The sequence below is a fragment of the Denticeps clupeoides genome, chromosome 11 (assembly GCF_900700375.1).
Source record: "Denticeps clupeoides chromosome 11, fDenClu1.1, whole genome shotgun sequence".
Classification (NCBI taxonomy): domain Eukaryota; kingdom Metazoa; phylum Chordata; class Actinopteri; order Clupeiformes; family Denticipitidae; genus Denticeps; species Denticeps clupeoides.
Window position 1 is genome coordinate 1,151,132 of NC_041717.1, and position 65,275 is coordinate 1,216,406.

General features: G+C 45.0%; 1 protein-coding gene across 7 annotated transcripts; it reads right to left on the reverse strand.

Annotated features, from left to right (window-relative positions):
- Nucleotides 1-1,398: 1,398 nt before the first annotated feature.
- Nucleotides 1,399-43,799, reverse strand: fam222aa (family with sequence similarity 222 member Aa). Of its 7 annotated transcripts, XR_003751180.1 has the most exons (4): nt 43,272-43,799; nt 23,696-23,824; nt 5,805-7,518; nt 1,399-5,238 (listed from the first exon to the last, which is right to left on the reverse strand). XR_003751180.1 is itself a non-coding variant. In XM_028995242.1 (3 exons), exons 2-3 carry the CDS (start codon nt 23,790-23,792, stop codon nt 5,978-5,980), a joined length of 1,638 nt encoding a protein of 545 aa, XP_028851075.1. In that variant the 5' UTR covers nt 23,793-23,824; nt 43,272-43,799; the 3' UTR covers nt 1,399-5,977. The 7 variants fall into 7 exon arrangements, 6 of the variants coding, with proteins under 6 accessions (XP_028851075.1, XP_028851079.1, XP_028851077.1 ...); XM_028995242.1 differs by having other exon boundaries at nt 1,399-7,518; XM_028995246.1 differs by lacking the exon at nt 43,272-43,799 and adding an exon at nt 42,938-43,255 and having other exon boundaries at nt 1,399-7,518.
- Between the last annotated feature and the right edge of the window lie 21,476 nt (nt 43,800-65,275).

Sequence of the window (65,275 nt, forward strand, 5' to 3'; positions counted from 1 at the left end):
TAAGTACAAACAAAAGGAGGTCTGAGGAACTGCTGAGAACCTCACAGTCTGAGGTTACAAGATGGCACCATGCAATACATGGAAATCCACTCCTTGCCTCAGCTGCTCAAAGCTGTTTTGGTGACACATAGCCCTGCTCCTCATCACACGCTGTATTCATCCGAACACGTTCACCACGCCCCAGACAGTCAGGCTTTACCGCTGCAGCACGGGCGGGTAATGTGTCTGAAGTAAATACGTTTTCTTCGCTGCTCCTGTTTACTCATTCTGCACACTTACAGGAATCACACATGTTGAGAAAGAGACAATCTGTCTTACAACACCAGGTCTGCCGACTTGACCAAATATGTGTGAAAGGGCTGTTTGCTTCATTTAGAAAAAGGGGCAAAGAGGAGAAAGGAAGGGGGTCCCTGAAGACATGGTTTGGTTTCATTCGTTTTTGTCAGTCAGTGTTAACGGGCCTTTTTTTGATGGCTGATATTTGAATCATTTTGAGAGGTGAATGTTGAAATGTTCGCCTGAGGTGTGATATTTGGTCGTGAGTCACCATGAGTGATGTGTTAGTGTAGCACCAGAAGGACGGCGGTTAGATTTCCGCACCGTGGCGTGACAGACGGAGCCCACGGGAGCAGCATCACAGGTGAACGGGCTTTCTAATGAGGGACGCACGGCAGAATACATCCCGAGAAGCCACAGCACGCACACACACAGTCATGCACACCGATGTACAAACATTTGGGATATGTGCACATACAACGTGCTCACGGATGCAGTCGTGCATACGCACAGAGACGCAGCGGGTCATGAACTGCATTAGGAATTAGACACATTAGCTCTAATAGGACAATCTGATTGAGCTATTTAACACCCCGGTGACAGAGGTGGTTCAGTCGAAATGCCACATGTCGTCAGAACGGTGCCTGGCCTTCACCGAGCATGCTGTGACTGACAGGAATGAAATGTCTTCGCCTGGTAGCCTTTGTGTTAATGGGAAACGTGTCACAGAAGAGATCAAGTGAAAGAGGAAAACGTCTAAGCAGCGAATGGAAGGAGCGACGGCGCAGCTGCTTTATGCTGAACTCCGACTAATCAGGGGTAAAAGTGGGTCAATCCTCGTTCAGAAACGGCGCCGCTGCCTCCCAGCAGCTGTTCCATCCTGGCAGGGTGGCCACCGGAGCGGAAGCGGTTTCACCCTCTTTTAATAAAGCAAGCAAATGATTTCCTGTCATTAAGTATAAATGCAGGGGCAGTGGTGGCCCGCCAAGGTGCCAGTCAGGTCCCCTTAATCAAGGTGCCGTCCCACACATTTCCTTGCAGTGTTTCACCATGACAATCACTTCACTCTCAACTTTACATAAAATAAAACACGAACACCAACGGAGTCAAACGTCCACCGAGTCCTGGTGTACAAAATGGTAGCTTTATTTGTTTGATGTCAGAGTGCGAGAGGAGAGAGAATAAAAGATGTCTACATGAAAATAAAAGGGTTTAGTCCTGAGAAAGCAGGGATTAGGGCGATAGTAAATACAGATATCCAGACAGAGAGGGATTCCACAAAGATGGGTCATGCTGTCAGATGGCTAAATGGCCACAGTCACATTTGGTTCATTGCTGTCGAGTCAGCAGTGGTGGTCAGCACTCAGACCAGACTGGTTCAGTTGACCCGTACTAGATGTGCTTCAACAAAAACAGGGTCCGGAAGAGGCTTGTCAACCTCAGGAACGTAACTGGGCAAGTTTGACGATCTACCAGCATTATGATATTTTTTATTCTCAGCAGGGGCATAAATTATTACTGGAACTTTGCATTTGCAAATATCTTATCCTGAGGAGGCAACACCATTCAGATAAATACAGCATTGACAACAGAAGAGTACAGAGTTCCACAATCTTCATAATCAGCTCAAGATACATCCCATTTCCTCATCTTTTGGCAGATCATGTGAAATTCAGACAAAGTACCAGCATGACAGGAAAAAAAACTTGTAAAAAATCCCCAGGCTTTGGAAAGTGGAAACCTTGAATATGCATAAATTGTAGGCCAGATTGTTTCAGAGGGTTGTGACACATTCCATTTTATAATAAGACTGACAGGCTAATCCCATATTGAGTGGGAACCAAGTCAGTTTGACTTTTGTATTTAATTTATACCATCTGAAGTGCAGAATAAATCTTGACTAAAGCTTAACTGTAACCAGGCACCTAATATTTGAACCCTCTCATTAATATTCCTTATTAGCGATCCAACCAAATCTCTGAAAATGACAGATGGAAAACATTCCCCCTTGGACAGATCACAAAACAAGCATTAGCAGGCACAGTGCTAGGAAGAAGAGTGCAAGAAAGTGAAGTTTTGGGAATCGGACACCAGAGGCCTCTAGTCTAGAGTTTTTAGAGTTAAAGACCCAAAAGGGACAACGGTTAGTTTCTGTGGCAGTCTTCCTTTCCTCTGTTAGAAATGATGTTGAACTGAACCCGGACTCAGTGAGAATTCCCATACTGCCCTGACAGAGCATCTCGCCCCTTTAGTGGCCCAGGAGGTAGGTGAAGGGCTGCAGAGGAGCCTTTTTATAGAGCTGCTGAATGAGACATGAGCTAATTACCAAGCATCACCAGGACGAACTGGCTGAATTGGATCAGGAACGGGGTTCATCGGCAGTGAAGATGGACAGGCATGTTGTTAGTTAAATAAGAGCTAGTTAAAACTTTATTTTAGAGTAAAATGGAAGCAGCTTAATGTATAAATAAGGAACCACATTCTACGGTCAGACAAAATTGTTTGTTTGGGAAGGAATGATCTTTCGTGGGCCTGCCGGTGTCCCGCTGCATGGGAGTGGTGGAGCAGCCCTGTTCACACAGCCTAAGGGGCCAATCAGAGCACAGGGCCACAAAGTCACACAGGCTGTGGCACCAGCCACGCTGCAATTATCCTGATTAGCAACTAGGCCGGCTTCCTGCTTCAGGGCTTCTCTGACCCTCCTGTCTTCTCTCTGGCTTCATGTTGCGTTTTCAGAAACGAGTTCTGAAGGTAAAGGTCTCCGCACACGTATGGACTAATTCTGGACTCAGAGTTGACCACCGCCCGCTCCAGTTCATGCTTGCGTCTCTTTTGAGAGGTAAAGCAAGCTCCTCCTGTCCCCTCTCTGTCCCTATATTTACATATATGTTTAAGCAAGATGTGTACCTGGGTTAGATAGTGAATATAACAGAACTGAACAGTGATTTCAAATTCTATCCTGAAACTGGGAGAAAACAACCTGAAAAGAAACCCTGTCCAGATTCTCACCATGCTGAACCTGGATCTTCCACAAAGACAACAGGTTCTATTACTTCACTTCAAAAGCCAGCATGTGTGCAAAAAAAGGTTCTTTACAAGAACCTTACTGTAACTGTTGCTCTGAGAGTTGCACGGCGGAGCTCTGACAATGGATCAATACTTCAACCCTGATGAAATGGCCCAATATAGTCCACCTCACTGACAGCACAGAGGTCTGTGCAGACGGCTACTAATTCCAGCATCATGCAGCGAGCTGTTAGCTGTGCTCTGATTCGCCGGTGACAGAGGTGAGATCTGTGTGCACACAGCGTTCAGAAAATATGTCAAAATGTTTATACCCGGAGTAAGAAGCAGTGCGTTCTGTCGCAGCAGTTGTGAGAGGTTTTATTTCCATTTTTGAACATTCCTCCTCCTGGGTTGTACATTTTCCATCTTCACATAGCAAAAAAGCAAAGTAACCTTTCAAGTCAGCTGGACACAAGGATGATGCAAAACTGGTTCCAGCTATAGCAGACTAGAATTTTTTCTACAATAAATTATACAATGGCCACATTACAGATGTCTATACTGTTAAATGTAGTTAAACGTGCTATATCTATCAGGTTATTCAGGTTATTTTTAGTATGCAAACATTTTCATTCATTGGGTGCAATAAATTGGACTGAGCTAAAAGCTTTTGTGGGCACCTACATTTTTACAGAAATGAAATCTGCACGCAGAACATAGGAACTGTCAACAGGCCCATGACCAATGACAGTCTATTCTAGACAGGAAGTAAGGATGTAGTATATATTGGATGTTGTGCACTGATGAATGTGGCTCCTGAGTTTCCAAACATACGGTCCTCTCCACACCAGCACTCAGTCTTCTACAGACATTTCAATCGGTATCAGCTATGTACTTCCAGAACATGGACTTGGGCCTAAGATCCAATAATCCAGATGGCTGGCAGTTCAGAAAGAAAGACAACGGTCAACGCAATGATGAGGGTTTCCAATATAATGTCCAAATCCATTTATTTCACACCTCAAATACAGGAGGGGAATAAGGGTGTGGTACAAAGGGAATGCAGTCACAGCTGATTTTTTTGTTTGCTTGTTGTTTTTTTGTACATTTTTTGGTGTAAGCTCAGAGAAAAAAAATTTGATACAGTCATAATAATTGCACTTTATTACTCTAGACTGTTACAGATTTCTGACTGAGACGCTCTTTTGGAGATTCAAATGCTAATGCAGGATGAGGACTGAGCTTATTCTATTTAGTTTTTTCACCCCCACCACCATTCTGGTCCCACAAGGCAGCATTCAGACATCTCAGTAACTTAAGTGCGGTACATTCACAGGAAAGTCACAGTCAGAATAAATATTTCAGTGTTCAGACAAAGCCAGCGATGGGCCAGGGCCATTTTCCTATTTTGAATAGGCCCTGTCATCCCTACCTACCTCACCACCCAAGTCAGAGAACAGCATGATTGTTTTACCCTTAAAGATATAGATATATTTTCATATATTATTTTTAAAAGATTGAGAGAAAAAGCTGGAAAGTACCACAGGTAAAATTCCCACTCCTAATGCTGTAAAAAGTGATCGATCCTGAGGCTATCACAATGCGAATGCATTTCAGAGCCAAGCCAGGCAGAACTACACATGTGCAAGCTTAATAACTTGCACTCTGCATTTGTGGTTTTTGATTCCCAAAGGCCTAACCTGAAGTCAACTTCCAGGGAAGTGAAACCTTTCAAAAGTCTGGGGATTTAAATTAAAACAATAATTACAATAAAACAACATTAATCATAATAATAAAGATATTAACAATAGAAAAACATTCTTGTTTCTGTGATTTAATTATTATAATTTTTTTTTTTATTACTATTTTGAGTGTTGTTTCCAGTGTAGAGATGAGAACTCAGGTTTGCGGTTCTGCAAGAACCTGAACAGTAATACGCCACCAGGACACCAAAAACTAGCCAAACAAAGGGAAAAGAAAAAAGAAGGGAGGGGGAGAAGAAAAAAAGCATTTTAGACATGTTCCCTTAGCAGCCATATAATCTACAAATATATATAACAACAAAAATAAGTTCAAGTTTTCAAGTTTCCTAAATATAAATCAGACTAATCCACTCCAAATTCACAAAATTCAACCCCAAGCAGTGCAGTTAAAAAAAAAATCCATGTCTGCAGAATGATTTACAGAAACATTCCATTCAATGTCATATTTCATACCTCTAAATGATTATGAATCCTGCGTTATCTTCTTACAGTTAGAGTAATTGTCTATGTGTGTGTAATGTGTACTGTAACATGAAGCCACCAAGCATGGATCCCCTTGGAGCCCCTACCTTCAGACCGACACCCTTAACTGGACTGGAGTCTGTCTTTCACTTCAAATAATGTGATGACTCTCACCACAAAAAAGAAAACATAATAATAATAATAATAATAATAATAATAATAAACAAAACAATCTAGTCCCTGTTGGCAGACAAAAAGGGTGATAAACCCCATATTTATCCCATGACTAAAACCCACCTGCCAGTTACAGAGCAGAGGCACCCATTGGCTTTTCAGGATTTTCACAGCAACACAAAACGCCTTCTTCTGAACTCTATCTCCTCTGGTAACCCTGGTAACCCATGTTGTCTGTTCCATGTCTGATTGAGATGTCTTGATAGAAAACCCACGGCAGTGTTAGCCACCCACTCTTATCTGTAAACAGGAAGGCGAATGTGGGCGTGCTGGTGGTCCAGCAACCGCGGTACTGACACCGTCTCATAACCTTTGCCCAGCATCTGCTCCTTGATGCAGGGCGGATGGATGTCATTGATCAGATACTCCAGAGACTGCAAGCTGCTGCTGAGTACGGAAGCGTTGCACAGGCTCTTGCTGGGCAGGCCGCAGCATAGGGCCCCGCCACTGTCCATAGCCGGGTGGGGGTGGTGAAGGTGGTGTTGATGGAGATGATGATGGTGGGGGAAGCCCAGCTCCCTGTGCCCAGTCACCGGCCCTCCTGTGATCGATAGAGCCACGGCGCTAGTCCCCCCATTTCCTGGAAGCTCTTGGGGATTGTAGCAGTCACTGTCGGGGGTCACCAGGATACTGTTCCAGGGCGGGGCAAAGTACTGGCCCACCGAGAAGTTGCCATGCATACCCACACAGTTCAAAGGAGAGGAGGTGACCTTGTCCAGCCCTGCCCCTCCACTGGCACTAGCTGTAAGGGGGTAAGGCCTAGAAGTGGAGGAAGATGAGGAGGAGCCTGCCAACATGACTCCACCTCCTGGTGCACAAGATTCAGGAGACTTGCTGATGGCTCCACCCCCACTGCTGCCTGCGCTATACATGCGGAGGACAGCCTGCTGCTGCTGATGCTGCTTCTGTTGCCACAGTATGTAATCCATTCCTTCTGAATACACAGATTCGCCCTTCAAACCCTCGCCAACCTGCCCAGGTATCGCCGCTGCCCCCGCCGTGTATGCCAGACCACCTTGTGCCACCATGCTTGCCACAAAATTGCCACTCGATGATCCAGTAGAGACCCCGCCAACCACAACCGCGGCTCCGGTCTGTTTAGAGGGACTGTTGGAGGGCACGCCCAGGCCCGGCAACCCTCCCTGGCAAGCTGCTTGCTGCAGCACCTGGGCCTGGCAGTGCTGATTGATCTGGTAGATAATGCTTTGAATTGAGGGGAGGTTGGACTGTGGTGGCAAAGCCAGGCTTCGCCCCCCTCCACCTGTGACAGGGATGACTGAGCCAGCTACTGTCACATTTGGAGGCACCGGTATGGCAGTGCTGGCAGTGTTGGCAACTCCCTCCTGAAGCTTTGGCGGTCCAGCATGGTAGACCATGTGTCCATGGGCATGGGATAAAGTGCTGTTGCTTGCTGGAGGTGGGTAGGGTGCCACAGCAATCTGGGCTGGGGAGAGTTTAGTTCGACGGCCCTCAGCATTCTTCAGGATACCCTTGGATGTTAAGGAGGAGGGGTAGGAGGAAGATGGCAAAGAGGAGGCCTTGACAATGGCTAGTAGGCCCTGGTAGCCACCCATTTGTAGGTGGGGGTATGGGCTGTAGCGCTGGCCAGTTGTATCGTAGCCATTGACCATGCGGTTAAGGTGCTTGTGCTGAGGGACCCTGATGTTTGTTGGGAAGATCTTAATGGACAATGGGCTGTTGGCTGTCTTCTGGGCATACGCATCCAGCTCGGCTGCACTAGGGTATCGTGGAGATGGCATGGCTATTGGCAGCTCACCTGAGAGATGGAGACATAAGATAGAGATTACTTCATATACTCTGAAGGACTCCATTTAAGTTGCAAGCAACCACAAATATTTTCCTCTCGTACTGCAAATTCTTGTTGTTCATGTCAATTTTTCCTTTTCAACATCAGAAAGATTTGTCCGTTTATTGCCACAGTGGACACTCAGGTACTTGTTCAGTTCCTTATTATTTCAATGGTAGGTTTATGTAATTCTCTCCTGACAAGTCTGCCCCAAGTTCAACCTCCTTAGCTGACCTAGAATCTAGCTACATGGCTTGTCTTCTCGAACACTGACTTCTACACTCACTCCACTGACTTCATGTATGCTTGCCTAAATCTGCACCATCCAACTAGAGTTGTAATCAGGCCTTAAAAGTTATACCTGACCGACACAAGCCAAGCCTCTGCATCCACCTCCTCAGCATCTATTGTCGCATCTCTCTTGCAATAAGTAAAATGCATCACCTGACTTGGTGACTGACAATTGCAAATCAAAGGAATATTTCATTAAAAAAACATGTGAAACACTTTTACTAATCACTAATCAAGTGGGGCCTGAGTGGTGGGCCAAACTTGTCCTAGATGTCCAAACAATTGACCAGCAGCTACCTTGTATGCCTTGTTATATGGAGACACTATGGGCAGAGAACATGCATGAAGAAGGCTCTTTAATCACCGCATTTGGGCTAAATTAAACAATTGGGTGGGATAATTGGACGACCTTTGGACGAATGTGAGCAAATTCTAGGTGGGAGAGCAGTGGATTATTATACAGTTCTAGTGAAGCGGGGTAGACGCAGCATTAAAATTATGTCGTACATCAGGTGTCGTGTGTTTTTTTTTCTCTAAACATCCCATTTCAACCACCCACCATCACAGCTCTTCAACTAAAAGCTTCCAGCAGAGGCTCATCCCCTGGCAAATGGATCTTTTAAAAAAAATTCAATCTGTTGAAAGCAGCCACCTTAGGCACTGTTAAATCAGTGCTTTGTCAAATTACTCACTTTGGCACAGAACTGGGTTACCTTAGAAATACGAAAAGAAAGAAAGAGAGCAAGGGGTTTGATAAAGGCTTATTTAATTGCAGTGACACAGTTCCGATTTATAAGTAGCATCATCAGGTCTTAGCCCCCCTGGCCATGGGAATACCTCAATTATTCAATACCCAACCAACTCTTAATGAGGAGTCAGACCTCAACCAAAAACCTTTCAGCACCACCTGCTGGGAATTCCTAACCTGGATTCCAGTCAGATTAGACCAATCACAGGAGAGCTGATCCAGTGTGTCAATTTTATTAAAATTAGGGCTGGCCGATATGGCATACAATTCATATTGCGATATAAATTCAACCATAGACGGTAGACGGTATATAATTTGATAAGTAAATTTAAATGTAACTGTTTTTGGGTAACGCGTGTCCATAGCAAAGGCACTGCAGCAGGAAGTTGAATAATAAACTTTGTACAGATACATCAACATTTTTTTTGAAATCGTAATGACTTTTGCACAGGCCACAAACAGGCTAGGACCTGGTCATTTTTATGTATGCATGGCGCACTTCCGGGTTTGTGCAGCACAGACATGGAACTTTGATCAGTGAATTACTGACAGCTAAAAGGCTTGTTTTGATTTTATTTATTGGGTTTGCAGTATTTTTAAGACCTTTAAGATGTAGCTTTAAGGATTACTAGTCATTTTGATGATATTTAAGGCCAGATGTTTTTGGAAACTCAAAGTTAGGACTTTTTTGCATCCCTGGAATCCCTGCCATGCACTCACCCAAAACTAATGGCTCGTGCTGCAAGTAGGCATAGTTTCAAGCAGGTGATGTGGCTTTGATATACCGCAGAGCGGATATTTCTGTGCTAGGCCGGTATAATCAAAATCCCTCTCATTGGACAAATTAATATTGCTTACCATTTATACTGCTTATACTGCACAGCTCTAATTAAAATACACATAATATCAGGGTTTACACTGAAGGATGCTGTTCCATTAAATGTCTATACTAGTCTATGCTATTATAAACGGAGTCCTCGAAATTAGTACAAGTAAAAATGTAATAAAAAATGTAATTCTAATAGTTTACCTCAGTTGGATTAAACATTATATGAATATTTACTCATCAGCCACAGTCAATGTGTAATGTGGCGTACCCACATTAGTCACATGACTGATGGCATCCAACCATACTTCACCAGCAGCACAATCACCGTTTTAATTATTCAGTAATTTTATTACTGAAACCAAATAAAATACAAATTACAAACTATTTTGTCTCTCAAATATTTGTGTGAGAAATATACAGCTCAAATAAATAAAGGGAACACTTAGACATGTTTTGGTCACTTTTGAAAGCTGGCAGCGCTTTCACTCTAGTGGTAGCATGAGATGGAGTCTACAACCCACACAAGTGGCTCAGGTAGTGCAGCTCATCCAGGAAGGCACATCAATGCGAGCTGTGGCCAGCAGGTTTGCTGTGTCTGTCAGCATATTGTCCAGAACATGGAGGCACTACCAGGAGACAGATGTGGAGGAGGCCGTAGGATGGCAACAACTCAGCAGAAGGACCGCTACCTCCACCTTTGTGCAAGAAGGAACAGGAGGAGCGCTGCCAGGGCCCTGTAAAATTACCTCTAGTAGACCACAAATGTGCATGTTTCTGTTCAAACGCTCAGAAACAGACTCCATGAGGGTGGTATGAGGGTCCGACATCCACAGGTGGGGGTTGTGCTAACAGCCCAACACCATGCAGCATATTTAGCATTAGCCAGAGAACGCCAAGATTGGCAAATTTGCCACTGGTGCCCTGTATTCAGATGAAAGCAGGTTCACACTGAGCACATAGACGTGACAGAGTCTTGAGACACCATGGAAAAATTCTGCTGTCTGCAACATCCTCCAGAGTGACCATTTTGGCAGTGGGTTAGTAATGGTGTGGGGTGGCATTCCTTTGCGGGGTTGCACAGCACTCCATGTGCTCACCAGAGGTAGCCTGACTGCCATTAGGTACTGAAATAAGATCCTCAGACACCTTGTGAGACCATATGCTGGTGTGGTTGGCCCTGGGTTCCTGCAAGACAGTGCTAGACCTCATGTGGCTGGAGTGTGTCAGCAGTTCCTGCAAGACGAAGGCATTGACGCTATGGACTGGCCTGCCCATTCCCCTGACCTGAATCCAATTGAGCAGATCATGTCTTGCTCCATCCACCAACACTACAACGCACCACAGACTGTCCAGGAGTTGGTGGATGCTTTAGTCCAGGTCTGACCATCCACCACCTCATCAGGAGCATGCCCAGGCATTGTAGGGAGGTCATACAGACACGTGGAGGCCACATACACTACTGAGCCTCATTTTGAGTTGTTTTTAAGGACTTTACATCGAAGTTCAACACTATTTTTGAGCGTGACTCCAAATCCAGACCTACATTTACATTTGCAGCATTTACCAGATGCCCTTATCCAGAGCGACTTACAATCAAGTAGTTACAGGGACAGTCTCCCTGGAGCAACTTAAGTGTCTTGCTCAGGGACACAATGGTAGTAAGTGGGATTTGAACCTGGGTCTTCTGGTTCATAGGCAAGTGTGTTATCCACTAGGCTACTACCACTAGGCTACTACCAAAATTGGGTTGATCAATTTTATTTCCATCAATAATTTATGTGCGGTTTTGTTGTCAGCACATTCAACTATGTAAAGAACAAAGAATTTAATAAGAATAATTAATTCATTCAGATCTAGGATTTTTTTTTATTTGAGCGTCATGGGCTGAGGGAGCCCAACATGGAAGTACCCTAAAAGCCCAATGTGCGTGTGCACAGAGCAATTGTGCCAAGATTGGATTTATTCAGGCAATTTCATGGGTACTTAGTTCAGTGCTGCTAAAAGAGAGTTGAGAGTTAAGAAAAACCTTCCATGTACAAGTGATAAATCAGCTGCCAGAAATGACAATCTGTATGGTGGAAAAAATCCTTTTTTTGCAGAACAGCATGAAAATTCTTTTTTTTTCTAATGAACTGCTCAAAAAGTTGAAGTCAGCAAATCTCCTGCTGAAGAGCTTGTGTTTACTGCTGGAGGTTCCAGCTCTTGTATGCACAGTATTGCACAGTTCACTCTTGTATGATGTTCACAACTGTAAATAAATATATTGATTAACGAACAAGTTATTAAATGAGAAGACATTTGCCTTTTTCACCCCTTATCATGAATAGTTCTGAGCAGAGGATCTGAATTGGGGAAAAGGGCATTTAAATCCTTCATGTGGCTTAGCAGGACACTCAGAGGACATGAACTCCTTAATCAGGGGTTGGATGAAAAACAACGATAATGAAAAGATAAGAGTCAGGGCCTTAGATCGTCTGTACCAAGGATTTCTACTGAACAAAAGCAGAGTACGAACCATGAAAGGGAACTTGTTCAACTCAAATGATCTTCATTGCAGTGTGTGAAATAACCACGGTTGCTGGTGTATCATTTAATACACGTTTTACTTCATTTTAAATTAACAGAATGTTAGAACTAAGATTGTACAACAGCTACAGTTAGATTTGTCCACACTCATTGAATTTACATTCATAAATAAATCATTTGGTTATAGTTCACAGTAATAAATATGTATATTGAGTTATGCATTTTTACAGTGTGATGTCACTGAAACAGCCATAATTGAGATTCTCCACAGAGAATCTCAATTTAAAACAACAATATTAGTGTCATTTTTCACACTGAAATGGGTCCCACAGGGGGGTTAAGGGGGGATCTTTGATCCTCCAGGTGTGAGTGGCTGACCTTGTGTACGTCTCAGGCGTAACTGGGTCAGAGCAAATGAGGGCAGTCTTCCCTCCATCCATCCAGCCAAAGCAGGGACGGAACTCCCACCCTCCTGAGCAGCAGCCACGGTGCGCGGCACTTTGATGTTCAAAGACAGATCGAAGGAGACGGGGGTGGGTGGGTTGAAAACCAAAGGCAGACTTCATTTGCTGCTTTGACAAGGTAGAGCAATGACGATTTCAAAACTGTGGAGCTTGTCCACATCCAAAAAATATAGTTTTTTTTTTTTGCATCTTCTTTACATGAAAGAAAGCAAATGTCTTTGATCACCACATGGTTGATTTAAGCAGCGATACCCAAGTTTGCACCCTCTCCTGCAGCCACCCACTGCAACATGCCCTTGTCTCAGTGCAATAAAAGCCACAGACAGGAGAATTTCGATAAAGGACGTCTCATTTCTGGCTCTCGTCTGCCCATCAGCTCCTGCTGCTCCTCTCCCGTTGTTAGTCAACAGCCTGGGCTGGTGGCACATGACCTGCCATCAAAGGGCGTCACACATCACAGGCCACAAGGATTAGGGGCCCTTTCAGGGTCTGCACAAGCCATCTTCACTTCACAAAGGTTGCTGGTCATTAGAACCAGGAGGAGGAGGAAGCAAATTAACACCCCAGTTCCCATCTACAGTGTAAGCACTTTCTTTACTGTTGTCACAGGTGAAGATGCTCAGAAATGCATTCATACTCACACACACACACACACACACACACTTATCAAGTGTCCATGCAGTTGAATGTAGGCTCAAGGTTTTCTGGATTTCTCAATACTGATTTATTTGCCTTTTACAGGAGCAAGCTGACAATCTTACAATTAGTTGAAAGCATTATTCATTTTTAATACATTATGATAGCTGCTCTTACCCATAAGTCTGTTTGATATCATGTGGAAAATTCTGTTCTCCTGCATCCCGATTGCCAGCCTTATACACACTCTTACCTATTCATCATTTGGTTTTCTTTTACACAAACAGATGCATACAGGGTAGATGAACTCAAGCAAACATACACACACACACACACACACACACACACACAGAAGCACAGACAAACAAACAGAAGTGCAGGCACCAGGGGAGGCAGCTGCGGTTGAGAGTCTCCTGCCATCAGTGGAGCATGTTGTGTTCTTCTGTTTGCTGCATGCTGCGGAAATGTAGGCCAGCGAGAGACAACAGGTGGCCATGCCGGCGACAGCCTGCAATGCCTCGTGGGCTAAATGCTTCACACTAGCTTCGTTTCAACTGCTACAGCATTGTAAAGTTAATTATTTCCCTCGGGGATGGAGGCATCTGTAGCCCTGTCTTCCATTTTTCTCTACCGTGCAGGAGGTGGTTAAATACTCCCAAACGCCGCCACCATTCTCAGTCCGGTGGGATCCAGGAATGCGGCACTATAAACACGGAGAGACGGGACCGCGCCGCAGAACCAGTAGCATGCCAGGGAGTGGAGGGGTGGTGAGGTGGCAATTAGCAGCCTGACCTTCGTCCCTAATCACCCAGTGCCTGGCACACAATGCCCGCGTGTCGGAGCAGCTCATCTCCAAATGCCAGGCCTTATTAGTGCCATGCACCCAAGTGAGAGAAGCAAGAACTAGCTGCATCCTCTCTCAGACGCACACACACACACACACTGCACTGCTGTGACCATCCCTCTAAAAAGACAAGAGGCAGTGGGGACAGTACTGACAGGGGTTGACACAGAGTGGTCCTGGATTGACTGATGAAGCCACCCCCTCCAACTGACCACGCTGCCCTTCATTACGTGGCTAGGGTCACGACTGAGGGGACATGTCGGGGGTGACGCTGTCACATGCTACAGTACAGAACCACACTTTTGGGCAAAATAAAATGCCAATGACGGTCCCCTCATTACATCATGGCCCTGAATCTGAATCACAAGGCTGATGTTGGTGCTTTAAAAGAGAAAATATTAATTAACTAAGTCTGGTACAGTGTTTGATTAAAAGATGGAAACAAAGGGGCCACCAGACACACTTCCCTTTTCATGCCATTCTGTCAAAAGCAGATTAAAAAAGTTGGTTCTCAAACTTTTCAGTTCCTTATTACTGAGATTCGAGGCTGAAAAACAGCCCAGAGCTCCATGACAAAGACTTTCAGGCTTAATTTTGTCTGTCTGCTACATATTCATCTGTCCTCCTTAAAGCAGAGCCTTGGCCTTTCCACCTCATTGTTATGAAGCTTCTTGGATTAATAATTAATGGCTGAAAATCTGTTTCTTATTGAGAAAGTTGTTTAAATAGATTCCAGGAGAAGGATCTTTGACCCTTGATTTATTGTTAGTCCGTGATAAAATGGGACTGATCAATGGCGGCTCCTTTATTGAAGCCTGTAATGGGTGGAGAGGAGATGTGAGAGGAGTACAGGAATGTAGAAAAGGAGTCGAAGGAAGATTTCTACAACGGCAACCAACAGCTGATTAGTGAGCGACTACTGTAAAAGGGCCATGCCCAGAGTTTGGTTCTCCTCACTTTCTTAGCCATACTTTTACACAGCTTCAACATACAGTGGTGCTGTCAATCATAAACAGAGGTGTACATTCATCATGACTGAACCCTAGGGAGCTGAAATTGTTGAAATGTTCACCTCTGGCTATAAACAGGTCCAGCTGACGCATGACAGACCTGAGCTGTGCTTGAAATCATGTCGACATTGACAGAAAATTTAACAAAATTTAATTGAATTGTTGAAAAAAACGACCAAATAAATTTGAAATGTAACTTCTACAATGATTGAACTTTAATCGTTGCATGATTCTTCTGTGAATGTGAGCTGGATAATGGTCCAAAGTGGCTTCAAGTGGGGTGACAGCTGACAAACACGTGCAGGTGTGTGTGTATACACATGCACACACAAAAAATAAAAATTGAGTTCCTAGAGCTGGCTGGTGATCTAAACTGAGCGATCAGGGGAGAATGGCCGTAGTCAGGGAGGTGACCAAGAACCTGATGGTCACCCTGTCAGAGCTTCTAGAAGGACAACCATCTCTGCAGCAATCCACCAATCAGCCCTGTATGAAACGAAAGCCACTCCGCCTGTAGTTTGACAAAAGGCACCAGAAGGACTCTCAGACCATGGGAGACAAAACTCTCTGATCTGATGAGACAAAGATTCTTGGTGTGAATGCCAGGTGTCTGCCAAGATATAGAAAAGTGGCTTCAGGACAACTCTGTGAATATCCTTCAGTCGCCCAGCCAGAACCCAGACTTGAATATGACTAAACATTTCTGGAGATCTTAAAATGGCTGTGCACGACACTTCCCATCCAACCTGAAGGAGCTTGAAAGGTGCTGCAAAGAGGAATGGGAGGAACTGGCCAAGGATAGGTGTGCCAAGCTTGTGGCATCATATTCAGAAAGACTTGAGGCTGTAATTGCTGCAAAAGGTGCATCCACAAATTATTAAGCAAAAGCTGTGAATACTTACGTACTTGTGATTTCTACATTTTTTTTTTATTGTAATACATTTGCCAAAAGCTCAAGTAAACAAATTTTTCACATTGTCATGAGTTTAATCAATTTGGAATAAGACTGTAACATAACAAAATGTGGAAGTGCGCTAACATAACAAAAAGTAATGCGCTGTGAATACTTTCCGGATGTATTGTCTGTTTATGTGTATGTTTGAGTGTATAATATATGTATGTATATGTGTGTGTGTGTGTGTGTGTGTGTGCATACCTTAAAAAGGACTGATTTGCATGAATAACGGCAGCTTCTGAAATAAATTTGTTTAGAGGTCATCTGAGAGAAAGCCTCATGTTCCATGAAATAAACATTAAGAAAGACTGAGGGACCATCTGGCAACGGCATCAAAGATTTACAGCAGGGATAGATTTGGGAAGGGTATCTACATAGCTCAGGAAAAAAAACTGCTCTATTATATGCCCTAAAAACTAAAAAGTGGATAACATTATATAACACTATAAGAGCCAATGGTCACATGGGTTAAAAAAAATTTAATTTTGAAAACACAATTGCTTGTGAGAGCACATTATGCTCTTAGCAGCCATTTTGGAGGGCCTGTAATGGATGACGGGTTATAGACACCCAATTATAGAGTGAAATATGGTAGCACTGACAGTGCCCACGCCAGGCCCAAACTAATCACAGGACATGCTGGTCTGTCAAAATGGACTGAGCCACAGGTACAATTTCTCAGAAGATTCTCAGTCAGTTGGTAAGAACTGATCTTCATCTTTCGTGGATTTAGTCTTTTTAAGCATTTTTGAAGCAGGGGCGGCTCTCTTCAGATGCTGCACATGCACGCTAACACGACAGGGGAACATGACATTGGAAAGCATGCCATTCTGTAATGTCAACTATCAATATACCACAGAAGATTGTCTCCTTAATCAATACAGATACCGCTTCTTGGACCCATCTTATTGAACTATGATCCTCAAAACCAGGTTAACCTTTGATGAGACCTCTGTGATGAATGCGGGAGAATGTGGCTGAAGGAGATGGTATCACGACACACATTCAGAACTGCCAGCACACCCAGACACCTGGCTCAGATCCCGAAGTTCCATCCGCTCCGCTTTTTACCGCCGTCCTCTCCGAGTCTCCCCCTCCCTCTACCGCCCACCCCTCAACCCGTCCGCTCTCTCAGAGTAAGTGAGTTTCATTGGGGCTGCTCGCCGAGTGAAATCACCTCAGGGCAAACACTTTATTATCTGTAGTCAAAGCGTCACCACAAATACCATTCAACACACACAAGTGTCACTTTCCATTTGTCTGGGCCTGGCCAGTGCTGGGGTAGAGCAGCCAGGCTAGTGCTGAGCGTGGGAAACTGCTGACCTGCACAACATTTTTTATAATAATTATTATTATTACTATTATTATCATGATTATTATTCATGAAGAGGTTAAAAAACGGAACATTTTATTGTGTGTCTCTCATCCGCAGCTGCATGCTCAGAAAGAACAAGAGCTGGAGGATTTAAACACACAAACAATGGTGACAATGGGTTTCCTATCCCAGAGCCCAGCCGTCACTGCCAATAACGCACCACCCGCCTCCACCAGCCTCACCCAGCCACCAGGCACCAGCCACCGCAGCAAGCTGACAGGCCCATGGCCTCCCGCGTCAACGTGAGCTGTCAGCATATGTGTCAGCGGCGTTGTGGGACACCCGTGCACCGTACAAACAGCCAATGTAGGCCAGGCAGTTTACCACAGCAAGCAGCATAAGCAGCAAGCATTCTCACCCTTCAACGCTAATTTATGGATTTATGCAGAGTGTGGAGCCAGGCCAGGCCAGGAAACCCAGCAAATGTGTTCACATGCTTCACAAATGATTCCTGTGGTTAAATATCACAGTTGGCCGCGGGTACTAGCTTGAATGTCCTGACAGGGTAAAAGGAGCAGGCAGGTTGCAGTCTAACCAGGGCCGTGCCACTGGGCCAGCCAGGGGACGTTGTGCACACAGCGTGGCCTAGAAAGTTACCAGCAATCTCAGGGCCACAAGTTTTCATGCTCCGGGATGGACACAGTGTCACTGCTCATGAATCATTTTCCTATGCGCAGATGATCAGGTATAAGGCGAAAACAAACAAAACCAGATCCATGGGAGTAGAAATATGATATTAGTCAAACTAAACTTTATTGTCTATATATTGTCTACACAGACAGTTACAGCAGGCATATGAAACGAACACAATATCACAGCATTTTTTTTCCATTTGATCTATGATATGTAGTATTTATTTGTGTTAAGGGCACAATCCCATTAATGATTTATGCACTTAGGTCCTCTGTCCCCATTTGTCACACCTACGTTAAAATCTGAAATGCTGTGATGTGTATATTTGTATAATATACCTTTTCTTCTAATGAGTGTGTCAATACATTTGAAATATTAGATGTGCAATATAATAAATATGATGTCACTTGGAAAAAGGCTGGAAAATGGAGGACACTGTGATGGAGCTGACTTGACTGATTTAGACGCTCTGATCAATGCTGGGTCTACTGTTCTTTTTACAGGCTGTAGAAGTTCTTCACCAGACCCGGCTGACCTGCTCAGCTGTTCATAACCAAGTCCCATCAGCAGCAGACTGGTACTAAGACCAGGGGCATCTCACCTGCCCCATCTCAGACAGAACGTGAAAGGAATGGAACACAGCTGCTTATTGAGCCTCAGTGCTGTTGCGAGATCAGGTCAGATCACACAGGTCCAACAGGACAAACACAGACACACAGACAATGGGCACAGGCAGAAACCTGGCAGTGAGAAGGATATCACAACCTGGCAGTGAGAAGGAGATCACCACCTCGGCTGTGAGCTGAGAGTTCACATCACTGTGCAATCAGACTCGCATGCTATATAATAATAATTTTATCATCAGCTACAAACATCTTATATTAACAATCGCTCATAACAACAATAATTCTCTTTGCATATAGTCCAGTAGTGTAGTGTTTCAAGTAGTGTCTTTGCCACCCTTCATTCATGGTCTGAAAGTGATGACTTATTGTATTTAAAAAAAAAAAACACATTTTAAACTTAGATTTGCTGATAATCATTACCTTTGTACTATTAATATTAGCATATGTTTTTTAATGATTATTTAATTACCATCTTCTGTTAGCAGTGTGTCAGTAATGCTTTGCCAGGATACATCCTTGGGGTTTGTAGCAAAATAACATTAATAATGTATGTTTACATGAAACTAATCTCAAACTGAACCATTCAAACGCCCAACTAGGCATGAAAGCGACTCTTTTGTTGAGGGAGTGAGCTACTACCATACAGTTGTTGTAATATTCATCAAACACCCACCATCGTCAGGTTCAAAAGCACCACTGCTGACCCAATGTGACAATGAGAATCTGACAGGAACAGTGTGCCTGTGCTCTCCGCTCTTTTTAACCTTCTTTCTCTCTTTCAATATTACTTCTGTAGTTTCTAATCCATGTTATTTCATTCTTCTCTTTTGTGCTTTGAATTTTTTTTTTTCAAGTTACAGTTGGGCAGGAAGTGAATTTGCTGCTCCATCCGACAGTCAACTCTCCATGCCAGCATAAAACAGGCAGAGGAGGAAGATGAGTGTTGTGATAAGATGGCAGCGTCTTACAGTGTGAGATTAGACTGGAGGAGGAAGGTGCGCAGAGAGATAAGCACAAGGGCAGGGAGTGTTGTATTAACCTGAGTATGTGTGTGAGTGCGTGTGGTCAGAACACAGTAGAGTCTGCAAGTAAATGGGCGAGCCTGAGCCCTTCTATTCTCTCATTAAAGAGACACGTCCTTCAGCGAGGAGGGTTTGTAGTGTTATGCTGGTCTTACATGCAGTCAAAGATCATCTAATTGACCATATTCTCATCCTGACGAGGATACAGTTCAGAAAATTCCAAATAAATGTAATTATTGAAATAGCCTAGGCATATGAACACAAATATCTAATACTACTGCAGGCAAATTTCAAACAGTCCTCATCATTGGGACTTAGGTTGCCCCCCCCCCCCCCCCCCCCCCCCCCCCCCCCCCCCTCACTGGTTCAGGATCACTGGGTGGGTTGTGTATGTGCTGTATGCCAAGTGAGCTGGAAGGTTATGTCTCCCCCGGGTAACATTTAGAAAGTTACTGTCCAAACTGTCTCACTCTGTGGAGTTAATTGTGAAAGAAATAACTGTAGGTCTTGTGCAAGAGTGACAACAAACCTCAGCAAAATCAGCAGAAGAAACATTCTGTTCATAAAGTATATTCCCGTCCATTTAAAGTGAGACATTTAGGGCTGTCCGGTGTGAAATGAGATGAGATGCACTGTAAATCCTGGTCATGTAACGATAACTATAACAAAATATATATGTAATATTGTTGACGAATACAAACAAGACTAAATATGGTTTGCAAAATAAAAGCCACACAAAATGTTGATTCAATAGCGTAACCATAATGTAGTAATATGATAACATTGTTATAATTGTGAAATATGTTTGGCTAAAAGGAAAAAAAATTACATCTATTGTACTAGATACAATTTTCATTGTGTTAAATTAGACTAAAATTGTCATCAGTTGTCGTTGACTAAAACTAGATTAATACTAAAATAAGACTAAAATGCTCAGATGACTGAAACTCAACTAGTTAAACTAGACTAGACTAAAACTAAAATTAAGACAGACTGCCAAAAACGACTATACATGTAACTGTAGAACTGGTGCAGGCGGGCATATGGACCCTCCTTGAGCCAGACGAGGGTGGCAGGGCTCTGCCGGAAATCTGGTGCTGCCTGCCGGTGTGGTGCAGTTCTACCCTGCCAGGGTACCAACAGAAAGGGCACGGGCCATGAGAGGAGCTCAGCAGGTGGGTAGAACTGCGCTGTGAGCCGCCCATTTATCTGCAGCCACACTGCAAGCCGCCTGTCCTATCGCAAGGGTTTCCGTGGAAAACTGCCAGGCAAGTGAAATGTGAAATGGCCACCGGCTTTCTGTTGCCAAATGCAGTCAGCAGTGATGCTCCACAGCTGCCCAATCAGCAGCAAAAGGTCAAATGCATGCAAATTCATCCTGCGTTTACAGCCCATCTCCCTCTGACTATACCCCTGACCTCTCTCTCACGCTGGAGGTTGTTTTTTCAGCTGCCATGTTGGAATTTCTGGTCTCACCAGGTAAATGGACTCAGATCCAGGAGTGAACAACTCATCTAGAACTCCAGCAGAGCCTCCGCTGAGGTCCTCTCGGGTCTTTAATCCAGCTCCGCCTGATTGGTCGCTGTGACCCTGCTGGATGATGTCACGCCGCCATATGTGCCCATGTTTATGTGCCAGGGGCAAGCTGCAGCCCACAGGGCATCACGGGCGCAGGGTTCCTGATCCGGGCCCTGCACCTGTGCATGGGCAGCAACGATGCAGGAAGTGGCTCCATGGGGGTGAGGAGATTTCACACACAGATCAGCCAATGACAGCCAAACTCCGCCCCCTACGTGTTCTGAAAGAGGCTGAGCTGAAGTGGAAAATACAAACTAAAAAAACAACCACCACCAATTGTGGGATCTCATTTGAATCCGATTCACTGTTGATGGGCCAATCCATGCGGGTCGGGAACAGACCCTGTCACCCCAGGGTGATACGGGGACCCTGGGCAGGAGCCATCTCCAAATGTCACCCAAAAGACAGGATTTCATTAAAAATGGCAGCAGCGGTGCTGACAGCAGGTGGCGGTGAAGTAGAATTGAAGAAAAAGCTTGGCGTTCCCTTTCATTCCATGGCAGGGAGGAAGGCCACCCCAGCGTGCCTAATCCAATAGGATATTTCTAAGGGTGACCGGTCAATGGCTTTTTTAAAGAAGTCAACCCCCCCATCCACAATCTGCCCCCACCCCGTCCTCATTCGACTGTTCTCTCTGCCCCGACAGCAGATAATGGAAACATCCCCCTCCCCGCCTCCCGTTTCGCTGCTAAGCTGGGTGCACTCGGGGGAAATTGATTGTCTGGCGGGTGAAGCTGAGCGCTGCCAGCTGATGCTGAATCCAGTTAAGCCCTTTTTTATTGAGGCAATGAGGGCTTTTTAATGGGAGCCGCATCAGTGAACTATGTAGAGCTGCTGCATCTGCATGGCTGCGGCCTTCCTTCATTCTGTTTAAATAACCCTCAATCCGCCTCTCCTAGTCTCTCTCCCTCCCTCTTTACACATTCTGCCCGTCTCTCAGAACAGACTAAACCGGACAAGACTAAACCACACATCCACCACTCATCTTCCAGACATCAGACACACATTAAATGTCAGGGAGGTCATTATCATTAAAATGGGCTTCATTTGGCATAATATAAATACTTAGTGGGTTGAACCTATTAATCTAACCAATCCCATTTCCGTCCACCTACTTACTGACTTCATTTACACTGAATTTAAGTTGCCTGGTGACAAATGTTTTGTTTTTTAAGCACTTCAGCATTCCTCAACTCATTTAATGTGCAGAATTCCGATATTCAATACTAAATTTCCTGCAACAATTACAAAAGTGCTACTAAGGCATGAATTTGCTGTATTATAAAACATAACCAATGAAAAATATGCAATATTGTTTATGTAGAACGCGCGGCAATCTTTTCATTTTAATCAGCCATGTATATGACCTGAAGACTGCTCCATTTTGGTTTTGAGAAAAAGCATGGAAGGAACATGCTTTAGGAACATGAAAAATCAATCTTTAAAATGTGAGCATGTTCCTGTATTGTTGAAGCTTTCTCGAATTGCACAGAGTTGAGAGAGGTGGAGAGCAGATAAACGAGAGAAAAAATGAGGGAGACTTCTTTTTGCTGCTATTGATTGCAGGCCTGACTTCTACTGGCTGCCGGAATGGAAGGTCCTCCGAGGAAGTCGGCTAATCCTGTGGAAACTGGAGTGAAAGAATCGATTAAGATGCCCCGCCCTATTCCCATTTTCGAACAACAGCCCTCCGCTTTCTCTACATGCAAATGAATTCTGCATGTGTGCAATAGAAATGGGATCGTGTATGCACATACAAATAATTCTAAACGTATATTGTGCTACTTGTAATGGAGAACACACACACACCATTTTAATGAAAAGCACACACATGCACAGACAAGCACACACATAAAGTACAAAAACACACAAGTGACGTTCAGCAGGATGGAAGAAGAGGGAGATTTTAAGCCTCTTCTTGTCATGTGAGTCACAGAGCTGCTGTCACCACGACCCCATCAGAACCAGGGAGCTGCTGCCATCCTATTACCTTTAAGCCTCTCTGGGCCCAGCTGAAACTGCTACTCTGGTTTAGCCTCACCACCCGCTGCACACACACACACACACACACACTCCACGGCCGTAATCGGCTTGCTGTCATTTGGCGCGGCCATGCAAACACAAGATCTTAAACAGTTCTGGAACATTCTAAAATCAGCACATACGTGAGCCCAGTCAGCCTTGATGAGGCCTGCTCGGTTTCGGGATAATCCAGCGCGGCTTCGAGGAAAAGCACGGAGCGGCAGCAGGTCATGCGGGGAAGATGGGGACTGAGGTCCCACAAGCCTTCTGCCGCCATGGGACATGCACAGATCCGTCCAAACCATCATGTCCAGAATCGCTAATTAACCACTACACTTCGGGATGGTGTTCATGCTTCCTCTGAAGACTCAGAATTGATGGCCTGCAATGAATGCCACTACAAATAGAGATAATAATAACTGTGACCATGTCTTATTTCTCATAGTGTGGTGTTGTTCTTCATGCCTAAAAATGAAGCCACTCGTCGGATGAAGAGTGAAAAAAATGAGGTTTTTGAAACCAATCAAATGATCTCAGCAAGGCCTCAGCAACCCCCCCCAAATGATCTTATAGGTCTAGAAGACTCACATTTTCGGCTGAGGGCTGGAGGAGGCTCCAGGCTCTTGCTGGAACAGACGGGGTGCTGCGGTGGAGGGTTCTGCCTCCTCTGAAGGCAGGCCAGCATGGCGGGGCAGGAGGACGTCTTCAGCCTGAGACCTGCAGGAGACAGGGGGAGAAAGAGCCTGTCACATCGTCAGCGCTCCCACGTGGAGGTAGCATGCCGCCCGCCGTCCAATATTCACGTGCGAGCAGAATTAACGAAGCATTTACACACAGAGAGCTGATTAATGGCCTGATCTGACGAGAGGGATGGGATCGAGAGGGAAAACAGCAAAACAGCAGCAACATGCGACAGCGCTAAGAAAATTTCAGTGAGGCGGAGGGATTGTGTGCATGTGTGTGTGTGTGTGTGTGTGTGTGAGATTGCTGATGAGTTAGGCAGGGAGTGAATGCCAACCGTACATCAGGCCCAGTGACGGCACTAATCAATCTCCACCTAGACCATAAATCTTTGCTGTGTGTGTGTGTGTGTGTGCCAGGCTGTTGCTCAAGCAGACCAACTCAGGCAAGATGCCACAATCCACAGACAACAGCAGCCCTCTTTCCCCCTGGAACACATTGATCACTCATCAGTTGAACAAAACCAGAAGTCTCGATTTATAGATCATATCTACCTGACCTGGGTTCAGCTGGAGAACACGGTATCATGATCAGCATGTGACCAAGCAATATGGGGATAGAGACCCCGCAACCTAACAGTCCAACTTGAACCAGCACTGAGGAACATGGACCGTGGGCATGCGCATTCCCAGAAACCATAAATTCCCTCCAATCACAGCGACAGTACAGGAGGACAGATGACGAGTCTTCATATCCATCGATGCTTAAATAAAAAACTAGGGCATTTACAGAGACCAGATTAAAGATGCAGGCAGTAATCCCTCATGTGCAAGAAGAAACAACTACTGCTATTCCAGACAGAGGTGATCACAGAATATTAAACCCGTTTAATCCAATGATGCCTGTGTAGAATTAGTATATCAGCCTGAACTTTTTTGCCCTCTGCACCTTGTATGGAATGAATCACAATAGTTAGTTAGAACGTTACCAGTGCTTTAAAGTGAAAGTGCAGCGCAACAGAAAATGCTTTTCCCGTGTGCTCCTCTGCAAACCCTGTTTAGATGTTGCCCAATCAGTTAACTCCTATTCTGGCTAAAGAGGCAGATATGACAGAAAGAGAATAGAGGAGAAACTCAAAAGGGAGGAATGTCATGAGAGGTTCTTCCATGGTTTCGTCATTTCACGTCTCCTTTTTCCAGAAAATGAATGTCTACCTTGTGTAACTACCTCCCATTATTCTCCATTTGCAGCAGCCCGTCGTACTGGGAGGTATCGTCATGGGGAAAAGATCAGCTCATCTACAACAACGCAGGCCTTATACCCCATGGTTGTGGTTTTTAGTGACCGAAGTCCCACATCCACCTTCAGATGTCCATGACTCCACAGGGACGGACACCGTAGCGTTTGACGGATGTATATTTCATAGCCATTACCTCAGGTCCCTACAAAGATGAAGAAGGCAGGATCTGTGTGCATATGTGTGTGTCTGTCTGAAGGCTCTGTGGTGGTACTGGGGTGTGTGTGTGTGTGTGTGTGTGCTGTTGGGGATTAGGGGCCGCAGGCAGAGCTTGTTAAGGCAGAGAAAGGCTCGAGTGTGTCGATTGGATTAACTTGTTTGGGCTTATTAAGAGGGGAGACACAGAGGCTTGTTAAAAGCGCGGCGTGGGGCTTCTACTCGGCCTGCGGGTCACCATTCAATTAGTGACAGTCGCCCTCCCCCCACATGAACACACACACACACAGGAAGGGCTGTCCCACACAGACACTTACTTATTTACACCCCAGCACATAAATCAATAACATACACACACGCACGCACTTTTCTTCTCGTATATATGAGGTCCTTGATTGTGTGACGTTGTGTCTTTTTTTAATGTTTGTTTCGAAACGTTTTTTTTCCCTCGTTGTCATGGCACTGCTGTGACGGGAGTTGGCCACCTGCATTTAGAGAGCAAAGTAAGCCGCTGTGCCTGACACACACACACACACACACACACACACACACACAGTGCGTCTACCTCAGCCTGTAGTCAGTTGTTATTGTACATACAAACACCCACAGAAAACTGTATTAAATATACACCACACATACAACGCACTTTCAGTAATAATGTGCACACACACACACACATTCCACAGTCTTAATTCATTAGGCAAAATGGCATGGAGGAAATACCACACATACAAACAAATGCAGATCTTCACCAGTAAAAACAGGTCCTCACATCACAAACACACGCATGCAGTCGTGTCCAACCCCTGAGACAAATATGACACACACACAAACATACACACACACACACACACGCTAATATTAGATTAATGAACTCTCAATAGATCAATACAAATAAATGATTCCAAACAAATATCCAGCCCCATAAAACCTCCTCCTCGTGAAGCCAAACCCAGGTCATGGAGCACAATCCCATGATGCATCATTAACTCTCCCTGAGAAGTGAATTTAGGATTGAAAGCACTGTTTGGATGGAATTATGAACCTGATGTTCTGGGAACAGGTCAGGAGCAGAGAGGGTTCTTTAATGTGTCTTCCAGGTCTTTGAACTTCAGAAGAACCTCAGCATGCTTCTTTAAAAGAACAAACACACTTTGTAAGGCAGCAGTGGAGCGGCTGGCGCATTTCTGAAATGATTCCTCTTTTCTGGCCTCACAACTGTCAGCACGGGACTCCACAAAAGGAGAAATCTGGAGACTTGAAGGAGAAAAAGGAGCCATGAGACCAAAGTCTCAGCTGTGTGCTGTCAGCCTGTCGTTTTATCAGAATCAGCATCCCTCCCCCTCTCCTGTCCTTCAGAAATCACTACAGATAACTCTCATGGTGAAAGGACAATTCAGAGTCCCTCACAGGCCTCAGTTTGATAACAGGCTGCAGCTTCACCCACGCTGCCTTCACTTCTACACTACAGTCAATCAGACATCAGCCTCTTCTTCCACGCAGCAGTATCCTACCTTACTCACACAGCCAATCAGACATCAGTCTCTTCATCCATGCAGCAGTATCTTTACTCACACAGCCAATCAGCATCTTCCTCCAACAATCAGCCTTCACTTCTACATTACAGCCAATCAGACATCAGTCTTTTCATCCATGCAGCAGTATCTTTACTCACACAGCCAATCAGCATCTTCCTCCAACAATCAGCCTTCACTTCTACATTACAGCCAATCAGACATCAGTCTTTTCATCCATGCAGCAGTATCCTACCTTACTCACACAGCCAATCAGACATCAGTCTCTTCATCCATGCAGCAGTATCCTACCTTACTCACACAGCCAATCAGACATCAGTCTCTTCATCCATGCAGCAGTATCTTTACTCACACAGCCAATCAGCATCTTCCTCCAACAATCAGCCTTCACTTCTACATTACAGCCAATCAGACATCAGTCTTTTCATCCATGCAGCAGTATCTTTACTCACACAGCCAATCAGACATCAGCCTCTTCATCCACGCAGCAGTTTCCTATCTTACTCGCATTTCCAATCGGCATCTTCCTCCAACAATCAGCCTTCACTTCTACATTACAGCCAATCAGACATCAGCCTCTTCATCCATGCAGCAGTATCCTACCTTACTCACACAGCCAATCAGACATCAGTCTCTTCATCCATGCAGCAGTATCTTTACTCACACAGCCAATCAGACATCAGTCTCTTCATCCATGCAGCAGTATCCTACCTTACTCACACAGCCAATCAGACATCAGCCTCTTCATCCATGCAGCAGTATCCTACCTTACTCACACAGCCAATCAGACATCATTCTCTTCATCCATGCAGCAGTATCTTTACTCACACAGCCAATCAGCATCTTCCTCCAACAATCAGCCTTCACTTCTACATTACAGCCAATCAGACATCAGTCTTTTCATCCACGCAGCAGTATCTTTACTCACACAGCCAATCAGACATCAGACTCTTCATCCACGCAGCAGTTTCCTATCTTACTCACATTTCCAATCGGCATCTTCCTCCAACAATCAGCCTTCACTTCTACATTACAGCCAATCAGACATCAGCCTCTTCATCTATGCAGCAGTATCCTACCTTACTCACAGAGCCAATCAGCCCTTTTATTCAGCCTTACTATTGCAGCCAATCAGCTAACCAGTTACTTGATTATTCCATCAAATTCCTACAGCCTAACAAGAATCACTGCCATTTCACATCCAATCCACAATCAGCTTCCACTTTTCAAATGAACATTAGGCATCCCTTTCAGGAGCCTCCATCAGCCATGCAGCCAACACAATATATTTTACAGTTATTCAGACATGGCCATTACCATACATCTTCTCCATCATTTCCATATTCCCCTCTGCCTATCAGGCATTGCCTCTTATTACAGCCGCTCTCACAGCCAATCAGGAGGCTGCCTGCAACTCCCGTCGAGCAGAATGAATGGCCTGCCTGTCTGGAACAGTGGAAGCATGGCCACTTTCCATGACACGGCCGACTGATAAGAGCTAAGCTCTTATCACTCATACCGACAGCGAGGACAGATACCGCACCACACATGGCAAAAATATCTCCCCCATCCAAAAGATGTGTTCAGGCTTAAAACACTGGCCTTGTCACACACTCAAAAGACGGTGGAGGTAGCCTTCTTCCTCTTCCCACTGCCACCTCCTCCAGACCCATGCCTGACTGCGGGGGAACGGTTAATAATTAAATGTTAATCTTTATAAAAAGAGAGACTTTAGCCGGGGTCATCTCCCCTGCATCCCACCGCTGGCTCCTGTGCCCCCACCGAGCCTCTTTTCCACGGGAGGGGGCAGATCTGCAGATTACATTAGCATGAAAAAGCTGGATGGTAATTGCCTTCACCCCACAGAGTGATCCCTGGCCATGGGAGAGGAGAAATCAGGGGATTAGCCTGAAAGAAAAAGCTCTCCCTCCCTCCCGCTCCCCTGCTCAGCCCAGATGCTGCCGGCAGCCGTGGAGCCCAGATTAGATTACAGCAGAGAGGATGTAGCCATTGACAGAGAAATTAAATAAAACACACCAGCCGGAAGTTTAAAAAGCCTGAACTCTGTGAACTGCTGCCCTCCCAACTGCTTTTATTTTTTAGACCTCTTAATATGCATTTTGAAAAAAAAAAGGATTTCTTTTTTTTTATATGGGCCGTATTAAAGTCTGAATATACCTAAATACTCCCTCTGGCTATGCTGTGCCTGTCTAATCCACCATGGCATGGCAGAGCATCCTCACTCCAACCACATCATCAGAACATCATCACCCTGGAAGAATGCAGAAGTTGAAAGAAGTTCTAATTGTTTGTTAATAAAACTGGTTAATAATGATTTAATGTGGTATTTTCATGCCTCTCACTAGAGGTTTTACTGGTGGATATAGTCGTCTAGTTTTAGTTTTCACATTTTTAGCCCTCTGTGGAACAGGAAGTGGCTCTTGGCTCTGCAGGTGCAACTCACCTAAAGCCAGACCCTGGGGACGCCTGATCCCGGAATAAAGGCCTCACTGTGATGCAGCGAATCAGATTTCTCCACTGGCAGCCCCCGGTGAGGCGGACACACTGAGCCGATTGATGTCTTACACAGTGTTGACATTTTCAACCAGACACATACCCTCGGAGGAAGGGAGGACAAAGCCCACGGCCGCAGCTGCAGGACGTCCCAGCAACAGGACAGGTCTCGCCTTCCAGACAAAACTCCCCAAATCTGGAGCCGCGTCGCCACACATGCCGGCTGCATGTATGTCTTATCTTCCTTATCTAAACCAGGACTGAGACAAGCTGACGGGTGGCTGGAGACCCCTCCTGCACCAATGCCAGGCTGGCTGACCTTTTTCTTTGCATTATTATTTGTTCTTAATAATTCACTTGTTTATCTGCTTGGGAGCTCGGCTGCTTTGAACTAACGGGGCCCAGCGAGATCAAACGGGGGCTCGGCTGGCACGGTCCCTTTACATTTCCTCAGCGCGGGCCGGCCCGGGCAGCAGGGCTGCATTCACTTCCCTCTGCCTCCCTGGTAATCATATCCTATTTGAATAATGATAAGAAATCTCCCCGCCCAGTCTTTCCCCTGTGCATCCTTCAGCAGACTCTTTGATAGACACTAATTCCAGTTTCATCTATAAAGTCCCGCTCATGCATTTTTAATAGAATCTATTACTTTAGGATTAAATTATAAAAGACTGTCCCCCCCTTAAATTTTTTATAGTTTGCATAATTTGTAGCAGGAATTGGAATTGGGCTTAAAAGACCTGGTTTGTAGATGACTGCAGGCAACGCAGACAGAGCTGCAGACTTCGGACACACACAAGGCCACACACACACATACACACACGTACACACAATGAGCTCCATTATGGCTCAGTGCCGGTCAGTGCTCTGGTGCAGGATGACCCCCCTCTCCCCTGCACAATATGAGGAGAATTCCTTTTTAATTTGTTCCTGACAACACAAAACAAACAGCTTTCCACTTATCTCAAGCGGCCGAGAACTCAGGAAAAGGTCACCACCTGGTCAGCCATGCAGACATGGAATACGGTGGTGTGGGTCTGTTGTAGGTGTTGAGTATCATTGAGTATACACAAATTTCACTTAACTGCAGTACTACAAAAAAAAAAAAAAAACGGATGCCAGCAGCTGCTGAACAGATGACAACACCTATAAACACAAAAAAATGGCCATAAAAATTGACCATTAAGAAGTCAGGAAGTGACTATGTTCCTCCTGTGGCCCACATGATTAGAGTAGAAGAATACTGGGGCAGAACACTGGATTCATTTACCCAACCCAACCCACCACACCATAATCCTGTCTGTAATACAAACAGACCACTCAACCAACTAACCAACCAACCACCTACAAACCAACATGAAAACTATCCAGCTAAACATGTATCATGTATCAACTAATCAAATCATCATTCTGACCAGTCAGAGTGAGAAAGAAAGCGAGTCCCCCAGTAATCTGCAACCACTGGGATCTCCCCGTCCCCATCTAGGGCCAGAGAGATTTCACGGTAAATTAATAAATTAGGGGGTGCAGTTGGGAGGGTCCAGTTGCTCCTTCTTCTCCCGAGTGAGATGCATTGGGGGGGTGGAAGTGCTCATTCCGTTTTCGTTTCAGCAGGACTTTTCGGGTTATTCATTGTGCTCCCGTTGCAATTTTGTAAGGTCCAGGGGAGGGAAAAACAAGCACACGAAGTCTGTCATGGCCTGGGGCAACGAGAAACAAGGAGAAACTGATTTAAGAGCGCCAGAGAAGCAAGGTGAACCAGCACAATACACAATCATTCAAACTCACCCAGACGTTAGACCCAGTTCCACAACGTACCCCGCGGTTCCTCACATATCCGCATTCACACACCCATTACTCACCAAAGCGGCTGCGGATTTCCCACTAGGCACCCAGTCTGACCGGAGCGACAGAAGTACAGCAAGGAGGAGGCTACAGAGGAACGGATGGAGTGTGGGGGGCTAAATAAATCAGTAGATGGTTGCTCCACAAAGGTGAGTGCAACATGGCCGGGTTGGCGGGAACTGGCATGATCCTGGTTCAGGGTCGTGTGCACTTGGGGCTCGAAAATAAAGAATGTGTTCACCAATCCAGACGGTGAGGGACTGAATAGGCGGTCATGTGAAAAGGGTTGAGATGTTAGATAAATGTGCCCAGAGACAAGCAGTCTGCCCTCTGCTTCACTTTCTCTCTCTCTCTCACACACACACACACACACACACACACACACACCAACCCACACTGAGGGCAGAGTTTGTTTGGGGGCAAGGTGACCCTGTCACTCGGGGGGCCTGTGATCAGGCACAAAGAAAGCCTCTCATCTTCCCTACACACACACACACACACACACACACACACACATATATATACCAGCCGGCTGTGTTTGCGCCAGAGAGGGGAGGGAGGGAGTAATGATGACACCCCACCTCTGTCCCATCAAATACCAGCAAGACAGAGACACCCTCCACCCAAGCAGCCCCTCAAACCCACCCCAACCCAGAGCTACAGAAAGATGGAGTAATGAAGGCGTGGTCAGCACCACACACCCTGCCCTGCTGAAAACAAGGGGTGGGAACAGGTCCCGAGCTGGACTGCAGAGACATGTCAACTTGCACAAGCACCTTGGTGAATACTGAGCAGGTTAGATGTTTTGAGACCTTTACCAGTGAGCCGTAGTAACGTGAGTTTTCAGTTCAGGTGGTGATGTTCGCCGGTACGTACTGGGTATTAAAAATCCACATGGACACTTCACAAACAAGCTCAGTAATTTTACAGAAAAGTCATCAAAAATAAGCAGACTTGGCAAATGCGATAGGTGCATGGACAAGTGGACACAAGACATGGTGGTAGTCTGTCTTCAGTGGGACGCCCTGTGTTTTTCTTATGAAAAAATCTATTTATTCTAAAAAGTTGCATGACTTTATTACATGCATTATTATTTTGTTTTGCCCACCTCAACCTCCTGCTGATGTGGGTTTTTTTAAAAATCCCTCTATCCCTATAAGTGAGCCCATGAAGTTCTTCATAAATACACGGTAATATATGTCAGATTATTACACACACACACCCCCACCCCCCCGAAAAAAGCACTTCATTAATTAAAGTTGGCTGAAGGCTGGAAAAAAAGTGAGGAATCAGACATCCGGCTTCACTTGGGTTTCAGCAAACAGGCCAGCAGACCTTGTCCTAATTTGGATGAACAAGGGCATTAAAGCCACGTCCAGACCCGTCCAGTGTTCCAGAGAACACTTTTTCTCCTAAACAGTTTATGGACTCCACACAGGAGCGTTGTCTGAAATGTTGTCGTCTACACAGAGACGCAGAGAAGATCCTGAACGCTGTTTTAACCCATCCTCCACACCTGTAGGTGGTGCTGTAACTTCCTGCTCTCTCCTCCACGGCGAGTTAAACGCGCCGTTCTCCAGTCTTGTCTTTTCTCTAAAAATGTATACCGTAGAGAGGATTTCTTGTAGTTGAACGAGTCGTCCACCATTGTTGTATGTAACATGTGTAGGGTGGTAGTAGCCTAGTGGGTAACACACTCGCCTATGAACCAGAAGACCCGGGTTCGAATCCCACTTACTACCATTGTGTCCCTGAGCAAGACACTTAACCCTAAGTTGCTCCAGGGGGGACTGTCCCTGTAACTGCTGATTGTAAGTCGCTCTGGATAAGGGCGTCTGATAAATGCTGTAAATGTAAATGTAATGTGTTAGGGGTTAAAGGTCAGGTTGGAGGTTGAGCTAATACGTCAGCGTTCTCACCAAAAAAGCTGCTTTGCCGCTTTGCCGGATATGCTGAAAAGAGAAATTCACTCTGGGTCCCCTGAAACTGCGTCTCCATGTGGACCCCAAGTGTCTCTCGCACTTTCTTCACCCAAAACCCATTTGACAGGGGGAGGAGACTCAGGCCGGCCATCAATTTTTTATTTTTTTTTATCAGAGTAATCAAAAGCAGCACGAATGGGCTCTTTGAACCGCACCGCTGGCTAATGGCCCTGCTTGTGCGCACAATAAAACCAGCGATCCCTTTTAATAACCCCGACACAGCGAGTCTGCCACGCACCCACTTTTACACAAAGGAGTCTCTATCAGCGGCACGCAGCCGCTTTATTTGCAACAAAAAGGCGTTTTTTCCCGCGATGACTCTGTTTCATGACGACGAGAAGGTCAGTGCGAGGTGTCCCGCGCGCCGTACACGTACGAGACGGGGGTCTCGGCCGACAGCGGCTGTAATGGACCTGTAATGGAGGCCGACAGCCTCTTTCTTCCGCGCCGCTTTGATGCTCCGTGGTGGGCTGATCTCAGCGAGGAGCGCGGTGCACCAGGGGCTGGGGGAGGATGTTGGGTAAAAAGCACTAAGCCTAAGCTCCAATCAGGCTGCCATCTGCAATCCGCCTCCGAGGTAACACTTTAGACGAATTAGATTCTGCGTGCTGTGTGTGTGTGTGTGTGTGTGTGTGTGTGTGTGTGTGTGTGTGTGTAAAAGCGCTTTCCTCTCATTTTTCCTGAAAGCAACGTGGCCACAGCCCAGCCAAGCCCAGCATTTACTTAAAAGATTAATAGTCTGCTGTTGTGGCACAAATACAATCATCAGACATTTCTCAGCAACAGGCAGGAGGGAGAAAGCGGGTGAGAACAATACAAAGGAAGCGAGGGAGGCCATTGTCACGGTCACAACGAGGCTGCCAACACGTCATCGCGATCACTCGATCTCTGAAGTCGCCCTGCCAATCACTGCGCTCCGCATCAATGGGCCATATTTGAATGATAAAAACGCTCGAGTCGGGAGCAGAGGAATGTTCTTGTCACAGGGGGCTGGATGGATGGAGGGATGTGCTTTTTTTCCGAGGCCCTTTCTTTTTCAGCCATATGGAATTGTGCTGTTGGAACTTTCAATCAACGCACGTCTGCTTGACAGTCCCCTCTGTTTCACTGTCCCAGTGTTGTCACAGAGGCTGGCACACTGAATGGCAGCCTAGCGAACATGATGAGCCTTAAGTGACACTTAATTGAAGATGTTCATGCAGCTCCTCAGTTCCATCAGAGTGGATCGATAAAAAAAAAAAAAAAATTAAAAAGCCCATTTTGAATTTTACAATATGAAGAACAATAATGAGGACAAAATACCCAGGAATGAGTATGCAGAAAAATGGACATCCGTGCTGTTTTCATCTGCCATGAAAAACCATTACTCTGTCCCCTCTTATACCTTCCTGCCTCCAGAAGGACTTAGAAGTCCATTTTATGGTGGTAGAAGCCTATGAACCAAAAGACCACAATGTCCCAGGTTTAAACCCCACTTACTACCACTGTGTCCCTGAGCAAGACGATTAACCCTGAGTGTCTCCAGGGGGACTGTCCCTGTCACTACTGGTTGTAAGGTGCTCTGGATATTATACTGCAGCTTCAGGAGAAACTTTGTTTCGTTTCCCCGTGTACGGTCTAACGTGTATGTCTCTGAAATGACGGTAAAGCGTGAACTTGAAAGGTAGTGGGAAAGTGAAAAGAGAAGATCTTAGAATGAAGCCCTGGCCACACCCAGTATGGACAGCATTACATACGAACACAGTGCACCCAAGATGCATTGAGATTCTGTCACTAAGACCATTAGGAGGGGGTCTGGGCTGCACAACATATCAATATCCCTCAAACATGGATTATGTTTCTATTAACTTGCTTTTAATTGCTTGTAGGACATACAGCAGGCGCACAGGAAGACATATACCTTCCACAACAGCAGAGCCCTCACTAAAAATGTATGTATCTGCATTTCAAGCAGGAAAGTGAGATTTGCACATGGAGATGGATCCTAACGTCCCGAGCCGTGTCCATCTGGACTGGCTCGCCACAGATTTCTGCACATCTTCTACAGACCAGGACAGAAAATGACTGTTCCTGCTGGGTTCCCAACACTCCAGGCCGATGCTCGGGAGGAAGAGGAGCGAACTGGAACGGGCAGAGCCAGGCAGGGGGAGATAATAAGAAGAAGAACAGAAGACATCACAGGAGGAAGTCAATGACAATGGTGAGTTACAGCAGAGGGTATTTAAAAGGTGAAAAGTGGATTAGGGTGCTGCTTCTACTCTACTTTTACTTCTGTTTTCTATTTATTGTTCGAAGTTGTCAGCCATGACAGAATGTGTGGAAAGACGCTCCCATATGGAGTGTCCTGAGAGAGTAGAGCTGCGCTCCACTGAGACCTCCCACCCTGCAGCAGAGCCCCCCCCCACCGTCTGCTGAGGGGACGCTGTGATTGGCTGGCGTGATGTGACAGCTGGACAGATGTTTGTGACGCTGCGGGTGAGGGGGGGGGTGTGCCGGGGAAGAACGTTTAATGTGACTGGCTGCGTGTCCCAGAACGGGGAAACTGTCAGATCCGGTGACAGAGGACGAGCGTCGCAGGGGGGAAGACAGCAGACTGCAGGAAACTCAGATTCAAGCTGAAACACACACACACACACACAAGGCCGCTCATGTGCATCCAGAAGTCTCCATCCGATCCAAACACCACACAGCAGCAGCAGCAACCAAAGCCACAACCAATTAGAGCTGATCCCAACCTCTGGACAAGAGGACAAAACCAGCCAACACCCACTTGCCAGTCAGGGATTTCATCTTTCCGTTTTTAATTACATTCAAACTTGAGGCTGGACGCCAAGGGGGATCTTCGCATTAATTTCACCTCCGCGTACGGGGACGAGAGGTAACTGGCCACAGCCCCGTGCCAAACTGATGGAAGTAAAGGGCTTTTAGTCAGAGGAGGACCAGCCTCCATGCAGGGTCCACTCCTCACGTTGTTAAATGATCCTTTTGAGTTATTTGGTTCAGACTAGTGGAGGCTCTGCCAGCACTAGAGGTCAGTGATTGGCTGTCTGGCACATAGTCTTAATAAAGGGAAACATCTCACGCCCAGAACTTCCCCGCCTCCTCATGCAGGCAATTTATTGCACCACTGATGGCCGAAAACACTGCAGCTCCATAAAACTGTTAATAAAACAAAGGGCCGGGCGACTCCGTGTCACCGGAAAGAGACACAAGATCATTTCCTCTGGGATCCCGATGCCGATTCTGCCCAGCAGCTGAACCCAGCCATCATTCACCAACCAACTGCCCACCTTGTGGGCTGATAAAGCTGCTACCCATCATTCAGTATGCCAACTGGCTGAGCCTGGGCGGGAGAGGATAAACACACACACACACACACACCATGAGTTCAGCTTTACTAAGTAATCCAGGAAAATTCCAACCCCCGTCCGAGGGAAAATTCATATCCATGACCCCACATCCCGGCTAAATAAATTAAAGGGCCATTAGGGAGATTTGGGAAGACGGCAGTCAGCTTTTAAGTATACATGGCATCTTTGAGAGATAAAAAGTGATTACTGTGGATGAGAAAGAAGGGGAGCAGACGAAAAAAAAATTGCTTAGCAACCAGTCATTATCTCCCCAAGCCGAGTGAGGTGACCGACCATCCGTCTAACTCTGGTCCCTCTCTCCCCGCCCCCCAGCTGTCTCTCCGTCCATATACAAACAGTGATAAAGAACGCCGCAATCGCTCTTGACACACAAATGGGTTAATACAATAAAGCCGGCTTTGTCCGACTCACTCGAGGGAGGAAAGCAATTCCAGCAGGCAGGCAGGAGGTAATAAAACTGTGTGTGTGTGTGTGTGTGTGTGTGTGTGTGTGTGTGTGTCCTCATGCTTGTGTTTCTGCATGAGAGCAGAGGCAGGCATGTAGAGACAACATTGCCTCAGGGTCTAATATCAGCAGGGTTTTTGAACCTTCTGACAAGAGCAATAACAGTGGAGAGAATGATGGAAACTCCAGGCTGCAGTGGAGCCCAGGCCGGGAAGCTTTCTCCTCTATTACACCGACGTTAGCTCCTTTAACCACGGATCACATCCAAAGACAGATTCCCGCTCTGTGCCTTCATGCCGTGTAGCTACAACATTATTAACATAATGGCTGTTTACAGTATGCAGCTAGAAACCACATGGTCCGAGCTGCATTTTCTTCCTAATTTCCTGGCAACATGCACAGTTGCTTATTACAAATATATACACAATTACAACACCACTGGACTGCATGGTGGCATGGCCTCACACCTCTAAGGTTGTGACCCTGCGTTAATGCAAGTCTCCTCCTGACATGCATGGCGTGCACACTATGAAAATTGTCCGTAGGTGTGAGTGCGCGGGTGAACGGTGTGTGTGTGCGAGCTCTGAGGTGGGCTGATGCCGCGCCCTCCGGATGGGTTCTGGCAGCTGAGTAGGACTTATTATGGTTATGGAAAACGAGTGAGAGAGTGATTGTACAATACTACTAACAACTAACAGCAAATAAGTTACTATATATATATATACATATATATATATATATATATATATTTTTTTTTTTTTTTACATTTACATTTACATTTACATTTACAGCATTTATCAGACGCCCTTATCTAGAGCGACTTACAATCAGTATTTACAGGGACAGTCTCCCTGGAGCAACTTAAGGTTAAGTGTCTTGCTCAGGGACACAATGGTAGTAAGTGGAATTTGAACCTGGGACTTCTGGTTCACAGGCGAGTGTCTTACCCACTAGGCTACTACCACCTATATACTACCACATATTTAAAAGGGTGTGTAGCTATAGTGTGTGCAAACCTGGTTAAAATCTACAGGAAACATTTGACCGCTGTCATTACCGACCAAGGTTACATTACAAAGTATTGAGGTGGCCTTTTGCTTTTGACCAAATACTTATTTTCTGCTCCATTTTACAAATAAATTCTTTAAAAATCATATATTTTTTCCATTCTGTCTGTCACAGTGGACGTGTACCCATGCTGAAAATTACAGACCTCACTCATCTTTTTAACTGGGACAACTTGCACAATACTTTCTTCCCCAATGTATGTATCGGAATAGTCCTCATATTCAGCACAAAGTGCACAACACAATAATCAATCAGTATGTTTAATCAATCAATGTTGTCCCAAATGGTGTGTGTGTGTCTGTGTGTGCGTGTGTGCATAATGTTCCGGGATGCACACAACAGTTGCGTTTAAAGTTATGGTATTGTGATTGAGTGACTTTTGTGATGAAATTTTGTTGATCTGGAGGAAATATGTGACATTAAGTCACTTCTTTATTAAGTATTTTTTTATCTATAATAATGGCTGTGCATTTGACCTCAATACACTTTGTGTTTTGAAGTCTGTCATGTAAAAGTCAGACACAATTATGGGGGAAATGACAAGAGAAAAAACGTTTTGATAATTTTATTCTAACAAGAAATCTTTCAGGCCTTATTCCACAGTTAGTCCTCTATAATAACTGTATAGCAAGAGAACGTATTGTGCCATTTCTAGTGATAATAGAGCGATGAGGGCAGTAGTGGCCTAGCGGGTAAGTAAGAAGGTAACCAGAAACTTGCTGGTTCAAATCCCGAGGTCCCCACACACTGCTCTCCGGTCGCCTTTCATGGCTGCCCACTGCTCACTGAGGGTGATGGTTAAATGCAGATGACACATTCCGTTGTGTCACATTTCATTGTCTGCTGTGCTGCAGTGTTTCACAATGACAATCACTTCACCTGTACCTTCATTTGAATCCATCAGGTAAAGCTGAATGAGTTTTACAATAGGAGACGTCGGCTGCCACTCACACGCCTGCCGGTGAGAGATAAGAATCTCTCGAGTTTTATTAAATGGCGCCGCATCCATACCAGTGCGACGGGGAGGGAAAATAGCGGCCGCTTTCCTGCAATTACCGCCCAGGACCGTGGCCATTGTTTTGTCTGCTCGGTGAAAATTCCATTACCTTGCAGAGGCGCTAACAGCCTGGTCTTGTCGCAGATACTAACAGTAAGCCAAGGGGGAGGTAAGAGCAACAATCAAAATGGCATCCGTCTGCCTATTATTGTCATGGCCATGTCTTTTTCTGCTGGCTTGACACTCGAGAAATAGCAAAGTACAGCATTTTCTACCAAATTAAATCGCAATGGTTCATCCACACCTATAACAAAAAAACTCTGCAATTGTAGGGAGGAGAAATTAACCTAAATGGACAAACTCATCACCAACATCTTAAGTTCAATAGAAATGTTACAATCTGAATTGGGCATGAGAAGGGGATGGTGTGATGCTAACAAGCTAACAACAGCTAACCGGTGAAGTCAAGATAAACCTCTCCGTCTTCATGGAGATTGCCCAAGAGCCAGAGTAACTGCCATGTATTTCCTAAATCAATTGTCGACATCAGCCTAAGTGCACTGACGTCTACTTACACAAGAAAGAGGTCAAGGGTCACAGACAAGGAGGGGAGAAAGATGTGATGGGCAAGGGTGATGGGTGAAGTAATCGTTCTGTGGTTCCCAGAGCAAAGCAGAGCTCAGAAAAAAATGAGTAGGAGCCTACCAGCTCCAGCTGCCTGTAGGTCCAGGAGATTTCTGGACTCCATGGTCCAGAAATTCGTAGGACAGAACATTTGTGAGCACTTGGTCATGTCAACCGATGTCTCAGACAGAGAGAAATGATTGTGCTTCGGTTTGGTAGAAACGTCTTCTGAAGCAGGTCCCCAAGGAGATCTTTATTCCAGGAGGTATGATCCATAGTCTATGGAAGCCAGATGCTGAAGAATGAAGTGTATTCGCTGCTCCATGTTGCATACAGGATGAACCGTCACAACACACACATCAGTGAACAAAAAGCGGTGCAAAGCATGGAATAATGCAGTCACCTCGAACCACGCATCCAAATCCATCACTCTGTTCCTCCCAGGCACCTTTTACATCCACCGAAAGACGAATGCAAATCGTTTTTTTACGGTAGACACAAAAACACTGGAAAGTCTAAAATCCACAGGAAAAAAATGAGATTGTTATAGTGTTGTAATGTAGTTTAAATCACCACACTCATACAGCAAAAGCAGCACACACCTGAACGGATGAATACAACATCAGTCGGCATTATTAGCAAATTACTAAAAGAAATATTATTACTGTGGCAATCACTATCTGTGGAACAGACAAACCGAACGGAATATTAAGGAATATTAAGCACAGTCAGAACGACTTGGAACCACATTGGCAGGGAACAGATCCCAGTTTCTACCTGTGGAGCGTATCCCGCATGTGGTGTGCAGCAGTAAACTTCGGTATCTGGTAACGACAGATGTTTTATGACATAATTTCCCCCACAGTTAATAATGGCTCCTCTTTCCTGAGAGTAAAACACTTGTGAAGCAGTAAAACAGGTCGGTTTCAATGCTTTGTAGAGGACGTGTGTGACATCACATTACCATAATTATTCCGGTTGCCAGGAGTGACAGAAATCCCTAATAGTTCATTCCTGTTGGGTTGGGAACTGATGGGTTATTTTAAAGCATTTCATACACTTGGCTAATGCAAGTCCCCGGTAATAAACCATCAGAGAATGGCACTAATGCGGTGCGTATTACGAATTCAGACACTTTTCGCGAACCACAGTGTTTATCGTGTGATTGTGACAGCCTTATCACCGAGCGCTGAAGTAATCAGTTTTCACAGGGAAACGAACTTTGGAAAAAGTTCCCATAAAGCAGAGGAAATTAAAGCGGCTCTGGGATGAGGATATTCATGAGGAACGGCGTATTGTTCTCACGAGGCAACAGCTTTAATAAGGGAATTCAACTCAGGGCTATCAATCAATCAGCGACGTGGCGCGGCACGCCGCTCAATCCCTTCCCCAAATTAAACCCACAGCGGCCAAGAGCGTCGTTTCCTACACTATACTTCTTCCTCCGAGCACAGCCCAAATGACGACTATTAAAAACTATCCATTACGCAGCAAGGCACTAATTGGGCGAAAACGGCGAGCAAAAAGTGGAGGTGACCTACATCCTCGTCCCGCCCCGCCAGACAACCAGGGCAGCAGCCGCGGCCATTATGCCAGGGGTGTCATTTGTTGTGGTGAGACGCTGCCATTGAGCTGATTCCACCACAATTCGCTCGGTGGGTCGAGGCCATGCGGTGGGGGGGGGGCGCCGCCTCATACATCACATGATGTTTTATTCAACAGCGCCGGGCCAAGTCAGCAGCAGGTGCTGCTGCTAATGCCGCCGGAGCCGGCGCGGCACTCGGGCCGTGATGCACGGATCCCGCCAGAGCAGCAAGCGAGGGTCAAAGGTCATGTGAACTGGCCATGTGCAGCGCAACACAAATACAGGCAGGCAGAATTCCTCCGCGGGGAGGATTAACCAGCCCAAACGGGGTTTTTAATGTGTGTTGACGTAACAAGGGTATAATCATATTTAATATTCCTCATATCTCTTCTCGACATTTCTCATTTTACTGACAATGGGGGGAAATCTATTGTTATTATAATAAGGCAACTTCAGAAATCTGCTTCACGCACGTTCATTACTGAAGCAGTACTGAGACTCCGGCACTTTGACACCCAGTCACCCGATTTCCCCCACAACGTCCTCTCAGGTCTGCTTCTCCACACTCGCACTTTGATCAATGAGGGAGGAAAAATCTGGATAGTACATTTTGCAAGTTATGCAAATTGCGCTGTGCGAGGAAGTAAATGGTGAATGGAGGTCATGGGACCTCTATAAATAAAACAAGCTTCTTCTGAGGACTTTTCAGTGGAATAAACGACCTGTAAAAGAGAACAAAGGCACAGCCAGAGGAGTGAAGATTTCAATATTTGTACGGTAATTCATTTAATGGAAGTGAGCAGACACTGAAGACTGGTGTGGAACTGGGGGTTAAAGTTCCTGACAGATAAGTGACTGTAAAGTTGGGGAGATTTGTTTATCAACTGACCTGGCATTCATATGCAAATCCCGCGTGACCCTGCGGCTGTACTTTAACCAGGCACTAGCTTTACTCGTGTTTTCCCAGATTAGATTACACATGCAAACGTTTCTTTGAAATAGCATGATATGCACGAATATGCAGCAAGTTGTAAACCCAGCCCAATGGTCCAGATCTACATTCAATCTATGACAGAACAAAAAAACCACACACACAAGTCCTGTCACATCCGATTAAATGTAAATGACTTTATAATCCACAATCCCATTGATAAAAAAAGACCAACGCTTACAGCCTCCACAATAGAGGCAACTGGTAACATAAGAGAAGCAGCAGCCATGTGACAAACATCTGAGAGGAACAACGGAGTAGCTGCTCTACTACTGAACTATTCACTGTGAACTCCACCCATGTAAATCCATGAAGGAGACAAATCCTCATTCTGCAGCAGGCCCGACCGATCCGCAAACAGCCAGACTCTCGGTTAGTTGAACGTTGTAAAAACGTTTTACAACAGGTCTGAGAGAATGCCTGCGCGTCTATGTGTCATAATAAGATTTTATCACGTTACGTCTGTGTCAATGTTTAATATTCAGGTAATATATGCTTACATTTGCACTCAGCACTTCCATCTGCAATTCAGTAGAAAAAAAGGCTCCGTACAGTAACGATGATCGATGACAGGACGTATCCCCTGGCGTCCATAATAGAACGCGATGAGAAATTTAATACCAGGTTAATTGACCCATAAAACACAGAAACGGTGAGTAAAGGCACGCCCACCAACAATCCCATAATGCATCGCTTAGTTAAAAGGGTTATGTTTTAGTAGCACAACGTTGGCGACTTACCCTTTACTGGGTTCCACGAAGTCTAAATGGGATGAACGGTGAACCCGTCGTGTAAGTAGGCTAATTGTAAGTATATTAAACTAAATTAAATCAATCAACTTTGGTGTTTTGCCCCTGCTGGAAATAGGACCCACGCCCCAGAAACGCCTTAATTCTCCCCAAGCCTCCACAATTTTACATTTAAACCCGAACCATGCATCATTTATCTCCGTTTTTACACCACTTCCCCATCACTGCAGCTCTGCAAAATCCTTTCTGCTGACCAGCCAGCGGAGAAAGTTCCTGGAGAACCGGAGATCCCAGGCATCCAATTCGCAAACAAAGACATATTTACCATAAATCGCTCCGTGGTGGAAGTTAAATTTCCATGCAGGTCGCGGCGCCGGACAAGCAGCTTCACCGGGAAAAATCTCTCTCTCGCGCGGCCAACGTGGAAGTTTATTCTGCTTCTCTCCGGGTCAGGGGTAACCTGCGCATTCTTCGGGCGCAGGTGACACCGCGGCTCCGCGTCTCCAGAGCCGGCAGCAAATCCGCCTAATCGCGCATCCGCACCAAAAAGCGACCGGCAGCCACCGACCTCGCGCCGGTCATATCCGAAACGAAGGCAAAATCTTCATCAAACGCGGCGGATTCGCAACCGGCAGTCCGCAGAACCAACTCGGCGCGATTATGACACTTGAGCTGGATGCAGCGCGGTTCCTGGACGTGTATTTAATAACAGTAATACAGTAATAAAAATAGTAACGATAATAATCCAGTCTGCCCGATGTCCCGCGCTGCTCTCCTCTCTTATCCCGTTATGATGGTTATTAATATTAGTGACGCCGGAGCGTGGAGCGGGGAGCCCAGCCTCAGCCCCGCACCGAGCTGCCCGAACTGACAATAACCCGGAACGATGCGCGCTCTCCCGCGCCGAAGGACCGCCCCCCGGCCAATCAGCGCGCGTCTCTCATTTACATATTCCCACGGGCCTGCCAATCAGAGGCCGACGAGGGCTGTTACCACGGTGACGCGCGCGGCGTCCAGGCGTCCGTTTTGAAACCACGTTGTTTATTCGGTGAAAATGAATTTAACAGAGATGAATTCCTGATATCTTCGTAATAATTTCAACTGTACCACGTGACGTCTGTCCGTTTTGTCTTATGTTCCCCAGTCGATATTTACGACTGCTTTAGTTTAAAATTATTGAGCGGTCATACTCTAAATATAATGTTCCCAGGGGTGCTGTCCCCGCCTGATTAGAAGACATTCTTGGAGACCTATGCAGTTCGCTAAACGTGGTACTCTAATGGATGGAAGACAAGCGAGTCCATCCAGTGGAAAAGAACCCAGGTGTGATGCTGGGCTGTGTGGGTGTGGAGAAACGTTGTATAATGTAGTGACACAAGGTGTGCATTAGATGGCCCCAAGCATTTTTGTGGTCAAGATCGAATTGAATTTCTCGAATTGATTTTCAATAAATTAACACTAATGAAAAATTTGCGCTTTTATGACTTGATATTTATGACTATGGTGCTATTTATGACTATGGATATTTATATACATTTTATGTCTCCAATGCACCCTCAACTATCTGACTCACCTACTATCCATAACAGCTAAATCCAGATCTGGATCTGGGCATCATCCCACCATACTCACACCATTCACTCACACACTCACATTTATGGCCAGTTTAGAGTCACCAGTCCACCTAGTGTCCATGCATTTGGTGGGAGGAAACCAGAAAAACCCAGAGGAAACCCAAGTCAACATGTTATATTTAACAAGCTATAAAGCTATAAAGTATTGTTTCAATGCAGTCCAGTGCATATGTATGCAGTGAAAAATTTTCATATGAGTATAAATTAGCTGTTTTTTATTGTCCAATCCAGACAAAACCTGTGCTATTTACACAAGCAAATTTGGCAGCAAAGCTTCTTAGGCTCACCAGGTGAGACTTATATGAATAAATATACATGTGCCAGAGGGTAAAAACTGCATGGAAACTTAATTTCACTCTTGAGTTTCTAGACAAGCGGATACCTTCTCTAAACTTAGCTGAGGGACAGTTTGGTCATCACAATGATAAACGTCATATTTAATTGTTTTCATTATACAGATTTCATTGTTATAAATAACAAAATTACTATTAAATCAGAAAAATTAGCTCTGTTCTGCTTCTACGCTCATTGAACATTTTCCCAAATTTTTGTATGTGTGTTTATTTCAAGTGAGAATTTTCACAGACACTGAAGAAAATTCTATGGTGATTAGTGGAGAAGTGCTGACTGAAGTAAATTCTCCAATGAAGCCGTCACTTTTCATAACCTAAAGTGCAGATTATCCCCCTCTCCTGATTTCCGGTTCAGATTTCTGAGGCTGGAATGAATTATGTGTCCTCAGAGGATGAGTATATGAGGGTGTAGACCATGCTGCTGTGGGTGTGCGGGGATCAGATAGGGTGGAATTGATGACCTGGCTCAAGGTGGATTTCTGTGAGCAGCCAGCTGGGTCTGTGTAATGCGCTCAGATTCTTATCGGTGTACACCAAGCTGCCGAGCTCACCTTCCCATGCCAATTTAATATTAGCAGCCATGATGGGATTTTCTCTCTGCATTGTTTTTCTAGGGTATGTTTGTGTGTGTGCATGTGAACGCGTGCAGAAAGGAATAAATACCATTTGCATATTAAATGCATCATATTTAAATTTACAGCATTTATCAGATGCCCTTATCCAGAGCGACATACAATCAGTAGTTACATGGATGGTCTCCATGGTGACTCTCAGGGTTAGTGTGGAAAGTGGCCTAGTGGGTAAGGAAGTGGACCCGGAAGTGGACCTGGGTGCCGGTTTGAATCAGCAAAGTACCATCCCCACACACTGCTTCCTCAGCGCCTTTCATGGCTGCCCACTGCTCACTGAGACTGACGATTAAACGTGGAGGACACATTCTGTTGTGCACCGTGTGCTGTGCTTGCTGTGCATCACAATGACAAAAACAATCAGTTCACTTGGTAGTAAAGTGGGGTTTGAACCTGGGACTTCTGGGTCATAGGTGATTTTGTTACCTGCTATGCTATTACTATATACATTAAATGTTTTATTGTTTTGACTGGATGACAGAGGCACAGGACTCATCAGTCCACATTATGTTGACAGCTTTGATTTCTGTCACCTTGTATTTTGATCAAACTCAATTGTGTAGCAATAAAATCCAAACCATCAAAAGTGTACATATATAAATGCCTTATACATCACAGTCCCATGCGCTGTCAACCTGACTGATAATGCAAATGTCGGATTCAGATGGATCAGACTTCAATTTTCTATCATGTTCTTAGTATAAAGACTGTGTAACAACTGAGCTCATTTTCCAGAGAATTAATCAGTGTCTGAGTGGGTGTGCTGATGATGTTACATGGCTGGCATGAAACTGGAAGAATGGTTTCCAGTCCAGAGTGGAAATGTTTTATAATGCAGGATCATTCACTCATATTCCAGAAAGTTACTGCATGTGTTTCAATAATCATATACATATAACACTTATATTACCACACTATCCTTTTGGAACCAGGAGCCTCATCCTTGGGAACATGTACAGGCTTTAACACACACACACACACACACACACACACAAGGTAGTAAGGGAGAAAAATCAATTGAATCAGAGGCATGGAAAAAAGAGATAAGACTGATTTATCCACCATTGATAGGTTGGGATCACTGCATCATGGCCTATGGTGAAATGTGTCCTTGCTGCTGTCTGAAAGAGATGAATCTGAAGTGGTGTCAAGTGGCTAGAGGACACAAGTCTTGGTGTGTGTGTGTGAGAGAGAGAAAAGAAAGAGAAAGAGAATGTACAGAGAGTATAGAGGAAAGAGAATAACACGGACAGATAAAACAGTCTCTGTAATGGAATGAGAAGTTAATGAATCTGGACACATTAAGTTCAAGTTGAGCTTTATTTCAGCTACATAAAAGTTAAACAATACAAATGAAACAATGTTTCAAGTAACATTTAAACAAAGTTACACACTAACATAAAGTGCACATGTGCGACATCAATAAACTGGACCACATGAAGTGCAAACATGGGACACAGGCAGTGCAATGGTACGTTTAAATCAAACAAAACACACGGAGACAACAAAGAAGGCAAACAGCACTAAAATCCAATTACATTCATTTACATTTACAGCATTTATCAGACACCCTTATCCAGATCGACTTACAATCAGTAGTTATAGGGACAGGCCACCCCCTGGAGCAACTTAGGGCTAAGTGTCTTGCTCAGGGACACAATGGTAGTAAGTGGGATTTGAACCTGGGTCCTCTTGTTCATAGGCAAGTGTGTTAGCCACTAGGCTACTACCACACATTATTAATAATGCTATCTAGAGCTATGTGTGTGTGTGTGTGTGTGTGTGTGTGTGTGTGTTACGTTACTCAAACCCCTGTGTGTGTCAAGTTCCTCAAACCCCTTTGACAAGGACATGGCAAGTGGGAGTTCATCCTAGGATTTTTTGTTTGTTTTTTGGTTGCCATTGTTGTGTTTGTTTTGAACTGGGTTCCCAGGGTGTTTGGATTCCCCTATAACGTGTTGTTTGGAGGTGTAGATTTTGTGGAACTTCTGGACTTCACAGCACATCTGGAGCGCTGCTAAGAGGAGCATTTGCTCGGGATTGCCGAGTATTATTTGGTCACTATTACTAGCGAGGTGATGCAGCAGAAGGATACTCTGTTTTTGGTTGTGGAATGAGGTTTGATTTACCGGAATGTTCTCCCCGCCCTGCCTGCTGGTTCGTACACAGTTTCCAGGAAAGCCAGATGGAGAAAAAAATATATCAAACTTCGCCAACTGGAGAGTCAGCGAAAGCTGTATGTCAAGAAAATGCCACAGGAAGCGTTATAAAAAGGAATGCCTCTGAAGAATGCGAGTTTGAATAAAAAAAACTTTAGCTTGAGTTAGCGGCATGCTCCTCTAACGTATCAGCTGAGTGTGTGGTTGTTCTGGGTTCGCCTCTTGCCCTAATTTGCCTCCATGTTCCCTGTCACACATACCAGTTGTTTTGACGGAATCACCGTTCGACTTGGGTCGGAATCTTCTATCCACCATTTAAGGATCCCGGACAAGCCCCCACTATGTCACGTCAGTTCAAATAGGAAAGTCCCTGAGTGTTCAGGTGTCTGATGGCCTGTGAGGGCCAATGGTCCTTTACGGACTAGTTACTTTACAATTATTAAGCTTTCTACTGAAGGGTTTCATTGTAAAGCCTACACCAACAATTTACGGAGAGGTCGGACGTCCCTTAATTTTAATAAAATGAAAACAAAAAGACTTTCAAATTACATAAGCCAACATTTTATTCACAACAGAACACATATAATATAACAAATGTTCAAACTGAGAAACTGTACACCTTTATTGACTAAATTTACAATGTCATTGTTTACAAATGTCAGAATCTAAAGCAGGAGTGGGCAAAACGGGCATTACAGATTACAGTGTTCATATTTACATTCACTGTGTTGCTTATCAGCCTTCACTTCGGAAAAAAGGCTTGCTAAATTAAGAAAGAAATGGAAATGAGTGGGTTGACTGTAAATAGTTCAATATTGCATGTTGAGATGTGTGTTACCTGAGGGTTAAACACAGTTTGGTGGGCAGTTAGGCACCGTCTCCATTGTGTGGTATCAGAGAATAAGAGCAGGCGTGTTCTCACTAGTCAGTGAAAAAGCGAAAAAATGGGCATGTTGAACATTGCTTTGTATTATGTGGTCCCCGGGCCACAGTTTTCCCACCCCTGATCTAGAGTGTATAAATTTGACACTCTTGTTGGTAATCATGGATGCAGTGTCCACCGGGCTAAAGAGGAAGGAGATCTGCATGCAGTCCAGATCTTTCACTTATGAAGCAGTTTGCTGCATCATTAAATAATGAAAACAATTCAAAGATTACCACAAACTCTTAGGTCACCGCTTCCTTAACCGCTAGGCCACCAATCCAACCTCTGCCATTATGTTTGATGGGGCAGTGGTGGCCTAGCGGTTAAGGAAGCAGCCCCATAATCAGAAGGTTGCCACTGAGGTTCCACTGAGCAAAGTACCTTCCCCACACACTGCACACTGCTCCCCGGTGCCTGTCATGGCTACCCACTGCTACTCACTGCTTAAATGCAGAGGACAAATTTCATTGTGTGCACCATGTGCTGGGCTGCTGTGTATCACATGTGACAATCACTTCATTTTTTTTCTCCAGTAGCTTGAAAGGTATAGAATAGGACCAAATTCTCCACAAACTATTAACCTCAAAGCTCATTTTGTGCATAAAATATGTAATCCGCATTCTGTTTTAATTCAGCGACATTGTAGTACCTCCCGCATCTTCTGAAACCCATCAAATGATCTAAATGCCCCTGCTGCTTATTTTATTGTTAATGAATGGTCAGCTGGTATGATGTGGGACTGCTGGTGGCATGCACCTGGCCGTAGGTGTGAAAGGACATTTTTATCAGTCCTGAGAAGGCCAGATGCCACTGTGATGTTACACAACTCCACACGGGGAGGAGGCAATTTGTTTTTCAGACACACAACGGCCCAACAAAGAAAGCATGATAACTCTCACGACTAATTGTGTCTATGAAAATGGCTTTCTATAAAGCGCTGCAATTGGGATGACTTTAATGGCCAATCCATGGACACATCAACACACCAATACACACTGGCAGCAGAACGTATCCTTGATCTTCACCTTTGTTATATTCTGTGGGACACCCTTTCTTTTGTCACCTGCAAGCTGGAACTCAGCAGCTGTCCTGGACAGGGCTGCCAAGACCACCCCCTGAAGCAGCCCTCTTCTCCAGCTCCTCACAATGGCGGCCTGTCCTGCCATCAAGACCTCAGCACAGGTGGGAGAGACAGATTAGAGAGAGATGGCTACTTCACCAACACACCACTAAGACTTTACACCCTGTTTTTATGGTTTGAATCAAATATAAACTATGTATTTTGATAAATTTCAACGCAACCTTTTAATAAGGTGTTAATCCACAACATTTTGTCTATTCAAATATGTCTGTGAAACTTTGTGGGAAAAGGTTTGTTTGAATCTATCCACAAGCCCTAATAGCACACAAAAAAGATTTTTAAGATCTATATCTCAAAATGCACCACCGAAAATTTAATGAAAAGAAACTAACAAACATAAATCTGGGCTTTCCTGTTTCATGATTTCTGTAGCTCTTGACACACTAAATGCCACAGGCTTTTTCATATATAAAATGTTGATCACTGTTAGATTGCTGTAAATTTTCATGTGTGGATGAAGATCATTGAAATTGTTCATCTTGCTCCAGCAGACACCAGACATTCTGCTGTTTTTGGCCCAATTCTCACCTGCGCTCAAAAGTGATGGAACACAATCAGCCCTGACAGCTCCCTCGAGTCTTTCTGGATTTAAGTGCTTGCTCTTTCCCAGCTCTAGCTAGATTTTTGTCACTTTCTTCTCAGTATCTCTGCCTTTATATACTTCATCTCCTCCATGGTCCTGTTTGCAGCAGGAACAATAGAGTGCTGAAAATGATCGGCTGTCAGAAATGTACAGAGTGAAATGATGAGGATGCTGGAATTGTGGATACGAAAGGTACGCTGTGTCCCCTGTCTTATTACCCCGTAATTTCTAGGTGGAACTTGCATCTGATCATATTATTGCCTTTTTCTCCAGGCCACGATAAAAGCAGACCTAGTAAAACTGGGTTGCCTGTTATGTGCATGACTAATGACATTAATCAGTGGTCTCTGTTCCTGAATTCAGTAATTAAATTACAATCACTAACAATGCAGGCTTGCAGGACTGGTCCCAGGATGCTGAATGGCCAGTACGGCACTACCTGCTGGAACGTACGACATACACCTTGGACATATACCTGCAGCCTTTCTCTTTCATAAACATTTAGCTTTAGATTAAATTCTCTTTTATTCAGTTTATTTTTCTCTTTTATTTCTTTAATTATGTGTACTGTACTTCCTCCGAGCATTGCAATAAGCTTCTTGTAAGGTGCATGTGGCAAATATGGTGCATGAGACCTGGAAGTGATGGGAAGTGCCCCAGTTTGAAACGTCCATTCTTGTTAACATTCCCATTCAGGCCCACAGAGCTTGAGTGCAGTCATGGAGACGGGTTTGACTGTAACCGAGATATGAGCTGAAAAAGGCCAGTAGGCTCCTGAATCTTTTTTTTTGCCATCACCATACATAGTGGCTGCTTAGCAGTCTCTGATCTGAGAGCAGATTAAAGGGAAGTTGTAGCACATTTTTAGCTGTTATTAGACACAACCAAAAATTCCATTCACTTTTCCTGAAGTATCAAGCCTGTTTTGAAAATGTATGGAGTTGAAAGTGCAGCCGTTTCTGTAAAAACTGACTATTTGCAATTTGCTACTTCCCACATATGGGTGTCACAACGCTTTGCAGGCAGTTTGCTAAGAGGGAAGCAAATGAAGAAATGTTTGAGGGACTGCATGTTGCACACATCACTGGCAGCCACAGGAAGCACTTTTGTGTGAAAGAGTGAAGGCAGGCAAGAGGGAGAGACAACTGGGTCAAAGCAGGGGCAGAGGAGGGGGTGAGCAACCGAGCCACTGGCAAAAAGAAACATGCAATCAAACACAAGGGCAAACCCTGCTGAAATAAGCAGTGTGCAATTAGCAGGGTTACAGGATAGATTGCTGTACAATTAAATGGTCCGTTTCCTATTCACGGGACATAATTGACTCACACAGAGGCTTTTTTATTGCTATTCAGCTTATACTCTGACATAAAGAACAAGAAAAAAAAGAAAACATAGAAGCTTTTAGATGAATAAGAGCCAGGTGCTCATTTCCATGTCTGACTACAACGGCAGCCCTGTTTCAGTCCGGGGCACGGAGATGCTGTCTAAACTGTCTCTGTGGCATTTCTTCCTCTTTTTTTACTCCTCCTCCTTCACTCCCAGTTGAATCGGGGGAGTGTTCGTGGAAGGCCTTGTTTTCTGCTTGGTGTTAAATATTAATTTGGAATCAGTGGAGGACGTGTCTCCTTAATGATAGAACAGAGGGGCTCAGGCTCGCTCCAGGCAGCCCGCAGGCGGCTTTCTGCGCCCATTTACCTGCAGCCGCACTCACCAGACCCTACTCTGTTCTGACAGGCCTGCCCAGACACACACACACACCCACTCACACTCAATCCTATCTTCCCCTCTATGATCATCCCGCTCTCTCTAAGCTTTTCCATACTCACTTCTACTTTTCCCCCCATGTTGCTCCGTGGTTGAATATGAAATATTCAGCCCTCCATCTCGAGTCGACAGCTGTGTGCACCTATGTGGGTATTGCCTTTGTAGCGGTGCTGAATTACGGTCCCTTCCTGCGTCCGGCACGTCAATTCATCCAGCTTGCCATTTCCCTGACTTTTCCCCTCACGGGCTTTCTTAAAGGTTGGCTGCTTCTCAGCCGTCTCCATCTGTCACTTGTTCTCCTACTTCCCTCTTCCCTCTTGCGCTCTTTTATTCCATTCAAACACCATTTGTTTCGCAGCCTGAATGGCGGACGGATATGCCATCGCTCTCGGAGTCTCTACTGCTAATCGCTCATCATCCTCTAATCAGTCACGAGAAACACACTCTCACACAAACAAACACGCATTCTGCTTGCTGCACCTTCTTATTTCTCGCTTCCCCTCTTCTAGAATTAGTGGTCTGTCTGTCTGTCTGGCAAGAGGAGTGGTGCTGAGCCCCAGGGGCCTGTATCACTTTCACACCCGCAAATCAGTCTGTCAGGGCGCGCTTTACCCCGTAAACATGGCTATAATGCTTCACAATAACAGCAATGCCGTGGGTCAAGGGCTGTGTCCCTGCTCCAGAACCCTCTTGCTGCAGCTGGCTCAAAATCTGCAGAGACAGGAAAATCTGTCTGTCTGTCTGTCTATCTATCTATCTATCTATCTATCTATCTATCTATCTATCTATCTATCTATCTATCTATCTATCTATCTGTCTGTCTGTCTGTCTGTCTGTCTGTCTGTCTGTCTGTCTGTCTGTCTGTCTGTCTGTCTGTCTGTCTGTCTGTCTGTCTGTCTGTCTGTCTATTTATCTATCTCTCTGTCTGTCTGTCTGTCTGTCTATTTATCTATCTCTCTGTCTGTCTGTCTGTCTATTTATCTATCTCTCTGTCTGTCTGTCTGTCTGTCTGTCTGTCTATTTATCTATTTCTCTGTCTGTCTGTCTATCAATCTATCTGTCTCTCTGTCTGGCTGTCTATCTATCAACCTGTCTGTCTGTCTGTCTGTCTAAATTATTCTGCTCCAGTTCAGCCTCATCTGTAATAAATGGCAATCTGAGCAAAGCTGATTTCATGGATCAAATTGTGATCAAGCATCACGCTAAAGTTGATAACATTTATATTCTTTTTACTCTACCCCCTTAACTGCACTTCATTCCGCTGTTGAATTGTAGGAGATTTTCTGTATAATCTGCTCCTGCATTCTTTCTGTGATTTGTAATCAGATGTTAAAATGCTATGCTGCCACTTTGCCCATCTTCCCTTGCTGATTACTGACAAGCACAAGGTTGTCTAGGGCTGGGCCCTCTCCTGATGCCAAGGGGTTCAGCTTCACTATTAACACCTTTGCTACTGCTGCAAATGGTGGCAATCCGTTGCCCAGGCAACACCGTTCCCTCCTGGCTTGTGTTATGCTAATCCCACAGAGGGAATGGGTCTAAAGTTAAGAAAGCCAATCCAGCCACTTCACACGCTCTGAAAAAAGGCGAGTCTCACAATGCACTGGGGTTGTCCCTCTGTCTCATTTGAACTCTCTACCTCAATCTCTCTCTCAAATATGCCAGTAGATAAAACAGAACATAACACTTAATCAAATCATTATTATTGTTGTTTTTATAGTTGATTAGACTGTGATAATAATACCTGAAAAAAGCAATTACACTTTCTCTGATGGGTTGTTTTCCCAATCTAGGACTGACATTACTAACCATTTACATTTACAGCATTTATCAGACGTCCTTATCCAGAGCGACTTACAATCAGTAGTTACAGGGACAGTCTCCCTGGAGCAACTTAGGGTTAAGTGTCTTGCTCAGGGACACAATGGTAGTAAGTGGGATTCGAACCCGGGTCTTCTGGTTCATAGGCGAGTGTTTTACCCACTAGGCTACTACCACCCGAACCCAATGAAATCTAAATTCATAATAAATCCCAAATTATTCCTGTTTTACTTATTTATTGTTAGTTATAAAATACAGTCCCTGACAAAAGTCTTGTCGCTTACCTATTTTGTAGAAACACCTGCCAGTAACAAATTAAAAAATTGGTGTTAGAAATAGCTCATATGAAAAGCTAAAACCCTACCAAATGATGTTTAATGCATTGAAATGAATTAGTTTCACTGGAAGATTTATAATTTAATCAAGACAGAATTTTGTCAAGACAAAAGTTGTCGCCTATACAGACACTGAACAAACATACTGCAAATACAAACATATGTCAGCAAATTAAGTAAGGACTGCATCCATGCGGTTTGGCAAGGATTCATACAATTTATTAATGAAGTCATCAGGAATAGCAAAGAAAGCAGTCTTGCATGTCTCCCAGAGTTCATCAATATTCTTTGGTTTCGTCTTCCATGCTTCCTCTTTCATCCTACCTCACACATGCTCAATAATGTTCATGTCTGGTGACTGGTCTGGCCAATCCTGGAGCATCTTAATCTTCTTCACCTTGAGGAACTTTGATCCTGCTGCAAAATTTGGCCTCTTTTATGGTTGGGATTATAAAAGGTAGCTTAGGGACTTCAGGTGACCTGGAGCTGAATCGTGGAGTTCATGGAAAATGGGCTTGCCATGGATTTTCGAGCCAACAAACGGTCCTCTCGAGCAGTTGCCTTGCAGGGTCTGCCTGACCTGGGCTTGTCAAAAATGTCTCCAGTCTATTCAAATCTTTTTTTTTATCCTCAGTACTTGACGCTGAGACACATTGATGGTGTCTGCCACATCAGCAGTGGATCTGGTCTTCAGCATCTTGATAATCAGCACTTTAGTCTCAGGATGAATCTTAGGCATGTTTGCAGTGGTCTAGTTGCAGTTGATGTGAAGGTCTAGTGTACTGGGGTTCTTTTTATACACACAACTGATCCATTATTAGTCACAGGTGAAGCTCATATGACAAGGCGACAACACTTATGTCCTTGCAAAAATGGACTCAATGGGCTTTGCCAAGCTTTAAATACTTTGACAGTTTTGTTTTGCACTGAATCATTATAAAAAAAACAGTTGAGCCAAAAAATTCTTAGAAATAAATTTCAGTGCCACTTGAGGTCAATTTGTACACAAGTGACAAGACTTTTGTCAGGGACTTACACTAAAAAGCCAGAAGAGTCAAAATCAACAAGTTAAATATGGAAGGTAATTCCCTGTTTTCAGCAGGTTGGACTGGCACAGAAGAATGAATGTCACAAGGCGGCAGAACCCAATCGCAGAGCAGAACGAAGTCTGCTTTTGTTATGCGAATGCAGATCCACTGATAAACGTTCAGTAGGACTCACTACATGTGAGTAGGCGGTGCCACCGCCAACGACCCTGAGAGGAGGAGGCTGAAGGGGAGAGGTGCGAAAGGGCTTGACTGAGGTCAATGGAAGACAGGATGAATACGAACAGACAGCAGGAGACGTAGACGATAGGTGGGGCAGATGAAGTTAGGAGATATCTTACGGGACTCTTTAGAGAGAGGAGATGTTGGTCCCTGATTTGAATCAGGCACCCCAGGGGATGCCACCACAGGGGTTGTGTGATGGACCAACGGTTGGCACCAGCGATGGCAGTTTGTGCCTTATCCCTCAACCGCTGACACTGACGTACCAGGTGTTGGGCTGGTGGGATGTCCACTCCAAACTCCTAATGTTGGAAGGCTACCAGCGTGGTACCAATATCATGCCTCAAATGGGCTAAGACCCGTGGCAGTAGACACACAGAGGTTGTTAGACAATTCAGCTCAGTGAGGCATGCTGGTTACCCACCACAAAGCACCACAGACGATGTTCCAGCTGCTGATTGGACATTGGACTACAGGTGGTCCTGATGAGCTGGCAGAAGGCTTGCCAGAAGGTGCCTGTGAAGGTGGATGTGGTGGCAGTATGGAGGCCTTCTGTTTACTACACCAGGTCATGGTAACAAAATGGAATGCCATTCAGGTCCATGGGTTCTAAAGCCTGGGCGTCATTGACTACCGCATCTTGCTGAGGTGGCATTGTGTTCCGAGTGGTTTTTGACATGTGGTTTTTGATCCATGAGTGTCCAAGGATGAGAGGAGCAGTGCCAATAGAGGTGGTAAAAAACTGTATCTCCTCTGATGGGGCAGAGAGGAGCAGTCCATCAGGTGACAAGGCCTGCACTACCATTGACCATTGGCAGAATGGAAGGAGACTGCCTCAGTGAGAAGAGACGCCCAGCTGAGCTGTGATGGCCTGGTCCATGAAGGTGCTGGAGTATCACAAACTCCACTGGGTTCACACTGGATGGCTCAGACTGTCTGACAGAACTGACTTGGAAGACCAAATGTCACAAGGCCGGTAAACCCAGTCGAGGAGAGAAAAGTGAAATGGCAGCTGTCTCTCACTTTTGTTATGTGAACATTGATCCACTGATAAGCGATTGGTGCGACTTGCTGTGTGTGAGGCAGACAAAACGCCAGACAAAAAACAAAGATGTCCTTACTTGGAGTAGAGTCAGGTAACATGCAGAGATGATGACATCCAAGATGAACACTGTGTCTGTGTCACTTGAGCCTTATATTTACCTGTAGAACCACCTACTTTGGCCACCTAAAGTGAAGTGAAGTGATTGTCACATGTGATACACAGCAGCACAGCACACGGTGCACACAGTGAAATTTGTCCTCTGCATTTATCCCATCACCCTGAGTGAGCAGTGGGCAGCCATGACAGGCGCCCGGGGAGCAGTGTGTGGGGACGGTGCTTTGCTCAGTGGCACCTCAGTGGCACCTTGGCGGATCGGGATTCGAACCAGCAACCTTCTGTTTACAGGGCCGCTTCCTTAACCGCTAGGCCACCACTGCCCTACTAGGCCACCACTGCCCTGATTACTAAAATTGTATAGATTCAGCAATGTTTGCCATAATCAGTAGTACCTGATTCAGTAGTACCTGGTCCACAGAGAAAAGTAATTAATTCAATTAATTGTGTTGGTGAAAGAAAGATTAAAAAAAGAAATGAAGAAGGAGGAGGGTTAGGGTTGTTCCAGGGTATAAAAATGAAAGAATAGAACACAATTGTTTCATCCCTCTCTTTAAAATCTAGCCCCTCATTTTTGCTCTTTGTCAGATCTAGGCAAACATCTGAGAGCTGTGAGCAGAGGCGTCCTGAGAGCAGTCCTTCTTCCTAATAGAAACTGGGCCCACAGATGGGACACAAATTGCACTTTCTTACACCTCTGGGTTCAAGGCAATTTTCCCTGTACACCTGTGAAGTTCTGAGATTGCCTCTCTGGCCTTTGCGCTCCGTGCTCTTCAAAGGACTCTCTGCTTTATTCCTCTGCCACACACACTGACGCATACACACACACACACACCCATGTGCGAGCACCCACATGCATTTTTTTAGGTTGCATATGGTGTTTTTATATCCCAGAATATAATGTCTGAGAATTATGGATGGCCTTTTAAAATGCATTTGGCTCCTGGGTTTGCGGGAAATATTAGCAACTGGAAGAGAAATGAACGAGCAATGTGGGCTAGGAGAGGCAGTGAGGCAGCACCATTGTTTACTACTCCATTAACAAATAATGACAAAAAAATGCTAGTGGAGAAAAAACATGAAACGATTAATTGTCATGGCAACTAGCCCTGATAACAATGAAAGCATGAGCAAGTGAAAGAGGGAAAGGTGGGTTATGGAAACACCCTGGTAAACCCGTGGGATGAGGAGGAGCTGAAGCATAGAAGGGTTAACAGCGTCCCTGTGGTAATTACTAGCAATTGTGGCAGTAGTTAGCAATTAGTGGATTAACGGTAATGAGTGCCGTTTCCATGACAACAGCATTTTAGATGACACTTGTCAAAGTGAAGAGTACTTCAGATGGCAGAGGAGAGCGACAGACAGAGTGAAGCAGCACGTTTCATTAGTCAGAGGCTACAAATTAGTACCGCGGTCCATCTAATTATCTGTGTGATGATGATTTGTGATGTGTGATTCGTTTATTTTGGGGAAAGAACTCCATCTACAGAGATCGTCCAATGAAGCCGCCTGTCGACGTGAGTGCTGGCTGTGGTCAGGAAGCAAGGTATAAGCAGAGGTCACCGGCGTGTGTTTCAGGCGTCGAAGGGGCAGCACATCTATGTCCTTTCATGAAGAAAACAGACATGAACGGGAGGTTAGCAGGAGGGCTGCACTTCTTCTGCGCCCATCAATCAACAACCACCTCACTGTCATTAGTATTCCCCTCATAATGGCAAATAAGAGCCGATGCTCTAATGGGGCGAAATTAGAATGGCACAAAAACAACAGCAGTGAGCGGCGTAAAAATACGGAACAGAGGAGCACCACCTCGCATCAATCTGTCTCCTGTCCCCACCCCCCTGACAATTCTGAATGAGAACAGAACATTTACATGCAGATCAAAAATACAGTAGCTCTGCAGGTTTGCAATGACCACTGTTGGTCTGAAGGTATCTGCTCTCCCTGCTTCAGTACAGCACAGCTGTTCAGGAGAATACTTCTGGCAGACAATGAGCTTTGAGTGTCTGAAGATGTTGTCTGAATGTTGTTTCTTGTTTTCATGTGCTTCTGTATGGCCACCAGTATAGAATATTCATTAGATTAGATTCAACTTTATTGTCATTATACATGTACAAGTACAGGGCAACAAAATGCAATTTAGGTCTAACCAGAAGTGCAATAAGCAGCAAGTGCAGGATAAAGGTCAAATACGTTATGGGTATACATAAGGTTATATGTAAAGTAAGAGACTGAATAATATGTAATAATATACAGTTAGTAGTATGTAATAATATACAGTTAGTATTAACTATAAATATGAACATGTGTATAAAAAATTCTAGATTTTGGTTTTCATCACATTATAAATGAAAGCGGTTGAATAGACCATCTAAAATGAAGCGTAGGAGTCAAAAGGAAAATGAAATTTGTTAATTTTTCACCTTTTCAGAAACACATTTGAATAATTCTAATTCAAATGTCTGTGTATGCACATTATCTGAGACAAGAGAGTCCATTTGAGTGTATGCTTCTGTGTGCATGTGTGTGTGGGTAGGGGACTCTCTCTCTCTGGCATCAGCAATGTCCGCTGATCATTTTTCCTGATTGTTGTACCACAACATATGAGCTTTAGAGTGTGGTAGTATCTGTATTCGGGGAGTGTTGAAATAATGACAGAAGCCCAGAAGCAAATAATGACAGTTTTAGTCCCCACTGGAGCCATTTCAGAAGCCCAGTTTCTCCATGCTATGTAAGATGTAAGAATGTGCTGATAATAAAACTTTGCAAACTTGCTTTGTTAGTGTGGTCCTGAGGCGAGATAGCATTTGGGAGGTCAACAGACATTCCTGTCTACAAAGGGCATTAGCAGAAAACAACATGAAACAGAGGAGGACATAGAGATAATACAAGACTTGGGAATAAAGTAATACATGCTGATAGATAAGTAGACAGACAGACAGACAGACCGACACAATCATCTCAAATAATCATATAATAATCGAAATCAGTAAACGAATAAAGTTGACAACTTACCTATTCCAAACCAATACATATTTACTGTGGTGGAGCTTATCTGGGGCAGTGGTGGCCTAGTGGTTAAGGAATCGGCCCCGTAATAAGAAGGTTGCCGGTTCAAATCCCGATCCGCCATGGTGCCACTGAGCAAAGCACCGTCCCCACCCACTGCCAAGGGTGATGGTTAAAAGCAGAGGACAAATTTCACTGTGTACAGTGTGCTGTGCTGCTGTGTATCACAATGATGATCACTTCACTTTCACTTCACTTCACTTCACTTATCTGTGTGTATGTTGTTATCATGCTGTACATGATAACGGCAGTGAGGAGCTTCATCATAAGCCACCCAGCATGTCTTCTGAAGTCATTTGCTTATTTTTATTAACTAGCTCCACGCTGGCTGCCACACTGGCATCCCTCCTCACACTGCAGCTTGCTGTGATGATGCCATAATGCCGGTCAGCGTGAGAGAGACGCTGGTCAGGCATGCAGTCTGGAAGGCCTGAGTTATTACCCATGATCCCCAGCTGGGAACAGCAGAGCAGGAGATGGGGGGACTGGGGGGTGGGGTGAAAAAGGAAGATGGAAGCCACAGAACAGGGCAGACGTGCGCATTAATATCATCAGCCTGCTGCGACAGGCTCTTTATTTACTCAAGGATCTGGTCCCACCTCCCAACACACCGAATTATCACCTCAACACAGCGATTGGCTGATGAGCATGGAGATGGGTGCACAGGGTCAGATACGTTGGGAGGAGAACCCCCCCCCCCTCCCCAGAGCCCTGTGTGTCTAAGTAATTAAATGGGATTAGGAACGTGTAGAAGCCATTTTCACAGAGATTGGCTGGCAATGCCATTATTATTGGAAAGGATCAGAGGGGCTTATGGGTACTGGCAGGAAAGGTAACTGAAGAGAAGATGCTTGAAGCAACTCCCTCCCTTTTTAAAATAATGTTGAGCCTCTTGAGCATGGGTGGCAGGCCAGAGAAAATCATTTTCGCCGCTTTCATTCTTTCTCAATTTTTTTCTCTACCGGGGCATGACAATGGCCCTTCCGTCGTGGGAGGGAAATTCACTCAGGTGAGTGTGGAGGGGGCCGGGGGTGACGGGCGACTTCAAAAGAATCATCGCTGGCTCCTCTCCTCTCTTCCTCTGCCAAGCCACGTCCGTTTCTAATTTGTGTGACGGCGCATATGGATGACACCTGATTTGCAAGAGGATGTCGGGAGCTGGTCGGATTTGAATAAGCGCCCTCTGCTCTGCTTATCTGAGATCGCCCATGAGGAGGCAGAGCGTGACCGGCTCCGAGGAACAGCCCTGCCACATCCTCCGCTTCTGTCCTCAAGCCGCTCTAACCAAACTCTTTTACACATGGAACCCAGCACAACCATGCATTTACTCCCTCGTGCCACGTGTCTCTTGTCCAAGACACATGAATGAGTGGACACCCTCAGCCTCGCCCTGTCCAGACAGCTGAATCTACATCTTATTTTTGCTTTAAAGCCCCTCTCTCTCCGGCACGGCCCCCCCCTGGCAACAGGAGCCCGGAGAGAGGGATGCAGAATGCAGCTCCCCTGGGGAGAGAAGCTGCCTCTTGCTTCAGAAAGCCTATTTACAACAAGCTGTGTTTGTTACTTTCATCAAAATAGAGCACCAAGCACCGCTCCCCACCCCTGCTGCCTTTGTGCTTTTGGCAGGAGGTTGTTATTGTAAAGCACCGACTCCATTTTGCTCGCTGTAGCGAGAGGGAAGCGGGGAAACCGGCAGGGCCGTCCGTGGAGGTGGACAGCACACCTTTCTTTCAGCCTCTTTCACTCTTTTTCACGATGGAGCTCTGTAGGCCCTTTTTTATCAGTCTGACACGTCACACAAAACTCTGCCAGTTATTCAGAAGTGTGTGTATGGCGTGTAATTGACCGTTAGACTGACTTGTCACCTTTTTAAAAGTTCCATGGCTCATTGCTGTCCTGACTGCATGTTTGCCCAGGTTTACCTGAACTGTTTTTCAGCTGCAGAAACCGACCTTTGCTGTAGGAAAATGCAATTTCAACTTTGAACACACACCAACGAACCATGCACAGAATCCATTTTGTTAGTAAAAGCAAAGTCATTGTCATTGCGAAACACTGCAGCACAGCACATGGTGACACAGCGCACTGCTGGTCTCTGCTTTTAACCCACACCCTGAGGGAGCAGTGTGGCAGTCTGCAGTCCTTACCCGCAAGGCCGCCACTGCTCACCAAATCCCACCAATTGCACCGGTCAACATGGGTGCTTCTACAATTGCTGAAATATTAGCAGTGGGCCAAAACACACAGCTCCTGCTCATCATTTTTTTGTGAAGATGTTGGGGCATGTCCAGAAAATTAGTAATATGCATTTTGAAGGGTTTTTTGTTTTATGGAGCTCTCTGTTCAGATTTAGATGGTAGTTTTCTTTTCTATACAGTGTACATTTATTGATCGATGTTTAAGGCATTCTCTGTCTTTTATATTGTATGTAGTTGTTGTGTGTTTTCTGTTACCTACCTCAGTTACAAGAACTGCAATTCTTTCTTTCTCCCCGCTTGGACTTTAGATGAATTTGTTGGTGGGGTTGGGGTCCAGACGAAAGCCTGCCGTGTCACCGACTTTCCCAGCCTTTGCTCCTCCACGCTACTCCATCAAGTTCAATTAGCAGATCGCTGGTCTCTAGTGGCCGCGTTTGTCATAATCTGTCGGGCGCAGTGCATTCCACGCGTTGAAGGAGAGGACAGGAAATCAATAACTAGAATTGGACTGTGGACCCAGAGGGAGGTCTCCTTCCATGCAGACTTAAATCTGATCCATCAAGCCTGTTCTTCTTCTCTTTCACTTCTATCCCTTCATTGCCATTTCACAAAATTCCGTGTGATCAGCAGCTTTTTTAAAAGACAGTCAATGAACTGGCTACTACATAAACTTCACGTGTGTATGCTTTTTTAATTAAAACGTTTAAGTTATTTACTAAGAGTCTTCAGGATTTCAAGGACCTCCACTTGAATGCAGTTATAATAAACTTTTAAAAGTCATTCACTGGCCACTTATTTTTCTTCCTCTCTAACCTCTATGACGGAACAAGGTTAAAGAAAAAGACTCGCCCTGACACCAAACCGAAGTATTAGAAAGGATATTGTATATTTATTATGAACAGTTTTTTTTCCGGCTTCGTCTGACTTTCGCCACAAGACACAGGAAAGGATGGCTGAGTGAAGACATGCTGTAAAAAAAGATCAGCGAGCCCAAGCCAAGGTTGGCGACTCCTTGACAACCGCTCCATCGATGCGGTATTATCATTTCATTACCTGTCCACATCGACGAGACCTCTGTTTTCTTTCAAACTCCATCTCCATAGTAACTATTGATTTATTGTTTGTTCGGGCCGCTCGTTCCTGGGTGATTACCTCGTAATGGCGCACTATGATGAGCAGCTGCTGCTTTCCACCATGATGAAAGTCGCCGCTCAGGCGTGTGTGAGCTTGAAAGTGTGTGTGTGTGTGTGTGTGTGTGTGTGTGTTTCTTTCAGAATAAGTCACAGCTCAATTTATTTAACCTCTGCAAATGAATGTTCGTGCTTAAAGAAATCTGCAGCATGGATTTGCCCTTTTCTCTCTGGCAGGAGGTTGGGAGCAGCATTTGATTACTTGTGTGATCAGTCCTGCTGTACCGGAGACATATTTCATCCCTCGCTTCCTTCTGAAAGGAATATACCCCGAGGCAGTGGGGCAGAGAATCCATAAAAGGCCATCATCAGAATGAGCAATGGCTGTTTATGTGAGTGGGAGTTAAAGGGGAGTCCAACGCCATACCTTAAACAGGAGTCCAAGAACACACACACACACACACACACACACATATTTCAACAGCATCTTTTATAATTTGTCAGATGGATTTGAGGCCTGGGTCCAGACTCCATTAGCCATATTGACTGGACTGACACCCTGGCTGCTCCACCTGCTTTTTTCATATGCAGAAAGTCTCAAGCTGGGGGGTCTGGCAGCTCTCACCAGGAGTTTACAGCAGGAATCGCTCTGGGTCACAGCGAGGCGCTGGAGGTCTGCAACATTTCACCGATGGACACAGGAAACGACCCGTCTGGAGCACCTCCACATCACTTCCAGCCCCGCCGGCGTCACTCAGAGTCCCCCTGAGGAAACTGGCTCCAGGGGTCAGTGAGGGGTGTCTGCCAGTTCCTATTTGCCTGGCTGCTAATGATCTGTAAATAAGTGATGGTGAGTGGCCGAGTATAAGTGTAATTATGCTGTGGGCAGCTTCTGAGGTTGGGTAGGGGTGGGGGTCCAGGGTCTGGGGTAATTACACACCACATGCTCTGTAGAGTGAGGGAGAATGTATATGGGGGTCCAGATACAACTTGTTTTACACATTGCTTGAACCACTGGTGTTAGAGTGTTCAGCCTGGTGGACAATAGACCTGCTTTCATCTGTGGGGTATGGGCATTAAACATAAATTAATATATTCAGTTAATTAGTGAGTCATGAGGCTCTGTGTTATTCTTATTTATTCTCAAACTTCATATTCAATAATTTAATTTAAATGAAATGAAATGTGTCCAAATCAAGCATGAGACTTCACACACCAGTAAGAAATAAAATAAATGCATGTTTCATAACTACCAAGCACACTATTGTCATCAGCATTAACAGCCTCATGAGATGTTCATGAACATGAGTGAAAGAAAAAAAAAGAAAGAATTATGTAGAATTATGTACAAATAGCTGAAATTAAGTTAATGTTAATGTGGCTTTGGGACATATGGGTGAAACCTCATAATTTTTGGACCAAATGATTGAATCTATTCATGATGCTGTCAGAAATAAAGATGAGGTGCTGCACAAAGACTTTACGAATTACAGCCGAGGAAACGGCCGAGGACAACCAAGTCAGATGGTTACTGTCCTCCAAGGGCAGAAAACTCGCTTTCCCTTTAACAGCGTGTCTGTTTTAAATACACAAACATAAAGACTAGCGGGCAAAATGAAAGGGAATTTTACACCGTGGCATGTGTGACTGGCACGAGTGGGTTGAAGAGTTGGTTACACACGTGAATTCAGCGAGACATCAGAGAGACTGCAGCGTGACATTGCCTATTATAAGTTCAAGGTGTCAGTATTTAAATGTGAAGGAAATGGCAGATAGGGGCGGTGGGTGTGGCTGATGTGGCAGGGCGTAATGAGATCCTTTGATGTGGCAGAAGGGCGGGAGCAAAGAAGGCAAAAGACAGGATGGAGAGAGGTAAGGGACCCTCCAGTTAGGGACATATGAGAGAAGGACAAGAGAAAGGCTAAAGTGAGGAAGACCATGGCAAGTTTGGAATTAGATTAAATGTGATGAGTGCAGGCACGACAAAACTCTCTCTCTTTCTACTTGATTATTTCTCTCATCCCTCAAGCAGATTATTGGCAGACAGCTTCATCAGATCAGTCACCATCACTTATGCAGATCAGAGCAGCGAGGTGGGATCCTTTCTCACACCGGAACACAGTGGACAATTCTTCATAACTTATTTTTGAACAAACACCTA

Excerpts from the sequence above, each read along its gene's own strand:
- fam222aa (XM_028995242.1), bottom strand. The coding sequence starts at position 23,792 with ATGCTGGCCTGCCTTCAGAGGAGGCAGAACCCTCCACCGCAGCACCCC. Across the intron at positions 7,519-23,695 it reads TCCAGCCCTCAGCCGAAAAT|GTGAGCTGCCAATAGCCATG; the intron begins GTGAGTCTTCTA and ends TCCATCTCTCAG.